This window comes from Arachis hypogaea, chromosome 10 (genome assembly GCF_003086295.3).
Source record: "Arachis hypogaea cultivar Tifrunner chromosome 10, arahy.Tifrunner.gnm2.J5K5, whole genome shotgun sequence".
NCBI lineage: Eukaryota > Viridiplantae > Streptophyta > Magnoliopsida > Fabales > Fabaceae > Arachis > Arachis hypogaea.
The window spans coordinates 8,109,847-8,179,971 of NC_092045.1; the positions used below are offsets into that span (position 1 = coordinate 8,109,847).

Here is a 70,125-nt window from a genome sequence, read left to right on the forward strand (position 1 = left end):
ATATATATATATATATATATATATATTTTAAGTAGATGATAAATCAAAGATTTTTCACTAAATATAAAAAATCCTTAGCATTAATAATTTAATACTTTTTTTACATAAAAATCAATTCTATTTTAAATTATCATCAAATTTATAATAATATTCTATTTTTTCATAACTCTGCGAATAGAATTGAGTACTCACATATTAAAAGAAGATAAAACAAAAGTTAAAATATTCCTAATTTAAAAATAAAATAAAATAAAATTTATATAAAAATCTCAACCACTAATAAAATAAAAATTGGCTTCAAACCTTACTTTACCTTTCCTATTGTCGCCCCTGTTCACCATGGCAGTAGATCAGACACGGAGCTTGGGTAGGCGGATGTAACAACTTTTATTCAATTTTCCTTCTCCGTAATTATTCCATCCCAACCAACATGAGGAAAAGAGCAATACGAGTTCCCTGAAACCAACAACACTGGATTTACATTTTTATCCATGCTAGCCTTGAGCATGATATAATAGAGCATTTAACCAGGACCTAATGGTAATTAACATCTTTCCGCAGACTCCTAAACACGAAAAACACGTCACAGAGACAGAGTCACACTTCGTTTGCATCGACAGCTCTCACTCTCTCCGGAGCTCCCAAAGCTCACACACACTGCCAACACTGCTAACTAACACCCAACTGAATCCCCCCTCTTTAGAAACCAATCTCTCTCTCTCTCTCTCTCTCTCTCTCTCTCTGGCTTCTTCTCTCATTTCCCATTCTCGCGTCCTTCTCGGAAGAACAGTTATGGCTTCTCTCTCCGCTTCCAACTGCGTGGCCTTCCGAACTGCCAACTTCTCCTCCTCCGCCGCCGCCGATAACTGCAAAATCGGTCATCTCCGCCAATGGTCTCCGATTCCGACTAAGCTCTATCGCCCGCAAGGCCTCCGCTGCGGATCCAATGCTCCGTTTCGCTTATCCGGTACCGATCTGTGTCTGTGTGTGTGTGTGTTTCGATTTGTGTTTTTGAGTTTTGGTTTGATTTGAACGGCAGGTGTGAGAGCGCAGGTTGCTACGCTTGAGGAGGCAGGAACAGTTGCGTCTCAGAAAGTGGAAGCACCGGTTGTGGTGGTCACCGGAGCCTCCAGAGGTATCGGCCGTTCAATCGCGCTGGCATTGGGAAAAGCAGGTTGCAAGGTTAGTCCTTGCAAACTCAAGACTATTTTTCGCGACTTTTATGTGTTGTGTCTGTAACTTTCAAATGTTGCTTAAACTTGGTGTGTATTTGGATTAACATATTTTAAGTTAAACGTAGGTTATAATAGAAGCTTCCTAGACGTCTCTAGAAATAAATTAAAACAGCAAATCATGCTCTTACTTGTGCTTCTTCAAGTAGGCAATTACATTTCTCTTTTAACTTTAATCAAGCAAAACTAAAAGGAAGACAAATCTGTTGTGTCGATAACAGTGCAGTGTGTGTTCGATGATGTGGTTCTTTGGTTAAAACTTGTTTACTTTTCAATTAATTTACTTTTGTGCTAACGTGATTTACTTTTGATCCTGATGCTCAGTTATTATTTGGGCTTTGTATTGCAGGTGCTTGTTAACTACGCAAGGTCATCTAAGGAAGCTGAGGAGGTTTCCAAGGAGGTACCAGACCTCTCATTTTATAGCATTTTGTCAATATTATTCTGTGCAGTGTTGCTGTTTTGTTATATAGTTTTTGACCCGTTGATTTCATGTTAACTGTGATTAAGCATACTTTTTTAGCAAGCATAATTCAAAACCTTATGCAATTACTTTCATTTCATACATGTTCTTCATAATTCTTTGGCAATAATGCACAAAACTTGATAATGTATAAGATTAGATAGCTTAATTCTCAATCTACTTGTTAGTGTTAATGTGTTATCAGTAAATTTTTAATGTGAAAATTCGTCTTTCTATTCCATTTTTGTTTGATGTGTGTCATTTTCCTTTCCACTAGAACAAAATGTTTAATTTGTCCCATGCTTGAACATTTGCTTCTTATTTATTTGTGCAGTCGGCTCTTTTTTGTTTGTATTATTTATAGATGTTGTTCACTATATTATATCAATTGATTTGGCTGCATTTATTTGACTATTACCTTTTAGATCGAGGCATCTGGTGGACAAGCTCTTACATTTGGGGGAGATGTTTCCAATGAAGCTCACGTGGAATCCATGATTAAAGCTGTAAGCTTCTATTCTCAAACTATTATGCTGAGATTTTTCTGTCTTGGCTGCTTTCATGACTTCCGTATATGCAGGCGACCGATGCTTGGGGAACTGTTGATGTACTGATAAACAATGCAGGTACCTTAAGCTCTTCTGCTATCATTTTTCTTTTGGTATTCAAATATCATACTCATAAGATATTATGGATTCAGGAATTACTAGAGATGGTTTGTTAATGAGAATGAAGAAATCTCAATGGCAGGAGGTTATTGATCTAAATCTCACAGGGGTTTTTCTTTGCACACAGGTAAGTCAGTTAATAATTTGAATGGAGTTAAAATATATTTAGCTTTCTTTATGGATTGGATCTGACATTTTTTTTGGGCAGGCTGCAGCTAAGATTATGATGAAGAAGAAGAAGGTAACATCCACTTAATAAACCAATTGATTCCATCTCTGGCATTCTTCCAGCATCATTAACCAATTAAGTGATTGTTGTTCCTAGACTGGAAATAATTAGCATTCAGTCTTTTGCTGTCTAATGGTCACTAATCTCTTTATTTTCATATATATCAATCCACCTGTGTTTCTCAGGGAAGGATAATCAATATTGCATCAGTTGTTGGTCTGGTTGGCAATGTTGGACAAGCCAATTATAGTGCTGCAAAAGCCGGAGTAATTGGCTTAACAAAAACTGTTGCAAAGGAGTATTCTAGCAGAAGCATCACTGTATTTCTTAAATCTATGCATTTCTTCCTGATATCAAAGAGCAAATAGCCAGTTGATGGAATGAACTAAAACCGGATTTTACTTGCCAGGTTAATGCAGTTGCCCCGGGGTTTATTGCATCTGATATGACTGCAAAGCTAGGAGAAGACATTGAGAAAAAGATTTTGGAGACAATCCCATTAGGTGAACACTGGAACTATGTTGATGGATGCTTTATTTAGTTGGTGTTATTAACTTATAATTTCTACCATGGATTCAGGGCGATATGGTCAACCAGAAGAAGTTGCTGGGCTGGTGGAATTTTTGGCTCTTAATCCTGCTGCTAGTTACATCACTGGGCAGGTAGTTTATTCTATTTCCCTATTGCTTTCTAATGCAGAATTACTTTATTACACTAGTCACCCTCTCAGTGCAATACATATAATTCAAGACATACTGAAATTTGTTGATGAAATTGACTCTAATAACTTGTCATATCATTTGAAGGTTCTGTAAATTGTGTTATTTAGCCTCATTTCTTTTCTAGCCAATTAGGCACTTACAGTTAAGCTATTAAATGTGTTGCAGGTGTTCACCATTGATGGAGGTATGGTGATGTAAATCAGCAACCAGAGCTACTGAAGTGCAGAGTTCAAATAAAGGGCTTTCAACTTCTGTTGTACGGTGATAGTTAATTCTAATGCTGATTTTTCTCTAGTCCTGCTCTACCTGATGACTTTTATTAAAATCTCATTTTAGCTTTTCGACAAAACCAAAGGTGTAGTACAGGCAAGCTTCGAAACAGATTGTATTTTGGGTGTGGTTGCATTTTGGTCATTTTAACAAAATAGGTTTAATTTAACTTTTATATTTTAAGCAACTCATGCTTCGAGCAGTAGCTCTTCCTTTTGGACCTGCTTTCAAGGTAGCCAGTTTATTTATGCATTTTACACAATTAGTTCACGTAATTAATACGTGAAGTGATAAATAAAATGAGATGTTTCGTGGCTATAGCTAAGCAACTATTTGGCATATGCTGTTCTCTTCATAACTTAATTTACAACTGCACAAGTGCTCCTGTGAAGCTTAAAGGCACATACATTACTATGTCATTTCCTGATTTCCAAGAGTATACTTACAGAGGAAGGCACGTAGTATAATAAAATTGTTTTATATAAAACAACGAATACCAATAACGTCACGAATTCTGAGTTACTTTCAATATAATATAACAATGCACAGCAAAATTATGTACAACTCATGATACATAAAGAAACACTTCCCCGTGATGAAGTGAGTCACCATTTGAATCAATTCAAATTCTGACTGAGCCAAAAATAAGATTGCTTCTACTAGTGCATAATATACTTTTATAACAGAGCTCAATGACTAAGAAACAATTAGAGTAAATACCATGGACAACTCTGTCTTTTTAGAAGTAATATCAATTGGTTGACTTTTATCAATAGCTAGCTTCTTTGCTGGATTCAAATCCTTATCATCAGCAACAGAGGTAGGTGGTATAGAATCTACCAATTTAGATGCAACTAAGCAATGCCCACTAGGATTATTCCCTTCAATACCAACAACCTATCAAAAGTTGAGATCCGTGTTTCATAACCCATAATTCCAACACAATTTTTCACTTTCAAAGCCTGAATTTAACCTGCCATGCCATTACTCACCTGACCAGGAAAAATTGAAAAATGGCTTAAGCGTTGCAAGTCTAGACGAACACATTCTCCTCCAGAATGTTCAACACTGTCAACATATCAGAAAACAGACCATATATGGTAGATAAGTTTGTAGAGCTAAAAGGTAGTGAACATAAACTCTTGGTCAAGCTGAATTGATCAGTTGACTGACTTTTGTTTCTCCATTTTGTTCATTAACAGATCCAACACCTAGTATTTAGATATATCAACGTTACAATATACTTGTATAAATACTATCTATATGGAGATATATAGTGCCAATTTACCTGCCCTGCAGCATGACAGACTTGTCATTTAGACGGCCTTCTGTATCACAGCAAACCATACCGACAGCAAAAATGCTTCTCTGATAAAGTATATTAGTTTAAACGATCAGACCCATGCAAGGAGGATTTAATGTAGATACAGAAGTTAAGTAAACAACATAGCAAATAATCTCATTAGCCAACAGACAATCATACAATTAAGTAACAGCTTCCGAATGATTGTAAAGGCCTACTACAAAGAACATTTTGTCTTGAAATATTTTGCAAATGCATCAGTAAAATAGTTAGATGCATTAAATTTACCTGTGAAGCAATTGTAGGGTCTGTTGGTTCTCCATAAAGCCCAGAAGCAACAAGGGACCTTGTATGTTTGCGAATTCGATTTTCTATTACATTCATCTAAACAACCAAAATCAGAGTTCAATAAACCAATGAACAAGGCCAAATATCTAAGAGATAGACCATATATCATGCCCTATCCTCTGTCCTATCATGCATGAATCTGCAACCAGGTTTGGGCCCTGATCCATGAACCACCAATGAACACCTTTTACAGGGCATAACTTTCCTAATAACATCATCCTCATCGATCTCATGATTCGGCACTTGTATTTCATTCTCTATATCAGGCACTGTGTTGATGCTAAATTTCACAGCAAACCTATCAGTTCGCTTTGAAAAGGGTGTCACCAGCTCAGTTGGTTTTCCAGAAGATAAAATATTCCCATTTGTTAGAGACATTGCTTCGTGTGCAGGTGAACGAAGATGTTCATCATTATTTGTTGGAGTCCCAGGAGTACTAAACTTAGCATCATCATCATTATTTAAGACCCTACAAAGGATTTTATGAAAATATCTGTAGCTTAGCAGAAATTCTGAAATACAATTCACAGTTTTGTCCACTTTATAACCTATTAGGCTATTACACAACCCAACAGGAGATAACAATAAATAAAAACAAACAAGAATCAGTGTAAGCGATAGACAAGACCAAACACAATTCTAATGAATACATAAAGCTAAAGGGAAGGGACTTGACCAATAACAGAAGTTGTAAGAATGCAGCAGCCACAATACTTGCACTTAAATTTTAAATTATGCAGAAGGTTGGGTTTAAATAAAACAATAAGCTCTTACCCCCCTTAAATAAATAAAACTGAAATCCCACCCTCCCCTCACCCCGCATAAATTTTAAGGTTAAAGCAAGTCAATCATTAAGCAAAACACATAAGAAAACCACACACGGATTTATTGTAAATTTAGTAAGATGTACTTACATTTCTACATCTCTGATAGAGTAACTATGCAAATTAGATTCCTCCTTTATAACTTCTTCTTTCTTGTTAGTCTGCAGGTGCATCAAAAAGCCATCCATTTCAGCATTTTGCACTGTTGGCTCATTCAGTTGTCTGTCGGATTGAGAGAGATAGGGAGAAAGAGAAGAATTAGGCCATAAAGTAGAATTACCACAATTTTCATTTCAGATATTTTATAAAACAATGCACTGTTTTTTTCTCGGGAACCATTAGCAGCGCAGCAGAGTGTATCCTTCATAAACTCAGAAATTCAAAAAAGTGCAGAGAATAGTTCAAAAAATGAAACAAGTTTTGAGAATTAAAATTAAAATATATATATATATATATATATATATATATATATATATATATATATATATATATATATATATATATATATATATTGAAAGATGATTCTAAAATTAATCTAATTACCAAACACACAGCTTTAGCTTCAAATATAACAGTAGAGTGTCAGAGTAGAGAGAGAGCGCAAAAACCTGTTGAGGTAATAAACCTCCCAGTTTGAGACGAGATCTGCAGGGCTGAGGCTGTAGTTGATGCAGAAAGTCATACCTGCAAGCATATGTTACACACATTAACACATTAACACATTCAACGCTTTTTCTTTCTTCTTCTTCTTCGTTTTTTTTTTCTACTCTTCAATAATCGAGAGAAAGGAATTGGAACAAACGAGAAAGAAGAACTACTTACACTTGTTCAGTATTTCTTCTTCTTCCTCAAGGTTGAACCCAGCTTTTCTGAATTCTGACTTGATTTCCTCTTCCATGGCTTCTCTCTCTCTCTCTCTCTCTCTCTTTCTCTCTCTAGAGTCTAGGGTTTGGCTTCTTTCTCTGATAATTCTGATTTGACGAAGTGCCGAAACAAATTGGCGGGAAATTTGCCAGTTGAGTTTATATATAATATCCGAACACTGAAAATTTTCCTCTTTTGGACATTAAACACTGAAGATTGAACACTGAAGCCGACAGATGTAATGGGCTTCGGTTATTGTTGGCAACTTGACTTAATTTTAGAAATTAATCAAGTCCAACTTTTAGGCACATACTTGCTTCATCCTTTTTGTTGGTCTAATCTGACGAGTGACGAGAAGCCTTACTTATCTTACAAAAAAAAAATTCAGGACCAAAAGGTATTTTACTTCCTAACAACATTAGTGATAAATTGCTAATTTGCTATGCTTTTTTCGTATATTTTAAAGAACTTTTTTCTATGATACACAATGTTGATGTTAATTTTAGATAATTGTTGAAACTCTGATTCAATAGATAAAGTCAGGTTCAATAAGGATAAGAGGCTCGTGCTAATGAGTTATAGCTCAACTGATATAATCTTTCCATACTCATTTAAAAAGTCGCATATTCGAGTCTCGCGATCTTTGGTAAACAAAAAAAATAAGAGGTTCATTTTAAAAAAAAAAAAGATCTATTTTCGTACCATCTCCATCTCATCTTGAAAATAGATCTCAACAGACTTTTAAGATAAAGGGAACAGTTATCTATCAATAAAGATAAAACTACTCAAATAATTTATGTTCAAATCTACTAAAATATGTCTAAAACCCTTGCTAACTTATATTAATATTTTTATATGTATTATTTTTACTGCTTATTATTTTTTATATGCTAGAGAAGGTTAGGGGTGAAAGAAAAGTGAGTGAAAAAATATACGTTTTTCTTCCATTTCGTATGTATTACACTAGAGTTGGAGGCTTCATGTCGTGGGTGACGTAACTGATGTGGCCATTTCGCATGTGCCAGAAGTAACATGGATCCTCAACCTCAACCTGCAACTCCTCCAAACTTTGACTTGGTCCTGACATGCATCTTCATCAATAATTTTATCTATGCGCATTTTAAGAATTAATAATTTTATAGTTATCTGAATTCTATCAAGATCTCGAAAAGATTTTTAACAAAATCAGTATCTCAAAATCTGGTTTAAAAAACTTTGAACAAAGTCTTTCAGATGTTAACGCTAATATACTTCGCTGCATACAAGTTCATAAACTTGACAAGCATTTAAGTTTTTGTTTCAGATCTTAAAAAGATGTAAAGAATGGTTTAACTCCCTTCTCGTCTGTTTTTACCGATTTTACAATCGATCTAACATAATTTTTTATGTGATAATTTTTTTTTATATAAAACGGTTTACACTAGTTTTTAAAATTAAAATTAGTTTTATTTTTTTAAATTGATTTAAACTTTTTTTATTATAAACTGCGGAAATAACGCCCAAAATAACAAAGTCTTTGTCAGCCAATTAACTTCCAGGCTTTCTCAAATGAAAAAGTCTAGAAAATCAAATACAATATAAGTCAACTAAAGTCATTTTTTTATAAATTAAAATAGTAGAGTTATTTTTTTTTATAACAAATCTCTTATTTTTCAATTAGTTAATTCTAACTAATTATTCTCTTAATTGATTTCTTAGCAAAACCGTTCTAAAAACAGCAGTTTTCAGGTCCTCCAAAAAATAAACTTATAAGTTATAGGCCGATTTTATGATGAATTCTCCGTTGGAATTTGGGAACCAAGCAATAACATCATTCCCCAACCCAGGTTCAAGTGGCGTAACATAGATAGAATTGGAATCCAACCGCTTCCAATCCATTCGTTTACTGACTAACTATTTCCTCCAACATATATATCGGTTAGCATATCATGAGCAAAATCCTTTAAGCTATGTATACCACCAGGAACCCAATGATCCATAAAAAAAAAAAAGAAAAATCCAAAATAACCCTTGACAATTAACTGGAAAGATAACGAGGCCTTTGACAAAAAAAATCCAATCCGACTCCTAACAATTATTTCAAAAAGACAACGAGACCTCTGTGCAAAAAAAAGTCAATGTTTTTTTTGGCACATGGGCTAATTAGTCCTAAAAAAAATATCAAAGGCCGGATTAGTTGTTTTTTTTCTTGGGGACCTCGTTGTCTTTTCGAGGTAATTGTCAGAAGTCGAATGAGGTATTTACTCATTTTAAAATTAGTGTCTTATGATATAAACTTATTTAAAACCTATTTGCTAAGTGAAAAAGTAATTTGGTTCAAATTTTAAGTCATTTAAACAAGTTTAGTTTAGTTTTAATTTAGTTTATGAAAAAAACTGCACCATAAACATTTTTACTGGAGAGATTCAGACATAAGTAGTTGAGTTTTTATTTAAACAAAGTACACACTAAATTCACAAATGTTCAAGATGAATTGATTTATCACATTCTCTTTTTCTTCCAAATTTCGGAAGAAATAAATATCTGCGTACACCAATATTAATAAATTCATTAAAGCACTTGATTGTCTAATAAACTCTCTGTAATATATGTGCACTTGATTATAAGGCAAAATAAAATCTTAAAGCTAGACCTTAAATTTATAAAGACATCTTTTTACAAAGCTAGGCAAAACAATGCAATGTCTTTTATATATATATTTCATAAAAATTTATTGATCATACGAAAAATTCATCTGTGCACAGTACTTCAAAAGTGCTTAATTCTTTTTTTTTTTTTCATTCTCCCATCAACCAATTTTAAACCCAATAATAGAATAATCATTCCTGAAACCTTATGAAAAAAAATTGTAATCCTTGGCCGACATAATGATATTCCTCATTGCACCAATAGGAGATAGTATTATTATCAATAGTCTAATAATAATGCATATTTGAAATTTAAGGATAAAGAAACAAAATTAGCTAGTGTCCTCACGAATAATTTTTTAAATTGAAGATGAACTTATTAATGGTTAAATACAAATAAATTTATCCAATTAATCGTCCAAGACAAGCCATATTTTTTAGGTTTCTTGAGCTTAAGCCATATGACACATGGTAGCTGCAAGTAGCCATAAAATTAAATAAGACCAATAATAAGTTAATAACTAAACATGTATATGCATAGTGGGTTGGATAAAATATAAATATTTATTATTATTTATTCATATTTTTTCATATTCTCCATCAGTGTCTTCGTAGATTAGGGAAGCCAACCATCAAGTTTCTTTTGCTTTGTTGTAGCTGCAGATGCCAAACCGTCACCAATTACTTCCTTCTCAGAACCCATGTATCTCTTTTTCTTTCGGTTCTTTTTAGCAATTAGAAGTCAAGCCTTAGTTTCTTCTGCTTTAGTTTTCCCTCTCCCGCTTCAACAAAAAAAAAAAAAAATGTGACCAAACAAACTATAAACAGACCATATGTAATTTGTAGAATAAATATTTAAATTGGTGAATATTGAATTTTAGTTTTTAGATTGAATAATTTGATTTTTCTAATCATTTTTATTTTATAAAAATCCTAAAAAATTCCTAGAATTAGATAGAATGATTTTTCTGTCATTTTTAATCAAATTTTTAATTGTACATTAAAGATAAATTGCTAAAATTTTTTATTATAAATTAATTAAAACTATCAAGAAATCAGTATCTCTTATTTTTAATGAATATTTAGATAATAATTTGTTTGAGAATGAATTATTCAATTTTAAACTTTTTGAGGATCAATGTAACTATCTAGTATAATTAGGGAACTTAATTAAATTAATCCTTTCTTTTATTACTTCTTATAGAACGTTTTGGATAGGATTGGCTTGAGGTACTTTTAGTGGCGGGAAATTTGCTATAATTACTGTTGCATTTTTTGGACAGAAAATTAGATAAATAAATAGGAAGTTAGGAAGTTGTAGTTGAAAAGTCGCATTTGAGAACCACAAAAGTAAACACTAGTTTGTCAAAGTCTTCTATTTTTGTACCTTTGCTCCATAAATAGTTATTAATAATTGGGGAGGGATGGTAAATCCTATTCTTATTTCCTATGTATTTTAATTTATGGGAGTCAGCGAGAGTGATGTTAACCACACATAATAAGTAAACATATTAAGGAAATTTGCCCATATGAAAATGAAAGAATTTGAAAATAAATATCGTTTGTCACCTTGTCAAGACAAGTTTGTGTTGACTAATAATATTTTAAAATGAAGTAGTAGTGAAAGGTTTTTCTCTCTCTCTCCGCATTTAAGAACATCTAATAAATATGCAACCTTTACTTTTTTTTTTTATTCATGGAGTTAATTCCATTCATCTACGGAGTACCTAATCCGTCCCAAGAATAAAGTGACAACATCTAAGAACATTAGTCAATAAAACTTCATTTGTCACAAGGCACAAAAAATGGGACCGATTCCATACTCTCCTAATGTTTGGAGTTTTAAAACTCTTTTGCATTATTAACATTATAATGTACGTTGGCGCAATATTCTAGATAATTCCATTAATAAAACTTTTAATATATATTGACAAAATTATTAATTAATTAATATATTTTTTTTTGTAAAACTACCAATACATTAATTATAACTTTTAAAATATATTTTTAATAAAATAACAATTATGATTATTACAGAATTTTTTATTTTGATGATTTACTATTGAAAATTTAATATATTCTATTAGTATATAAATTATTAAAATTATTAAATTCGTTTATAAATTCTAATTAATTAATAATTTTTATTTTTATTTATTTTAATTATTTGTTTGATATTATAACTTATCTCATAAAATTTGAAATATTTTAAATAATAATTTAATTATTTTAATTACTAAAATAAATAATTTGTAGCGTACTTACCAATTTATACTATATTTATTTATTTCGTTTACATATGTGTATTTTTTCAATTTTCATATGTCTTATTTACACATAAAAAATTATCTCATTTATAGTATAAAACGATATATATGTATTTATAAATAATTAAATATAATTTTTAAAAATAATAAAAATATTAATAATTTAAATTAGATCAAATTTTGTAAAAATGGAATGTTTCAAATAATAGAAAAGATAAACGATTTTAAATAATAGAAAAGATAAACCGTCCATTTTAAATAATAGAAAATACGGACACGTTAACACGTCTACTGTAAAAGCACATAAGTGCAATTTAGATAATATTTCAAATTTTTAAATGACAAAATTTTTAAATTTTTTATGTACTCTCTTGAATATTAATTTTTAAATTTAAATTATATATATTTCAAATTTTGTTTGTCACATGAGAGTGTATAAAAATTTGAAATATAATTTAAATATAAGTGATTTATTTGATGACACAGTTAATGAAGATCACGACTCTATTGGCAAAGAATATAAAATTTTTTCTAATAAGTTGGTTGTACAAAATTTGTTACAAAGTTTAATCCAATTTAAATTATTAATATTTTTTATTATTTTTAAAAATTATATTTAATTATTTATAAATACATATACCTCGTTTATATTATAAACGAGATAATTTTTTATATGTAAATAAGATATATAAAAATTGACAAAAATATACATATGTAAACGAAATAAATAAACGTAGTGTAAATTGGTAAGTACGCTATAAATTATTTATTTTGATAATTAAAATAATTAAATTATTTATTTAAAAATTTCAAATTTTATGAAATAAATTATAATATCAAATAAACAATTAAAATAAATAAAAAAAATTATTAATTAATTAGAATTTATAAATGAATTTAATAATTTTAATAACTTATATACCAATAGAATATATTAAATTTTCAATAGTAAGTCATCAAAACAAATTCTGTAATAATCATAATTGCTATTTTATTAAAAATATATTTTAAAAGTTATAATTAATATATTGATAATTTTACAAAAAAATATATTAATTAATTAATAATTTTGTCAATATACATTAAAACCTTCATTAATGGAACTCCAAACTTTAGGGGAGTATTGTAACATCCACCAAAAAAATAACACAAGCTTCATTACTGTTTTATATTAAAAACTTGTTTAAAACCAATTTGCTAAGTAAGAAAGTGATTTGGTGCAATTTTTAAACTATTTAAAAAGAATTTGGTTTACTTTCAATTCAATTTACAAAAAAACTGCGCCATAAACATCTGGAGAGATATAGACATGACGGTAGTTAATATTTTATTTAAACAAGTACACATTAAATTCACAAATGTTCAAGATAAATAGATTTATCACATTCTTTTTTTTCTTCCAAATTTTAGAAGACATAAATATTTGGGTAGACCAATATTAATAAATTCATTAAAGTATTTGACTGTCTAATAAACTCTTTGTAATATATGTGCACTTGATTATAAGGCAAAATAAAATCCTACTAAATTAAATTACAAGGCTAGGCAAAACAATGCAATGTCTTTTATATATATAATCATAAAAAGTTATTAATTATATCAAGAATTCATCCTTGCACAGTGCCTCAAAAGTCCTTAAGCTCATGAGAAAAATTTGTAATTTTTGGCTGATATAATGATATTCCTCATTGCACCAATAGGAGATAGTATCATTATTAATAATCCAATAATGATGCATATCTAAAATTCAATGATAAAAGAATAAAATTAGCTAGTGTCTTTATGAATAATTTTTCAAATTAAAAATAAACTTATTAATAATCAAATACAAATAAATTTACCCAATTAATCGTCCAGGACAAGCCATATTTTTTAGGTTTTTTGAGCTTAAGCCATATGATGCATGGAAGCTGCAAGTAGCCATAAAATTAAATAAGACCAATAATAGCTAGACATGTATATGCATAATAGGTTGGATAAAATATAAATATTTATTATTATTTATTCATATTTTTTCACATTCTCCATCAGTGTCTTTGTAGATTAGATTTTTAAGAAATGAAAAAAAAAATTTATTTTTTCTAAATTTTTTTTATATCTCTTTCCAAAATTATATTTCACAAATGCTTTTAAAATACAACCATGTTACATATATACAAAAAAATTAATTATCCATACAAAATATATATTAAAAAAATAAATACAAATTAAAAATAAATTAAATAATACATGTATTTAATAAATAAAAGATAATTTGTTGACTGGTTTTTTTATATGCATTTAATATTTCTATTTAAAATATCAAATAATAATAACATATCCTACTTGCATAGTAAGAGGTGGGAGCAAATGCGAATCCACCAAGAAATCCAAGAAGAGACCCAAAAAATGGGACACAGATTCCTATGAACATTGTAATTCCTGCACAATATAGAATTAGAAAGGTTGGAGTTTTGTTGCTAGAAGGCAATAGAAGCCATTCCAAATCAAGTGATAAATGAATAACATACCAACATATAGAAAGCGAGTTATGAATCGCAGGGTAGTAGAAGGTGAGAAATTCAAGCGTGTAACCAAGAAGGTTTCAATCATATCAAACACTGGCATTGCAAATACCTGTTTAACAAAAATTAGTTATAAAAATGAAGTAATAAAAGGAGTAAGTGTGACCCTAAAAGTTGAAAGTGAAAAGTGACCTGGTAGCCTCCAACAACATGGATGACAACAAACAAGTTAGCAATGCCAATAAGCCAAGGAGGGCGTTGGAGTGTGATGAGGATGTTATCATCCAGAGAATTTCCAAACATGTAGTACCCAATAAAGGCAACAGGGAAGTAGCATAATGCAACTCCAATGTATGCCAAAACACATCCTCTCCACATTGGTATCTTAGAAGGTTTCTCCGCAGTTGAAGGCATTGTGGCTTGGATTTCAAGAACCACATTGTGGCCTGCGTATGCAAAAGCCACATCTCCCAATGCTGACAAGAAATTGAAGACACCATCGCTCGTGCTTTTCATTTTTACAGTATAGTCTATGTCTTTTGAAATCCCTTTCTTGATAGACGCAGCCCAAGCAATCGTTGAGTAACTGATCCAAAAACACATTAATCCAACATTAAGTGAAATTATGATAACATTTATAGTATTGACTAAATACCTTAGATACAGGTAAATTTTTTTTAGTAAAAAAAATCAAATTATTAAATATTTTATATGTTGTGGCGAAATTCATACTTACCTGAGAGACATGACGGCTGCACCAGCAGAGATAGCGGAAATAGAGTTAAAGTTAGGAATTTGGGCAAGCACAAAGTTGACAGAAGCAAAAACCATGATCCAATAAGTAGTTCTGATTTGCTTGCAATCAGGACAAAAAGTTTCATAAACCTTTTTTAAAGAATTGCCTCCAGTCACCATGTATACAATACATGTACCAACTTCAACAAGCAGTTGTTGAGGAACCACAATCCACAGACCAAGCTTTTCTCCGAAAGCTTTTTGTCCCAATTCATGATACCTGTCGTTCCTCTTTCCTCCAGGTACCATTTCATGCATTTCAACCATTTGCCATAAAGTATATAGCGTGATTATCCATGACAGGATCATCACTGTAACACCAACACCCCTGTTTTTTTATATTAAAAAACAAATCTCGATCAATTTCATTTCAAATGAATAATATAACAACAACATTATAGATATATATAATAATTGGCGAAAATTTTTTAGTATTCAAATAAATTAAACAAAGCCATTTTACAATATTCTTATCCTTATCTTCTTCAATTCAATGCATATGAATCCTCATGTTGGAAAACAGGAAGCTAAATATCCAGAGGGCAGAGATACTTTAAAACAATGGATTAAGTAAGATATTTTAATATAAAATAATAAAATTTGACCAAAAATCTAAAAACTTTGATTTACGTTTTCATCTTTTATTCTCGCTTTATTTTTAATATTTTTTGTTTTTATGATTTTAGGAGAAAAAAAAGAGAAAATAACAAAAAAAAATTTGTTATTTTTTTATAAATTCTAAAAACAAAAATATTAAAAAATAAAATATCTAAATAAACAATCATCTACAAGTCATCCATATTATGTGAACCAAAGTAATTAATCCATTTTAGTGATAAAAAACAATATCATATATCATATATATAATAATAAATTGTGAAGATAAGTAGCATAATTAGAACTTGAAGAAGAAACACAACTACTATTACGTACCAACCCATATGTGACATGGCATAAGGAAGGCTAAGAATTCCAGCACCAACCATGGCGGTGAGATTGTGAAAGGCAGAATACCACCATTTGGCATTTCTTGAGGCAGTGATGGGAAGCCAATCATCAAGCTTCTTTTGCTTTGAATCTTTTATTATTGTTGTTGTTATAGCTGCAGATGCCAAACCATCACCCCTTACTTCGTTCTCAGAATCCATGTATCTCTTTTTCTTCTGGTTCTTTTTAGCAATTAGAAGTCAAGCCTTTTCTTCTGCTTTAGTTTTCCCTCTCCCGCTCCAACAAAAACGTATTTAGATGCCGATTGGATTTTGAGAAAAAGGGAGGGATTTATTTATATAAAATTCGGTGAATATGCAATTACCTTAATGCCCCTATTAATTCCCAACTTTCAGTCACACGCCTTTTTTGTTTTCTTGATTTTCCTCCAATAAAACTGGGAGAGAATCTTTCAAACTTCCGTACCAAACAAGCACTTAAACGTATATATTTAATTTAATGTTTATTTGGATAACGATTTGACTATTATTGCTATATATAAAATAAATACGCGTAATGATTTATCATAACATAGTATATAATAATTTAGCTGTTATTTTTGGAAAAATTATTATTATTTGAGAGCGAGAGAATGAACAGTAATAAAGTAGTCAATGAATCGAATGTAGTGAATAAAATTATAAACAAGTGTTTGTGTTAGCATGAATTCCGTGACTATGGGATCAGATCAGATCTCATTCATAAATGTGAGGGAATGGGCTTTTTTTTTCCATAAACTTTTGCATTGATAATAAAGTTTAGGGCGTCAAAATTGATAAAATTCGTCGTTCCAACTCGTTTGTTTTATTTTATTTTATTTTTGGTAAGTTATTTATTTATTTTTTAACGAATACATTTTTATAAAAATATTTAAAATATCTTTTTTTAAAGATTATTTGTTATTAACTAAAATTTAATACATATAATTAATTAAACTATATTATTTTTGTCAAAATTAGATCAGACAAATTGATTTGGTCAAAAAATCGATAATACAAATACAAATACAAATATAAATACAAAACGATAATACAAATACAAATCGATAATACATCGATAATACATACAATACAAATGAAAAGCTTTTGTGCTTAGAATTTTATTTATAAATTATAAATTATTATTTGCTTAGGTTAGGTTGTTACTTTTTAAATTTTAAATTAAGTTATTTTACTTAGGTTGTTATTTTTTAAATTTTAAGTTATTTGTTTAGATTGTTATTTTTTAAATTTTAAGTTATTTGCTTAGATTGTTACTTTTATTTATAAATTATAAATGATTATTTTTTTTAAGTTGTTATTTTTTAAATTAAAATTTTTTTTAGATGGTTATTTTTTAAAATAGAGAGCTTATATGCTGACATGGCGTTCATATGTTGAGTCTTAGAGTTTATTTGCTTAGATATAGTTTCGATTTATATTTATAAATTATAAATTATTATTTGCTTAGGTTGTTATTTTCAAATTTTAAATTATTTATTTGAATTGTTTTACTTAAGTTGTTATTTTTTAAATTTTAAATTATTTTATTTGTTTGAATTATTTTACTTAGATTGTTATTTTTTAAATTTCAAATTATTTTATTTAGGTTGTTATTTTTTAAATTTTAAATTGTTGTACTTAGGTTATTATTTTTTAAATTTTAAATTATTTTACTTAAATTATTATTTTTTAAATTTAATATTATTTTTTAAAAATTTGTTAATTTTTTTTAGCATTATTTTTTAAAATTTTGTTGATTTTTTTTAATTACAGCTACATACATTTTTTTTAAAGAAATTTAGAATTTTAAAAAGATTTACATTAATTGTACTTTGTTTGTTACATATTAATATTACTATAAAGATTTACGTTAATTTAGAATTTTAAAAATTGTTAATTTATTTACTTTATCTATAAAGATAAAGATATAAAAACAGAGATAAAGATAAAGATTTACTATTTTTTTTGGTTGTTTAACCCCTCCGCCAAAGGAAGTCGTTTTGGATTTAAGGGGGAAAAAAAAAAAGGCCCTAAGCCTAATCTTCGAAGAAGCCCCCAACATTCTCTCTCACACTCACAGCACAGAGGCAGAGCTTTCCTCAACCTTCTCTATCAGCGCGTCTCGCCGGCCTCCATCTCGTCGCCGCCGCTCGCCAGCCCATCTGCGTCACCGCTCCATCTCCTCGCTGCTGCCTCCATCTCTACTCGCCCTCTGCCCTATTCTCTTGTCTCCTCTGCCTCCCTCTTCTCTTCCCTGGCTCGGTTCTCTCCCTCTACGTGCGGCTAAGGTGAGCTTTTTTAATTTTTTTTTAGTTATTCAATCATTATTGTTTAATGTTTTGGATGATTGTTGCTGCTGATCCTGTTTTAATGTAGCTCCCATGGTTGATTTTTTGCTGTTTTTTTTCCCTCTAATTGTTGCTCGTTTTTTTTTTTTTATTGTTGCTGTTTTTTGTTATTGTTGCTGTTTAGCATTGGTTGATGCTTGCTGTTTAGGTTGATTGATGCTTACTGTTGCTGATTTTTTTTGTGATTGCTGGTTTTTCTCTGATTGATGCTTGCTGTTTAGATGATTTGAATCTGCTGATGCTATGGTTAGATGATAGGCTCTGTCAATCAATTAGGTGATGTACTAATGTGATACTATGGTTAGATGATTTTTTTTTTCTTTTAAGATGGTTTAATCAAATACACTAATGTGAAGACATGTATTTAAATTTTAAATTTTAATTTTAAGTTTTTGACTATTTTATATTTTTATTTAAATAAGATCGGATCAACCTGATCAAACAGTGAACCTGAGACCCATTAACCAGCAGCCAGACCGATTCGATGGGTGGGTTCTGACAACTATGCTTAACCCAGTAATCCCCAAAACTTCGCTTCAATGACCATGAAAAATTTTACTTTTGGTAAATGGTTTTTGATTAGTGAGCTGGTTCTGAAATTTGATATGAGACATTATATAGTATCTGAAATTAGATTGAGAATGTGACAGGCTTGGATGATGTTGTAGTAACTATGAGTTTGGGTTGGGGATTTTTTTTTGTTCTCTTCTTACATACTTATAATTTTTTCCCCTTAAGTAATCACACTAAACCTTTTGGTTCAGTTATTATTGTCTATTGACTATTGTGAATGGATTTTGAGTGAAAAGCTTTGTTGTATATGATGATTGATGAAGAAGCTTCCCTTTCCATCCACAATTACTTGTTTTATTAGGAATACACAAGCTCGATTACATTCCAGCACTTCCTTTTAAATAAAACAATAAGCTCTTACCCCCCTTTAATAAATAAAACTGAAATCCCACCCTCCCCTCACCCCGCATAAATTTTAAGGTTAAAGCAAGTCAATCATTAAGCAAAACACATAAGAAAACCACACACGGATTTATTGTAAATTTAGTAAGATGTACTTACATTTCTACATCTCTGATAGAGTAACTATGCAAATTAGATTCCTCCTTTATAATTTCTTCTTTCTTGTTAGTCTGCAGGTGCATCAAAAAGCCATCCATTTCAGCATTTTGCACTGTTGGCTCATTCAGTTGTCTGTTGGATTGAGAGAGATAGAGAGAAAGAGAAGAATTAGGCCATAAAGTAGAATTGCCACAATTTTCATTTCAGATATTTTATAAAACAATGCACTGTTTTTTTTTTTCTGGAACCATTAGCAACGCAGCAGAGTGTATCCTTCATAAACTCAGAAATTCAAAAAAGTGCAGAGAATAATTAAAAAATTGAAACAAGTTTTGACAATTAAAATTAAATATATATATATATATATATATATATATATATTGAAAGATCATTCTAAAATTAATATAATTCCCAAACACACAGCTTTAGCTTCAAATATAACAGTAGAGTGTCAGAGTAGAGAGAGAGCGCAAAAACCTGTTGAGGTAATAAACCTCCCAGTTTGAGACGAGATCTGCAGGGCTGAGGCTGTAGTTGATGCAGAAAGTCATACCTGCAAGCATATGTTACACACATTAACACATTCAACGCTTTTTCTTTCTTCTTCTTCTTCATTTTTTTTTTCTACTCTTCAATAATCGAGAGAAAGGAATTGGAACAAACGAGAAAGAAGAACTACTTACACTTGTTCAGTATTTCGTCTTCTTCCTCAAGGTTGAACCCGGCTTTTCTGAATTCTGACTTGATTTCCTCTTCCATGGCTTCTCTCTCTCTTCTTTCTCTGATTTGCCGAAGTGCGAAAAACAAATTGGCGGGAAATTTGCCAGTTGAGTTTATATATAATATCCGAACACTGAAAAATTTCCTCTTTTGGACATGGAACACAAGATTGAAGACTGAAGCCGACAGATGTAATGGGCTTGGGTTATTGTTGGCAACTTGACTTAACTTTTTGAAATTAATCAAGTCCAATTTTTGGGCACAAACTTGCTTCATCCTTTTTGTTGGTCTAATCTGACGAGTGACGAGAAGCCTTACTTATCTTACAAAAAAAAATATCAGGACCAAAAGGTATTTTATTTCCTAACAACATTAGTGATAAAGTGCTAATTTGCTATGCTTTTTTCGTATATTTTAAAGAACTTTTTTTTGCGATACACAATGTTGACGTTAATTTTAGATAATTGTTGATACTCTAACTCAATAACTAAAGTCAGGCTCAATAAGAATAAGAGGCTTATTTTAAACATAAAAAAGGAGCCCAATTTTACTTACCTAAATAAATAATTATCTTCAAAGAACTTTCGTACCATTTTTATCTCATCTAAAAGATAAATCTCAACAGATTTCTAAGATAAGGGAAATGATTATCCATTAATAAAGATGGAATTACTCCAATAAAAATAATTATCAACTCTATTATAATATACTCAGATATAATTTATTTTCAAACCTATCAAACCGGTGTAAAATCCTTATTAACTTATACTAATATTTTTATGTGTTATTTTTACCGCTTATTATTTTTTATATGCTTTATTATTATTATTATTATTATTATTTAATCTTGTTAACATGAAAAAAAAGGTTAGGAGTGAAAAGAAAGTGAGTGAAAAGTACACATTTTTTCCATTCGTATGTATTACACTAGAGTTGGAGGCTTCATGTCATGGGGTGACAGAGCTGACGTGGCCATTTCGCATATGCCATGGATCCTCATCTTCATCAATAATTTCATCTATGCGCATTTTAAGAATTAATAATTTATATACTTATTTAAATAAAAAAGTCCAAAAACTATTTTGAAAGTTTTCTGAATTCTATCAAGATCTCGAAAAGATTTTTAACAAAATCGGTATCTCAAAATCTGATTTAAAGAACTTTGAACAAAGCCTTCCAGATGTTCAACGCTAATATACTTTACTGCATACAATGATCCTACCTTTCTTCTCCATCTCTTCACTTCCTCTTGGACTAGATGGTAATTCTTAGCAAAATAGAAAGCAATCTTCACGCAGCGATGCGGTTGGTTCAAAAATGAATTTGTTGCACCAAAATCAAAGAGTGCTTAACATACTCACTAAATGCTTTATCTGTCACAAGCCACACAAAATAACACTAATTTAAACATCTCTACTCGAGAGATTCAGACATGGGTAGTTAATTTTTTATTTAAACAAAATACACACTAAATTCACAAATGTTCAACAAAAATTGATTTATCACATTCTCTTTTTCTTCCAAATTTTAGAAGAAATAAATATTTGCGTACACTAATATTAATAAATTCATTAAAGCACTTGACTGTCTAATAAACTCTCTGTAATATATGTGCACTTGATTATAAAGCAAAATAAAATCCTACTAAATTAAAGCTAGACCTTAAATTTATGAAGACATCTTTTTACAAGGTTAGGCAAAACAATGCAATGTCTTTTATATATATTTCATAAAAATTTATTGATCATATCAAGAATTTATCTTTGCACAATATCTCAAAAGTGCTTAATTCTTTTTTTTTTTTTGCATTCTTCCATCAACCAACTTTAAATCCACTAACAGAATAATGATTCTTAAAAGTTTATGAGAAAAATTTGTAATCCTTGGCTGACATAATGATATTTCTCATTGCACCAGAGTGAATTTTGTTCTTTTATCATTGAATTTCATATATGCATTATTATTGGACTATTAATAATGACACTGTCTCTTATTGGTGTAATGAGGAATATCATTATATCAGCCAAGATTACAAATTTTTCTTATGAGCTTTAAGGAATCATTATTCTATTAATGGGTTTAAAGTTGGTTGATGGAAGAATCCAAAGAGAAAAAAAATTAAGCACTTTTGCCCCTGCTTCAATTCTCGTGAAATGCGCTCTGAAACTGAAATACAAAAACTCGCTTCAATTTTCGTGTCACTATTAAAGTCTTTGCCCCTGCTTTCACGGTTACACACTTAGGTACATGTATGTATGTTCCTTTTTCATTCAGAAAAAGAAAATCATCTTAACTCTATCTTATTCGTTCTTAAAACGTATTTAGAGGCCGATTGGGTTGTTATGACTTTTGAGAAAGAGGGAGGGGTTTATTTATATAGTGGATTAGGTGAGTATACAATTACCTTAATGCCCCTATCAATTCTCAACTTTCAGTTACACGTCTTCCTTGTTTTCATGATTTTTCTCCTATAAAACTGGTAGAGAATCTCTCAAACTTCCGTACCAAACAAGCACTTAAACGTCTCTATAAAATGTTTCTTTGGAAAGATTGTCTCAAATTTAAAAAGTAACAATCTAAGCAAATAATAAATTATAATTTATAAATAACATTTTAAAATTTTTAGTGATGACATTGGCACCTAAGAAAATTATTAGTTCAACAATATTAAAAACTAAATACCCAACAACCTAAGAAAGCATATTTAAAAATTCAAAAGGTAACAACTTAAGCAAATAATAAGTTATAAGTTATAAATAAAATTTAAAAAATTTTATTGACAACACTTAAGCAAATAAATTTTCAAACTCAATGTATGAGCGTCACGTCAACATAAGAGCTTCCTATTTTTTTGGTGACTGAAATAAATTAAACAAAGAAAAACAAAACAAATAAAACAAGGAACTGCTTAAATAGAGGGGCAGACTACTCTTAAACTCCTCCCAAGGTGTAAGAAACTCCACATGCGAAAGTTGTAACTTCATCGCCATCTTTGCCATAGTATCTGCCACCGTATTTGCATCTCTCATAATCAAACGAAAGTCAACACGCCAATTCCAATGCATGATATCTCTTATTTTGAGCATAATAAACCCAAAACCATCTTGAGTAACAAGATTAAATGCTTCCACACAATCTGTCTCACAAATAACATCTCGTTGACCCACATCCCAAGCTAAGAGATATCCTCTCCAAATAGCAAACAATTCTCCTTGAAGAATACTATTACTCTCAATCATTCCCAAACACCCCCTTTGCCAACTCCCATTACAATCTCTAATAACACAAGCAAAACCAACACTATCACCCGAACCAAAATAACTAGCATCACAATTAATTTTAAAAGTACCAATGGATGGGGAATTCCAAAAACCATTTAAAGTAGAGGGAAGGGACATACGTTGTAATTCAAAAATATTTCTAAGCTCATTTTCTGAAGTTAATGCTAGACAAATCACTTTTTTCGGAGGCCAAGTTTCATGGGGATTAAATATGTCATTATTCCTTACTCGCCATATCCACCAAAGTCCTGAAAAGAACTTGAACGGATGCTCTCTAGAATCGAGTCCTTGTGAATGGGCAGAGCCGGGTGCTCTTATTTTACGACGGTAGGGACGATTGCTTCCATTACTGACAACAAGAACCAGTTCTTCAAATCTAAAGGATGACAAGAAATATCCAATCTATGCCAGACAAGCTGAGTTTTTGGACAATCCCGAATACAATGTAAAACCAATTCCTGACTAAAAAGACATCTTGTATTGCTATTACTATTGCTATTGCTATAAAGATAAAAATAAAAATACACTTATAAAATGTGTAATATAATATAAAAATATATATTTTTTAAAATAAACAATATTTGATTTATTTAAAAAATCTATTAAGCATTTCACCGAGAGAATTGCAGTAATACTCCAAATTAGTTTTTTAAATGTTTTTGTTCGAAAAGTTTAATTATAAATATATTTTAATCAAAAAATATTTTTATTTTATTAGATAAATGAGTTCTAATGTCAAATTTTAGTAAAAAACTTTTAATAAATTAATATCAATCTTTTTTTGTTTGATGTTTGTCATTTTCCTTTCCACTAGAACAAAGGACGGTGAAATTTTTGTAGTGATACGGATGCAGATGTACAATTCTATCAATGCAATACATCTAAATATGATCATGCATCTCTGTCCCAATTTCCAGCCAAAGTTGGTCGTTGATAATATTATGTGGTTTTCTTTTCCAGCTGAGGTTTCATGGCCTTTCTAATTTAATGATGTATTTGTTCTTTATAAACTTGTCATAAGTGAAGTTGATGAAGATATAATTATTAAAGACAGTTTCTAGGAAAATTGTTGTGCATTGTAACTTTGCAATTCATTATCTCTTTTAGTAGCAACGTTTCTGTGAATTGGTAGTTAATGTTTAATTTGTCCCATGCTTGAACATTTGCTTCTTATTTTACTTGTGAAGTCAGCTCTTTTTTGTTTGTATTATTTATAGATGTTGTTCAATATGTTATATCAATTGAATTGGCTGCATTTATTTGACTATTATCTTTTAGATCGAGGCATCTGGTGGACAAGCTCTTACATTTGGGGGAGATATTTCCAATGAAGCTCACGTGGAATCCATGATTAAAGCTGTAAGCTTCTATTCTCAAATTATTATGCTGAGATTTTTCTGTCTTGGCTGCTTTCATGACTTCCGTATATGCAGGCAACCGATGCTTGGGGAACTGTTGATGTATTGATAAACAATGCAGGTACCTTAAGCTCTTCTGCTATCATTTTTCTTTTGGTATTCAAATATCATACTCATAAGATATTATGGATTCAGGAACTACTAGAGATGGTTTGTTAATGAGAATGAAGAAATCTCAATGGCAGGAGGTTATTGATCTAAATCTCACAGGGGTTTTTCTTTGCACACAGGTAAGTCAGTTAATAATTTGAATGGAGTTAAAATATATTTAGCTTTCTTTATGGATTGGATCTGACATTTTTTTTGGGCAGGCTGCAGCTAAGATTATGATGAAGAAGAAGAAGGTAACATCCACTTAATAAACCAATTGATTCCATCTCCGGCATTCTTCCAGCATCATTAACCAATTAAGTGATTGTTGTTCCTAGACTGGAAATAATTAGCATTCAGTCTTTTGCTGTCTAATGGTCACTAATCTCTTTATTTTCATATATATATCAATCCACCTGTGTTTCTCAGGGAAGGATAATCAATATTGCATCAGTTGTTGGTCTGGTTGGCAATGTTGGACAAGCCAATTATAGTGCTGCAAAAGCCGGAGTAATTGGCTTAACAAAAACTGTTGCAAAGGAGTATTCTAGCAGAAGCATCACTGTATTTCTTAAATCTATGCATTTCTTCCTGATATCAAAGAGCAAATAGCCAGTTGATGGAATGAACTAAAACCGGATTTTACTTGCCAGGTTAATGCAGTTGCCCCAGGGTTTATTGCATCTGATATGACTGCAAAGCTAGGAGAAGACATTGAGAAAAAGATTTTGGAGACAATCCCATTAGGTGAACACTGGAACTATGTTGATGGATGCTTTAATTAGTTGGTGTTATTAACTTACAATTTCTACCATGGATTCAGGGCGATATGGTCAACCAGAAGAAGTTGCTGGGCTGGTGGAATTTTTGGCTCTTAATCCTGCTGCTAGTTACATCACTGGGCAGGTAGTTTATTCTATTTCCCTATTGCTTTCTAATGCAGAATTACTTTATTACACTAGTCACCCTCTCAGTGCAATACATATAATTCAAGACATACTGAAATTTGTTGATGAAATTGACTCTAATAACTTGTCATATCATTTGAAGGTTCTGTAAATTGTGTTATTTAGCCTCATTTCTTTTCTAGCCAATTAGGCACTTACAGTTAAGCTATTAAATGTGTTGCAGGTGTTCACCATTGATGGAGGTATGGTGATGTAAATCAGCAACCAGAGCTACTGAAGTGCAGAGTTCAAATAAAGGGCTTTCAACTTCTGTTGTACGGTGATAGTTAATTCTAATGCTGATTTTTCTCTAGTCCTGCTCTACCTGATGACTTTTATTAAAATCTCATTTTAGCTTTTCGACAAAACCAAAGGTGTAGTACAGGCAAGCTTCGAAACAGATTGTATTTTGGGTGTGGTTGCATTTTGGTCATTTTAACAAAATAGGTTTAATTTAACTTTTATATTTTAAGCAACTCATGCTTCGAGCAGTAGCTCTTCCTTTTGGACCTGCTTTCAAGGTAGCCAGTTTATTTATGCATTTTACACAATTAGTTCACGTAATTAATACGTGAAGTGATAAATAAAATGAGATGTTTCGTGGCTATAGCTAAGCAACTATTTGGCATATGCTGTTCTCTTCATAACTTAATTTACAACTGCACAAGTGCTCCTGTGAAGCTTAAAGGCACATACATTACTATGTCATTTCCTGATTTCCAAGAGTATACTTACAGAGGAAGGCACGTAGTATAATAAAATTGTTTTTATAAAACATGAATATGATATCTAGCTAGTATTATGTATGGAATATATGACAAAGGTGGAGTGTTAGAGTATTTTTATTGATCGGTCATGTCATATAGGCCCGTGAATACCAATAACGTCACGAATTCTGAGTTACTTTCAATATAATATAACAATTATGTACAACCCCATGATACATAAAGGAACACTTCCCGTGATGAAGTGAGTCACCATTTGAATCAATTCAAATTCTGACTGAGCCAAAAATAAGATTGCTTCTACTAGTGGATACAGGATACCTGTAGAAAATTAAACTATGTATATTGTTAATCACAACAGCAATGCTACATATTAACAATGTTTCAGAGTGGGTTCTAATTTTAACTCGAGAAACATGAGGGCCTGTGTGAGTTGAGAGAACGGGAAGAAGAGGCTGGCTGAGGATGAGAATTACAGATCCGAAGTAATCTCCCCATCCTTTTTTTAAAATCACCTTTACACTCTTTCATGGGCTAAACATGCATGAAACTCGGATTACATATTCTGCATTCTAACTTTTTCTAAATATTTAAGTCCTAGCCAAAAAATAAAAACAATATCTATAAATTTCACATGTTACTCCAAAACACAGGCTAAGATGCATCACTGAAAGCAATTTTCCAGAGCATGAACGACAGTTCAAGGGCTGTTACGAATGCGCACCTCCTGACTACAGATGCTCCGAAACTATTCATATGCCAATAACTGATGCATTAATTTTGTCGGAACCACCACGATAATCAAGCTCTACAAAAGTACCCCCTCCTTCTCCCTTTGCTAGTCTTCCTGGATTCACAGCAATGCATTTCTTGCAGTTTGTCTCTTCACTTCCCACATTAAGCACCTATGCAGTAATGAATAAACTTTATTTCATCAGAAATTAGTATCCACCACCTATTTCTCAAAAATTCAATCACCATCTTTTAAGGATTGAGAAAAAGTAACAAGCACAAGGTAAAGAACATGTGTACCTTGACAAAGTACTTGATATCCGAAGGTAAGATAAGAAGATCTGGAACCAACGGGAGGTGAAGGGCTTCTGGTGCAAGAGAAAAATCCAAAGGAACACCTTCTGCCGGCGGATAAAGTGGATAAAAGCTAATCCAAAAATCAAAGGGTGTCAACTCTTTGTGATGATTTCTGAAAGCAAAAAATCACAGGAGATCAGACCTCACCTTTGCTGGCTAAGAATATGGTTTGCAAGCCTACTCAAGCGATCAGTAGGTTGTCCATCTGGCGCAGTTCGTGATATCTCTTCCCCACTGATCTGCTTGAGAATATCTACACTGCAGCAACCAACTTTGACCTGAAAAGCATTAACAAATGGTAACTCTTACATGCTCCTCTCCAGACACAGCAATTAACTAAACCTTGTAACATTTTTTCTTCAACTATTTGGCCAAGAGAATCAGTAAGTGGATAATAAAACCTAAAAGAAATTTAGTAAAGCATACTATGTGGTACAGCAGATGTATTTGCAAAATATGCATCTTGTGTCAGTCAATTTTTATTTTTAAATCCCAGAGGTAAAACATGGGAAGTGGAACACAATAAATTACCAAGATGAGATCACCAATGCAATACCTCGTTTGCCTCAAAAATTCCAGGATTAGTGAGACTGATTATCTGCATAATAGAACAGAATAATTACGTAAGCATCAATGTTAATAGTGAATGATATTTTTGTAAGTACATGCAACAGTTCCAAGATTATTTTGTCAAATGCTTCGACATAATTTTACCTGAGATTTGAGATCAGGAAGATTGATATCCAGTTCAGGCTGCATAAAGAAATAGTTAATATCAATATTTGGATTTGGGATTGAAGGAAACAAATATACTAGCATCTTGAACAAAAATCATCATATCTTAGTTGATTCAATTCTATCTGTACCTGAGGGAAAACAAAATCATGGTTCGCATCTCGTATAGATGGTACAAGAAGAACACGCGCAGCAGAACCCATACATTCTACATAATCTTGTAACTGGATACCAAAAGTGATACAAGGGGGTTAGAAAAGAACTAAATAAAAATTCCCAAAAACAATGTCTACTGTTAAGAATTATTACCTTGCTCAGGATGTCGTTATGAAATATTTCATCAAAGGTTCTGTCAACAGTTCCTTTCTTAATGTTGGAGTGTTCAGAATCAACAAATGGTCCCAACTGAGATAGTCCAGTAGGCAGGATCGAATAATCAAGGTTTGCATATTATCTAGGACCTAAACTAAAAAGATACAGATTATGCATAGGTGGTATTACCAATATAAGTAACTGTGGCTGTCTTCGCTTTGCATATGCTAACAATTCTACAAGGGGCTCAAAAAATAAATTGTCTGTTGTCGTAAAAGGGCCTGCTGCAATAATCTGTTAAGCACCAAGAGCATGTGTATAATACAAATTATTAACAGAAATATTCTTCATATTATCACAATTATTTTTCAAAAGAACATGAGATCTTTTAAAATCTATAATATGCGTCAAAATGCAAGTAAATAAACAGCTACAAGGTTTTGCTTCACATGACTGCCTTATAACCATACTTTGGATTGGCTAATTAAGATGTTAGTAATTTGTCATTGTTAAAAAATAAACTATAGTAAAAAAAAAAAACTAAAAATCTGTAAAATTTTACCAAAATACTAAAAATGGAACCTAGTGCATAATATAATTTTATAACAGAGCTCAATGACTAAGAAACGAGTAGAGTAAATACCATGGACAACTCTGTCTTTTTAGAAGTAATATCAATTGGTTGACTTCTATCAATAGCTAGCTTCTTTGCTGGATTCAAATCCTTATCATCAGCACCAGAGGTAGGTGGTATAGAATCTACCAATTTAGATGCAACTAAGCAATGCCCACTAGGATTATGCCCTTCAATACCAACAACCTATCAAAAGATGAGATCCTTGTTTCATAACCCATAATTCCAGCACAATTTTTTACTTTCAAAGCCTGAATTTAACCTGCCATGCCATTACTCACCTGACCAGGGAAAATTGAAAAATGGCTTAAGCGTTGCAAGTCCAGACGAACACATTCTCCTCCAGAATGCTCAACACTGTCAACATATCAGAAAATAGACCATATATGATGGTAGATAAGTTTGTAGAGCTAAAAGGTAGTGAACATAAACTCTTGGTCAAGCTGAATTGATCAGTTGACTGACTTTTGTTTCTCCATTTTGTTCATTAACAGATCCAACACCTAGTATTTAGATATATCAAGGTTACAATATACTTGTATAAATACTATCTATATGGAGATATATAGTGCCAATTTACCTGCCCTGCAGCATGACAGACTTGTCATTTAGACGGCCTTCTGCATCACAGCAAACCATACCAACAGCAAAAATGCTTCTCTGATAAAGTATATTAGTTTAAACTATCAGACCCATGCAAGGAGGATTTAATGTAGATACAGAGGTTAAGTAAACAAGATAGCAAATAATCTCATTAGCCAACAGACAATCATACAATTAAGTAACAGCTTCCGAATGATTGTAAAGGCCTACTACAAAGAACAATTTGTCTTGAAATATTCTGCAAATGCATCAGTAAAATAGGTAGATGCATTAAATTTACCTGTGAAGCAATTGTAGGGTCTGTTGGTTCTCCATAAAGCCCAGAAGCAACAAGGGCCCTTGTATGTTTGCGAATTCGATTTTCTATTACATTCATCTAAACAACCAAAATCAGAGTTCAATAAACCAATGAACAAGGCCAAATATCTAAGAGATAGACCATATATCATACCCTATCCTCTGTCCTATCATGCATGAATCTGCAACCAGGTTTAGGCCCTGAGCTATGAACCACCAATGAACACCTTTTACAAGGCATAACTTTCCTAATAACATCGTCCTCATCGATCTCATGATTCGGCACTTGTATTTCATTCTCTATATCAGGCACTGTGTTGATGCTAAATTTCACAGCAAACCTATCAGTTCGCTTTGAAAAGGGTGTCACCAGCTCAGTTGGTTTTCCAGAAGATAAAATATTCCCATTTGTTAGAGACATTGCTTCGTGTGCAGGTGAACGAAGATGTTCATCATTATTTGTTGGAGTCCCAGGAGTACTAAACTTAGCATCATCATCATTATTTAAGACCCTACAAAGAAGGATTGTTATGAAAATATCTGTAGCTTAGCGGAAATTCTGAAATACAATTCAAACAGTTTTGTCCACTTTATAACCTATTAGGCTATTACACAACCCAACAGGAGATAACGATAAATAAAAACAAACAAGAATCAGTGTAAGCGGTAGACAAGACCAAACACAATTCTAATGAATACATAAAGGGAAGGGACCTGACCAATAACAGAAGTTGTAAGAATGCAGCAGCCACAATACTTGCACTTAAATATTATGCACAAGGTTGGGTTTAAATAAAACAATAAGCTCTTACCCCCCCCCCCCCTTTCTTAAATAAATAAAACTGAAATCCCACCCTCTCCTCACCCCGCATAAATTTTTACGGTTAAAGCAAGTCAATCATTAAGCAAAACACATAAGAAAACCACACACGGATTTATTGTAAATTTAGTAAGATGTACTTACATTTCTACATCTCTGATAGAGTAACTATGCAAATTAGATTCCTCCTTTATAACTTCTTCTTTCTTGTTAGTCTGCAGGTGCATCAAAAAGCCATCCATTTCAGCATTTTGCACTGTTGGCTCATTCAGTTGTCTGTCGGATTGAGAGAGATAGAGAGAAAGAGAAGAATTAGGCCATAAAGTAGAATTGCCACAATTTTCATTTCAGATATTTTATAAAACAATGCACTGTTTTTTTTCTCTGGAACCATTAGCAACGCAGCAGAGTGTATCCTTCATAAACTCAGAAATTCAAAAAAGTGCAGAGAATAATTAAAAAATTGAAACAAGTTTTGACAATTAAAATTATATATATATTGAAAGATCATTCTAAAATTAATATAATTCCCAAACACACAGCTTTAGCTTCAAATATAACAGTAGAGTGTAAGAGTAGAGAGAGAGCGCAAAAACCTGTTGAGGTAATAAACCTCCCAGTTTGAGACGAGATCTGCAGGGCTGAGGCTGTAGTTGATGCAGAAAGTCATACCTGCAAGCATATGCTACACACATTAACACATTCAACGCTTTTTCTTTCTTCTTCTTCTTCTTCGTTTTTGTTTTTTTCTACTCTTCAATAATCGAGAGAAAGGAATTGGAACAAACGATAAAGAAGAACTACTTACACTTGTTCAGTATTTCTTCTTCTTCCTCAAGGTTGAACCCGGCTTTTCTGAATTCTGACTTGATTTCCTCTTCCATGGCTTCTCTCTCTCTCTCTCTCTCTCTCTCTAGAGTCTAGGGTTTGGTTTCTTGCTCTGATTTGACGAAGTGCCGAAACAAATTGGCGGGAAATTTGCCAGTTGAGTTTATATATAATATCCGAACACTGAAAATTTCCCTTTTTTGGACATGGAACACTGAAGATTGAAGATTGAAGCCGAGAGATGTAATGGGCTTGGGTTATTGTTGGCAACTTGACTTAATGTTTTGAAATTAATCAAGTCCAAGTTTTGGGCACAAACTTGCTTCATCCTTTTTGTTGGTCTAATCTGACGAGAAGCCTTACTTATCTAAACAAAAAAAATTCAGGACCAAAAGGTATTTTATTTCCTAACAACATTAGTGATAAATTGCTAATTTGCTATGCTTTTTTCGTGTATTGTAAAGAACTTTTTTCTGTGATACACAATGTTGATGTTAATTTTAGATAACTGCTGATACTTTGACTCAATAAGTAAAGTCAGACTTAATAAAAATAAAAAGTTCATTTTAAAAAAAGAGATTTCTAATTTTTATTCGACTTTTTTAAAGAGATTAAATATGGTGAAGGAGTCCAGTTTTATTTGTCTAAGCAAGTAACTGCCTCTAAAAAATTTTTATACCATTTTTATAATAGATCTCAACAGACTTCTAAAATAAAAGAAATAATTATCCATCAATAAAAATAAAACTATTCCAACAAAAATAATTATCAACTCTATTATAAATAAATAGACTCACACTCTTCAAATATAATTTACTTTTAAACTTATCAAATCGGTCTAAAATCCTTATCAACCTATATATTTCGTATGTATTACACTTCATGTCATGGGGTGACGGAGCTGAGGTGGCCATTTTGCATGTGCCATGGATCCTCTACCTGCAACTCCTCCAATTCACATGCTACGAAGTTAAGTTGGGTACCCGCACCCACTTTGTATGATGCTTTTAACTTAGTCCTGACTTGCATCTTCATCAATAATTTCATCTATTTTAGAAATTAATAATTTTTATATATTGATTTAAATAAAAAAGCCCAAAAACTGTTTTCAAAGATATTTAAATTCTATCAAGGTTTCGAAAAGATTTTTAACAAAATCGTTATCTCAAAATCTGGTTTAAAGAACTTTGAACAAAGCCTTCCAAATGTTAACACTAATATAATTTACTGCATACAATGATCCTACCTTTCTTCTCCATCTCTTTACTTCCTCTTGGGCTAGATGGTAATTCTTAGCAAGAAAGAAAGCAATCTTCACGCAGCGATGCGATTGGTTCAAAAATAAATTTGTTGCATCGAAATCAAAGAGTGCTTAACATACTCACCAAAAGTTTCATCTGTCACAAGCCACACAAAATAACACTAATTTAAATATCTCTACTCGAGAGATTCAGACTGGGTAGTTGATTTTTTATTTAAACAAAGTACACACTAAATTCACAAATGTTCAAGAAGAATTGATTTATCACATTCTCTTTTTCTTCCAAATTTTAGAAGAAATAAATATTTGCGTACACCAATATTAATAAATTCATTAAAGCACTTGACTGTCTAATAAACTCTCTATAATATATGTTCACTTGATTTATAAGGCAAAATAAAATCCTACTAAATTAAAGTTAGACCTTAAATTTATAAAGACATCTTTTTACAAGGCTAGGCAAAACAATGTAATGTCTTGTATATATATATATATATATATATATATATATATATATATATATATATATATATATATATATATATATATATATATATATATATATATATCAAGTGCCTCAAAAGTGCTTAATTCTTTTTCTTTTTTGCATTCTCCCATCAACCAACTTTGAACCCAATAACAGAATAATGATTCCTTAAAGCTCATGAGAAAAATTTGTAATCCTTAGCTGACAAAATGATATTCCTCATTGCACCAATAGGAGATAGTGTCATTATCAATATTCCAATAATAATGCATATCTGAAATTCAATTATAAAAGAACAAAATTAGCTAATGTCTTTACGAATAATTTTTCAAATTGAAGATGAACTTATTAATAGTTAAATACAAATAAATTTACCCAATTAATCGTCCAGGACAAGCCATATTTTCTAGGTTTCTTGAGCTTAAGCCATATGATGCATGGAAGCTGCAAGTAGCCATAAAATTAAATAAGACCAATAATAGCTAAACATGTATATGCATAGTAGGTTGAATAAAATATAAATATTTATTATTATTTATTATTCATATTTTTTCACATTTTCTGTAGATTAGACTGTTAAGAAATGAAGAAAAAAATTTTATTTTTTCTAAAATTCTTTTTTTATTTCTCTCCAAAATTATATTGCACAAATTCTTTTAAAATACAACTATATTACATATATACAAAACAATATTAATTATTCGTACAAAATATATATTAAAAAAATAAATATAAATTAAAAACAAATTAAATAATACATATATTTAATAAATAAAAAATAATTTATTGACTGATTTTTTATATGCATTTAATATTTTTATTTAAAATATCAAATAATAATAACATATCCTACTTACATAGTAAGAGGTGGGAGCAAATGCGAATCCACCAAGAAATCCAAGAAGAGACCCAAAAAATGGGACACAAATTCCTATGAACATTGTAATTCCTGCATAATATAGAATTAGAAAAGTTGGAGTTTTATTGCTAGAAGCCATTCCAAATCAAGTGATAAATGAAGAACAAGAATAATAATAACATACCAACATATAGAAAGCGAGTTGTGAATCGTAGGGTAGTAGAAGGTGAGAAGTTCAACCGTGTAACCAAGAAGGTTTCAATCATATCAAATACGGGCATTGCAAATACCTGTTTTACAAAAATTAGTTATAAAAATGAAGTAATAAAAGGAGTAGGTGTGACCCTAAAAGTTGAAAGTGAAAAGTGACCTGGTAGCCTCCAACAACATGAATGACAACAAACAAATTAGCAATGCCAATAAGCCAAGCAGGGTGTTGGAGTGTGATGAGGATGTTGTCATCCACAGAATTTCCAAACATGTAGTAGCCAATAAAAGCAACAGGAAAGTAGCATAATGCAACTCCAATGTATGCCAAAACACACCCTCTCCACATTGGTATCTTAGAAGGTTTTTCTGCTGTTGAAGGCATTGTGGCTTGGATTTCAAGAACCACATTGTGGCCTGCGTATGCAAAAGCCACATCTCCCAATGCAGAGAAGAAATTAAAGACACCATCGCTGGTGCTTTTCATTTTTACAGTATAGTCTATGTCTTTTGAAATTCCTTTCTTGATAGACGCGGACCAAGCAATCGTTGAGTAACTGCTCCAAAAACATATTAATCCAACATTAAGTGAAAATATGATAAAATTTACAGTATTGACTAAAAATACCTTAGATACAAGTAAATTCGTTTTAGTCCAAAAATAATTAATAGTTATTTAATAATTGTTTATTTTTATCAAATTGTGGCAAAATTCTTACGTACCTGAGAGACATGACGGCTGCACCAGCAGAGATGGCGGAAATAGAATTAAAGTTAGGAATTTGTGCAAGCACAAAATTTACAGAAGCAAACACCATGATCCAATAAGTGGTTCTGATTTGTTTGCAATCGGGACAAAAGGTTTCATGAACCTTTTTCAAAGACTTGCCTCCAGTGACCATGTACACGATACATGTACCAACTTCAACAAGTAGTTGTTGAGGAACCACAATCCACAGACCAAGTTTTTCTCCGAAAGCTTCTTGTCCCAATTGATGATACCTGTCGTTTCTCTTTCCCCCAGGTACCATTTCGTGCATCTCAACCATTTGCCATAACGTGTATAGTGTGATTATCCATGACAGGATCATCACTGTAACACCAGCACCCCTGTTTTTTTTTTTTATATTAAAAATTCATTTCAAATAAATAACATAACAACAACATTATATATATATATATATATATATATATATATATATATATAATAATTGGCGAAACGTTTTTAGTATTCAAATAAATTAAACAAAGCCATTTTACAATATTCTTATCTTTATCTTCTTCAATTCAATGCATATGAATCGTCATGTTGGAAAACAGGAAGCTAAATATCCAAAGGCCAGAGTGACTTTAAAACAATGGATTAAGTAAGATTATTTAATATAAAATAATCAAATTTGACCAAAAATCTAAAAACTTGTTCGTTTACGTTTTTATCTTTTATTTTCGCTTTATTTTTAATGTTTTTTGTTTTCATGATTTTAGGAGAGAAAAACAAAGAAAAAATAACAATTTTTTTTTATTTTTTTATAGTTCTAGAAACAAAAATATTAAAAAATAAAAAATCTAAATAAACAATCATCTACAAGTCATCCATATTATGTCAACCACAGTAACTAATCCATTTTAGTGATAAGAAAACATATCATATATATAATAATAAATTGTGAAGATAAGTAGCATAATTAGAACTTGAAGAAGAAACACAACTACTATTACGTACCAACCCATATGTGACATGGCATAAGGAAGGCTAAGAATTCCAGCTCCAACCATGGCGGTAAGATTGTGAAAAGCAGAATACCACCATTTCGCATTTCTTGAAGCAGTTATGGGAAGCCAATCATCAAGGTTCTTTTGCTTTGAACCTCTTGTTGTTGTTGTTATAGGTGCAGGTGCCAAACCGTCACCACTTACTTCCTTCTCAGAACCCATGTATCTCTTTTTCTTTTGGTTCTTTTTAGCAATTAGAAGTCAAGCCTTAGTTTCTTCTGCTTTAGTTTTCCCTCTCCCGCTTCAACAAAAAAAAAAAATGTGACCAAACAAACTATAAACAGACCATATATAATTTGTAGAATAAATATTTAAATTGGTCAATATCAATTTTTAGTTTTTAGATTGAATAATTTAAATTTTTTTAATAATTTTTATTTTATAAAAATCCTCAAAAATTACTAGTATTAGATAGATTGATCCTTCTGTCACTTTTTAATCAAATTTTTAATTGTACATTAAAGATAAATCGCTAAAAATTTTATTATAAATTAATTAAAACTATCAAGAAATCAGTATCTCTTATTTTTAATGAATATTTAGATAATAATATTTTGCTTGAGAATGAATTATTCAATTTTAAACTTTTTGAGGATCAATGTAAGTATCTACTATAATTAGGGAACTTAATTAAATTAATCCTTTCTTTTATTACTTCTTATAGAAAATTTTTGGATGGGATTGGCTTGAGGTACTTTTAGTGGCGGGAAATTTGCTATAATTACTGTTGCATTTTTTGGACAGAAAATTAAATAAATAAATAGGAAGTTAGGAAGTTGTAGTTGAAAAGTCGTATTTGAGAACCACAAAAGTATACACTAGTTTGTCAAAGTCTTCTATTTTTGTACCTTTGCTCCATAAATAGTTATTAATAATTGGGGAGGGATGGTAAATCCTATCCCTATTTCCGATGTATTTTAATTTATGGGAGTCAGCGAGAGTGATGTTAACCACACATAATAAGTAAACATATTAAGGAAATATGCCCATATGAAAATGAAAGAATTTGAAAATAAATATCGTTTGTCACCTTGTCAAGACAAGTCTGTTGACTAATAATATTTTAAAATGTAGTAGTTAAAAGAAACGAAGAATATGGAAAAGTCAGAAGTATAACTCATGCTTGGATTATTAAAGAGGTAGCTGGTATATAGGATCATGGTTCACGGTTCACCTACTTCGTATTACAAAGTTGATTTTATGAAAATTCAATTAGAACAAACATAATTTATGTTTTGAAACTTTTAATCTAGAAAAGATTTTCCTATTTTGGCTAAGTTAATAAGAAAAAATAAATTAAACCTCACTTTGGATGTATAATTATTAAAATTGACCATTTTAACACTATATTATACTTTTAGTATTGTGTTTTTGAGAAAAAAAAATTTGTCTTCAATTTTTTTTTTCATACAAAATCGTTTCTAAAGTTTAAAACCAAATTTTAAAATCGTCACTTTTACTTAAACTCATAAAATTTTGGACAAAATAATCCATAACAAAAATAATTATAAAATAAAAATAAAAAAAATAAAAAAAAGAAAGTATTTTTACTCCTGCAAAAGAAAAAAAAGAGAAGACAAAAAAAAAGTTGTCTATGATCCATTCTACTTCTATTTATACTTCTGTCATCACTTCTCTATAATTTTGATCCCTAAAGTATTTTGGTTTGAAGGACGATTTTAAAATTAAGTTAAATTTTATGAACAATTCTGTATACAAAAAAAATTAAAACAAAAATATTTTTAACTTATGTCTTAAAAACTAAAAATCGTACTTAATTTTTTTTTATTTGTAAACTATGTGAATAAGCTATATACTAGTATTACTATAAATAAACTACATAAACTTTCAAGTGTGTTATATAAATATTATATTTTAAGAGGTTATAAATAAATATTATTTATCCTATTATAAAATTCGAAAAATAAAAGACATCCAAAATATTAAAAACGAAGTTAAATGTGATATATCATCCTATAATCTCCTCTGTTACACTTCTTGTTTTGGTCTTTTTGGGATTGTATGATTACTGATCACATATAAAAAACGAAATTCAGAGAATCATAGTATGAAGTCTCCAACCGAAAAATCCAACAAAGAAGCAACATTTTCTTGCTTGAGTTTCACATGCATGGCTCGAAAATAGAAAGCCGTTTAAATTGAATAAGAATTTTATTAATATTTAAAAGTATATTATTAAATTATTAGACCAAAAAAATTTTATTAAAAAAATTGAATTAATAATTAAATAATAATAAATTTAAATAGTTATTTAATATTTTTTATTGAATAATAGTAAAGGATTAAAAAAAATCCAATCATAATTTGCTAATTACAGTCAAATTAGTGGCCACCACTGTTTTGTGGATATATATATAGGAAGCAATTTTGGTACAATTAATGTGACATTAAGTTTCTGCTTATTGGGATTGATTGACTTAAAAATACTCAACTTCTAAGATTTGATTTGGTAAACGTTTTTAAAGAAATGTTTATATTCTTAAAAAGAATTTAATTTTGAATTTTGATGTATTGTTAGTGTAAAATTGTTTTACACATACATTTAATTATATAATATTATATTAGCAAAAATAATTACTTTATATATTGATAACGTGAATGGTTATCTAAGAGAATAATTGTAATTATATAAGTGTGTAAAATATTTTATACTGTCAATGTATCAAATTAAACTCTTTTAAAAAATACAAACTTTTCATTTTATATTTGGTAAACTAAAAAAAACTATGTACTTGTATTTGCAAATTTTGAAAAACAAAAATATTTTTAAAAACACTTAGACATAATTTGATAAAGTTTTTTGAAGAGGTGCAAGACACTTATAATTATCAAAATTAAAAAATCTAATTAACCTCGTACATTAACTAATATCTAAATTTAATTCTTATATTAATATCTATTAAAAAAATTTAAATTTTAAAAGTTATTTTACTAAATATAATTGTTGTTGCATATACTTATTGAAAGTTATTTTTAATTTAATTTATCAAATACAGACAATACAATTTTTAAAAATTATATTTTAAAAACTAGTTTTTATAAGTTATTTTTGAAAATTAAAAACTTTGTCAAACCAAGTTTTAAATTTAGTTTGGTAAAACTTTTACTTTTTAAAAGTTAGAATATTTGTTTATAGACATTAATATAAAAATTAAATTTGGATATTAATTAATGTACACAGCTATATTATACTTTTTAATTTTGATATGTACAACCAAACTTCAAAAAGTACCTCTTAGGTACTTTTAAAAGTACCCATAATTTTTAAAAGGCGCAAACACAAGCACATAAAATTTTTTATTTACTAAAAACAAAATGAGGAGCTTGTAGTTTTAAAAAGTATAAGCACCTCTTCAAAAAATTTTACCAAACCAAATCTTACTGTATAACCTTTTAAACATAACTTGTACTTATTGAAATTAAAAATTTTAATATAACATCATATATTAATTTATTTTTAAATTTAATTCTTATATCTATATCTATTATAGTATTTTTAAATTTTAAAAATTAGTTTATCAAAAATATGTTATAATTTTTAAAAAATTACTTTTAAAAAATTAATTTTTATAAATTATTTTTGAAAGATGAAAATTTTGTCAACCTACGCTTTAAGTATTTTCTCACCAATGAACGTTCATTCTATCTTTTTCAGTAGATGACTATAGTAACCCCATACCAATGTTTGAAAGAAATTGTATTCACTCCCTATTTTAAAGTAATATAATGAAAACATAAAAGAGATAAATTTAAAAAAAATACTATATATGCATTAAAAAATAAAATTAAATTACTTAGAGTGTATTTATGCATTAATAAATATATATCATTTAATTCATATTCTTTAAAATAATTAGTATCCTAGACTTAGATTTAGTTTAGTAAAAGTTTTATTTTTTAAAAATAGTTTATAAAAATTAATTTTTAAAAAATAACTTTTTAAAAATTATAGTATTTAGATTTGATAAATCAAATTAAAATTAGTTTTTAATAAGTACAAAAATAACAAATATATTTGATAAAATAATTTTTAAAATTTAAAAATATATTAATAGACATAGATATTAATATAAGAATTAAATTTGGATATTAATTAATATACGAGATTATATTAGACTTTTTAATTTTAATAAGCATAAGTTAAAAATTTTATTTTAGGTGCTTTAAAAAATATTCCTATTTTTTAAAGTTACAAGTACAAATACATATTATTTTTTTTTATTTATCAAATATAAAATGAGAAGTTTGTACTTTTAAAAGTTTGTGCAGAAATATCTCTTCAAAAAATTTTAAGCATATTCTTAAATATATGAAATTTGACAAAATAAAATAAAATAAATAGACAATAATACCCATATACTTCTCAATATATTTTTCATAAAAACGATGCAAAAAATCCGATTGATCTTTGTCCTATATACTTCTTTTTATTCTCAGAGACTCTTTCACGACAAAAATACATTGTGTTTTTGATGTGTTGAAGAAATAAAAATTATTGCTCAAATAGATCTCATTATCACAGTGGCACAAAATTTATCAGCAAAACGGAAGGATTTCATATGTAAATTCAGTTGGCTCTCATCAAATTCAATAATTTGAGACATATAAATCAAGATCACCAAAAACCAGATAACTAGCTTTTGACTTTTTGTTTCATATTTTTCTTCCGTTTATTAATGAAGACAAAACCCACTACAATGACAATACATGTGTTAACGTTGGAAGGGACTATGATGATAAAAGTGCAAATTGTATAAATCTTATGGAACAGTTGAGACATGTTTTAATATATAAAATTCATAATTTCAAAAATATTTACCTGAAAAATAGTTTGGAAGATTCCCAAATAAGGTAGCACGAAACTCCAAGAGCAGCAGCAACAACACATGAGTAGTGAAGATAGATCAGAGTATATAGTTTGTGAAATGCAATCTGAAACACAAAAACTCAGCTTCAATTCTCGTGTCACTATTAAAGTCTTTGCCCCTGCTTTCACGGTTACACACTTTGAGGTACATGTATGTTCCTTTCTCATTCAGAAAAGGAAAATCATCTCAACTCTTATTCGTTCTTAAAACGTATATATTTAATGTTTTCTTGGATAACAACTTGACTATTATTGCTATATATAAAATAAATACGCGTCATGATTTATCATAACATAGCATATAATAATTTAGGTGTTATTTTTGAAAAGTTTTTCTTAAATGTGAATATGCAAGTTGGAGAAATTATTATTATTTGAGCGAGAGAATCAAGAGTAATAAAGGAGTCAATGAATTGAATGTAATGTATAAACAAGTGTTTGAGTTAGCATGAATTCCGTGATTATGGGATCAGATCAGATCAGATCTCATTCATAAATGTGAGGGAATGGGCTTCCCACTTGTTCCGGAATTCGGACTTGGGCTACTCCCATCAGGAGGAGACTTTAAGCTTTTTTTTTTTTCCATAAAACTTTTGCAATGCTGGGTGATTTGGTCATTTGCATTGTTGATAAAGTTTAGGGCGTCAGTTCACCAAAAAAAAAAAAAAGTTTAGGGCGTCATGTACCGAACAAAAAAAGTTAGGGCGTCAAAATTCGTCGTTTCAACTCGTTTATTATTATTAATTTTTTTAAATAAGTGGACTTTTACTTTCAAAATCAAATCCGTTTAAACCTGGTCTAAACAGCTAAGTCCAATTAATCAGATAAAATAACGGATTAATTTATCGGTAATACTAGAGAAATAAAAAAAAATTAAAATTTATCTTATTTAATTTTCATTAATTGTTACTAAAATTAATAAATATTAAAGGAGATACATTCTTGCTATTTTTAGTATTCATAAAAAAAAGCAAGATTCAAGAAATAAGTTATTGCAAGAAGGTTTTTTTTTTAATGTTTGTCCAATCTTAAGTTGATTATCTATATGTAAGGCTAATATATAGTCTTATTTTTCTTGAACATTTTTTTATTATATTTTCTGTTCTCATCATATTTTTATAGACATATCTCAATAATAATTTATCATCAGCATCTACAATTCTCAACAATTTGATCAATAGACTTACAAATTTGTATGCAGTAAAATAATTATTCCATTTTTTTTGTTCAGGATAATTGCACTAACAGTTCTACCGTTAGTACTTCTTTTTAATTTATGACCAATAAAGTGTGCATCCACAACCAATGCTAACAAATCCGATTTGTGCTCAAAGATTAGGGGTAGCAACATGCACCCTACTCCCGGGTACCACCAACCCGGTCGGATAGGGTTGTCAACCTAATCCGCAGCGGATAAGATAGGGTGCGGGTAGGGTTCTCATGCGGGTCGGTTATGGTGCGGGTTGAGCCTCAACCATATTCGACCAACCCGCACCTTATATATGTATATGTTATACACTTATATAAAAATATGTTTCAAGTAGATGTTGAATCAAAGATCTTTCCCTAAATACAAAAGATCCTTAGCCACCAAGAGAAGATCACTAATTGATAATTTAGTACGTTTTATTTTACATAAAACTCAGTTCTATTTTAAATCATCATCAAGTTATATAATAATGTTGTATCTTTTTGGTAACTCGCGGATAGGATCGGGTACCAGCGAATTAAGAATGGGTAGGGTTAGAGGTGGGATATTCTTAACCCGCGGGTAGGGTTAGGATTGGATCCAAACCCTACCCTACCCTACCTATTGCCACTCCTATCAAAGATACTCTTTAATGTAATGAAGATAATGGCAAAACGAGTTGTACTTGGACGAATAATCTCCATTCAAGTAGGTCTTTGTGTAAGGCAGGACAAGAACACCATATGATTACACACACACACGCACGCATGTACACACTTACTTAAAGCATGTGATCCAAGGTTAGAAATATGCGCCATACTGCTAATATCTTTTAAAATAAGATTCAAGCAATGAGCACCACAAAGTGACTAATAGATATTCTCAAATTTCTGATTAATAAGCTTACCAACTACAACATAACTGGCCGTATTGTCAGTCACTATATACACAATATTATCAGACCTAATCTATTCAATCACTGCAGAAAACAAGTAATAGAAGCTTGAAGCATTTTCTACCACATTTGAAACATCTACAAACTTCACAAAGTACAATCTTTTCGATCAATAAACTAAAAAGTTAATCAGTGATCTTTACTTTTATTCTGTCCAACCATCAGCAATGAGAGTACATCCAGTTTTTCTTTAGGCACTCTTATAGCTATCAACAATTATTTGACACTTTTTTTTGAGATCGGCTAACAAGTGAACCCTCAACTTAATTATTATAGGAATGATCTCTATAACCAGGCCCAACGCCACCAACACCATCTAACATATCTTTAAAAAATAGAGACATAACTGCATTGAAAGAAATTCTATAATCCAAAAGCTATATAGCAAATCACTTATCAACTTCATGTATCGCCTCTTTCGACACACTTTTCAGACTTGGTTGAACTCTTAGAGTTGATCTTGGTGCAAACACAAGAGGAGTAATGACCTTTGCTTTCTTTTTTGAATCATTTCTAACCACTTGCTTGTTAAATAGTAGCTGACTCAGAGTTTGTTGTTCGTCTTATGCTATTGCATCATTAGTTGCATCCTTAATCTCATCACCATCGTCTTCACTAATACTTAGTTTTCTTCTATTAGTTTTACTTTTTTGAATTTCTTTCAATAAATCTTTCATTTGATTTTCTACGTCATAAAGAATTTTCTGACACTTTTTAATGTCTTTGTCTATTTTTGTCAAAATTTTTTTATTCTGTTAATTCTGTCTCATCCAAAAGTATGCAAATAAAATAAGCATTAGTAATGTGACTTTTCGTTCACTATTTATAAAGCAACATATCTCTAAATTCTATCTATATTTCTCCGAATATTAGAAATTTGTAATTAACTATCATTGAAATCGGAAAGATGAGAAATATCATTGAAACCAAGAGAATCATAAGCCAAATTATTTTCTACAAATACATTATTATCCCAGTTTCAAGAGTGATTATAGACCTTTAATACACATTAATGGATGCTTTTCAAAAGGATACTTTGGGATACAATTATTTTTTGTCGTGGGATAAGACGCAAACAATCATTTTTATGTCATTGCCTATGTGTCTGTATGCTCAAATACTAAGGAGTCATGAAAATGGTTCTTGAATTTGCTTGAAGAAGACTTAGGAAATGCATCACTTGATAGATGAAATGTTATAAGTGATCAACAAAAAATAACTTATTATGATTGTGTATTTATTGATTAGTTAAACAAATTTTCAGATTTTAGATTTTGGATATCAATGTATATACACTTGTTGCAGGGACTAAGAGAAGTACTAAAGGATCTCATGCTAAATGCACTCCACTGCAATTGTATCATGTATATATAGAAAAATTTCATCAATCGATTCAAGGACTTGCAAGTGAGGTAGAGTATATGGGAGTGTGCAAATTGTACAACTTTATTATAGTTTGTAGAAACGATGAAAAAAGTTAAAAATGAACAATGAAGATGTTTGGACTTATCTTACTAGGTTTAATCTAAGGGCATTAAAAAGTTGAACATTAATATTTTTTTTTGTTTATCTAAAGAGTTTAATTTTGATATACGAATTTTTATACCGTATAATTACATCTATTTTTTTATATGACTATTTACGCGATTAATATGAAAAGTAGTTATTTTTATTAATATAACATTACGTAATTAAATACACGTATAAAATTATTTTATACCAACAGTGAATTAAAATTAATTTCTTATTTAAAATGTAAAGAATATTAATTGGTTTAATATTTTTTAGCTACGTACTCAATTTTTAACTTTTTCCGATAAAAAATATGATTTCTTTCTCTAATCAATGAATTGTGGAATATTCTCAAGACAAAATATCTTAAATTTTTACTTTTTTTTAAATCTAATATATAGTACTCGTTACAATCATCGACACATACATACATATATAAGGATCTAACATATTTCCAATTAGTTAAACTTTGAACCAAAAGAATATTTTAAATAATATATAATTGTATCTGATACGTACTCTATACCTCAGTCACCAAAACTATCCCCAGAACTCGGAACAGAACGAAAAGGTCGAACGAAAAGTCTAAACAGTCAAAATCTTATCAACGAAACAAACTCACCAAGAACGACACTCACCATCCAACTAAGAATCCCGGACTTATCTCCATATTCGGTAAATTAATCATTTATAAAACCAAAAATGCAACCTCGGCAGGAGGCAGGTAAAGGTTCTAATTTAAAGTTTTATGCTAAGTGATAATATTTTTTAAAAAGGCCTTTTACTGACTTGAGCATTAGAGTATCTTTTGCAGGTATTTCCTTTGTGGTGTTCAAGCTGAGCCGACCTATAACTCTTCAGAACAAGTAACATATTGCTCAAAAGAGATCGTCATAGCTCGGCGACTGCTCATAGGATGGAACATTTGGCACCCACCGTGGGGCCTGAGTAATAAAAATCCCACTAAAATTTAATTCTCTTTTTTAGCTTTGTATTCCCTTTTTTTTTTCCATTTTTGCTAAATCTCGAAGATGGCTGATAACGAGACCCATCAACCCACACAAGCAGAGCATTTAGCACAGATTGCCGAACTTCAGACGGAAGTTCGAAGGATAATTGAATTGTCATAAAAAAGCCAAGCTAGGAAACACGGCAAGGGAGACCCCAAAAGCTCAACCCAGAACAACACAAAATCCCAAAAGCTGACCCCGCCAAAAGAAAAGCTGACCATAGACAACCATTTCTCGAACGAGATCACCAAATTTCAAATGCCAAAAAATTTTATGTTGTGTGCTCACTGCCCTTGAACCATATGAGGGGTTCGGTTATCCTCATGCCCATATTAAGAAATTTCAATCAATGATGTTCTTTAATGGTGCATCTGAACCTATACTTTACCAAGCTTTTCCTACTTATCTAGATGGTGCTGCATTACTCTAGTTTTCTAAGTTGTCTACAGGATCCATCTCTTCTTTCAAAGAATTAGCAAGGTCCTTCACTGATTACTTTGCTGCGTCAAGAATATATGTACGCGGGCCAGACTACCTAAGTATCATAAAGCAGGGGCAGCATGAGATTTAAAAGACTACATGATGTAATTCGCATAGGCGACCATGGAAATTCTAGATTTAAGCCCAGAGGTCCACTTACATGCCCTCAAAAGCGGCCTCCAACCTGGTAAGTTCTAAGAGACGATCGCAGTAACAAAACCAAGGATTTTGGATGAATTTCGAGAAAAGGCGGCAGGACAACTGGAAATTGAAGAGCTTCGTGAAGCTCAGAAGATGAAAAAATACCAACCTAGAAAGGAGGAAGAAAGGACCTTTAGATCACTGAATAATAAAGAACCGAAGAAACCTTCCGAACTCGCCCCAAAGTTTGATACCTACACTAGATTCAACACCAAGAGGGAGAACATAATCAAGGAGATCCTGCACGCCAAAATAATCAAACCCCCTGCCCGAGTAGGAAGCTATCAGGACTAGAAATATCTGGACAAAAATAAATACTGTGCTTTCCACCAGAGGTTTGGACACACAACTGATGAGTATGTGATAGCAAAGGACTTGCTGGAGAGATTTGCTCGACAAGGTCACCTGGACAAGTACATTGAAGGACAAAAGAACAAAGAGAGCAATTCAAATCGAAAGGAGCGTCCACAAACGTCAACTAGGCATGGCAAAAATTCCCGGCGGGGTGGATACCCGCGGGAATTTACCTGTCGGGGAGCAGGTATGGGGGGTAATTTTTACCCGTGGGGACGGGGGACGGGGCCCCGTATAATAAACGGGGCGGGGGCGGGGTAGAGGTCCCCGCCCCGTGGAGATCCGTTAAATCCCCATTTGTATGAAAAGACAAAAATGCCCTGATATATATATATATATATATATATATATATATATATATATATATATATATATATATATATATATATATATATATATATATATATATATATATATATATATATATATGTGAGCCACTCTCATTTGAACATAACCTAACCCTAGCCGTCTTGCTTCAGAGAAAGATAGAGAGCGATAACTGAGACATGAGACTCTCGTCTCCACTCCTCCTCAAACCCTTAGCCCTTCCTGCCTCCTTTTCGCTGACCGCCGACCGCCGACCGTCGCACGCCGCCTTCCACCCTCTGGTTTCTTAGCGCCGCCTCCCACCCCAGACTCCCTGAGTGGCTCGGTCGCTCACTGAAGGCGTCGAGGCAGTCAAGCTCACCGTCGCGGGCTCCGGCAATGTCGTCTTCTTCTCCTGGTCGTAGCAGACTCAGTAACATTGTCGTCTTTTCCTGGTCGTGGTCGTCATCTTCTCCTATTCGCGTTGTCGGTCTTCACTGGACGCTGGTCTTCCTTCCCCTTTTCTCCATCAGGTTCAGGTAAGTCAGCCCTGGTCTTTGCTGGTCTTCCATCCCCTTTTTTGAATTTAGATTTCTGAATTAGGGTAACGAATTTGGGTGTTCTGAATTAACGAGATTCCTATTAATCTGAATTTTTGTGTTTTGAATTTCTGGATTTTTGAGTTTTGAGTTGCTGAATTTCTGATTAGGTTACTGAATTTCTAAATTTCTGATTAGGTTAATGAATTTCTGATTTGGTTAATGAATTTCTAAATTTCTGATTAGGTTAATGCTTTTCTGACTATGAATTTCTGGATTCTGGTTGTGTAATTTATATTTCTGGTTCAAAACTATGCCTCATAGTTTATCGGAGCCATGTTTGTTTTTGCATAAACGGTTATTATGTTAAGTCCAAATGGTTTCATTCTTTTTAAAAGTCATTGCAAAACAATTTGATAAACAATATTTGCATATATAAAGCTTAGAAGAAGGATAGAAACAGAATATAAGTATATAACCCAATTGGTTAATGACTTAGACTCTAATTTACTATCCTGCTTCCAGTTCTTTTATTTTTTGATCTGTTTCACTAGAACAAATAGTTTTAACTAATATCATGTTCATATCTAAGTAATGTTATTTGAATAGTTTGGAGAGCTCAATTTTAATTTATAATTTATAATTTATATTTTTAACGTATTGAGTTATTATATGATTTTAACTTTAAATTGTTTTTATGTCAATGTAGGATTCAAGTAAGTCAGAATCTACCATCACTACCATTATGGGATGAAAGGAAGATTGAGATGGTGGAATTCTATTTTTATCATGTTATGAACTTTATTTTGTTGTTTATGAATATGGTTGGTTGTTTATGTAATATTTGGTTGTTTATGGATATGTTTAGATGTTTATGTTTGTTGTTATTGCTATTTAAGTCTTTAAAGACTATGGATATTATGTTTGTAATGATAATTGAAGATTATCTTTGATTTTCTCTAATTTTTTTTATTTTTTTTCAATTTTTACAAAAATCCGCAGATATCCGCGGAGACCCAGGTCCCCGGCGGATACGGGGTTCCCGTTACCCGTCATGGGTACCGGGCGGGGACGGGGACAGATATTGGGGGCGAGGGGCATGTCCCCGCCCCCATGGGGACCCGTTGTCATCCCTAACGTCAACAGAAAAAGACAAAGGGAAGTGGACAACTCCTAACCCACCAAGACGTATAATAAACTACGTATAGGAGAATACGCAGGGGGCGGCAAAACAATCTCGTCAAGAAAACAAAGTTACCGAGAAATGCTAGCAATTGAAGGTACGATGTATCCAAAAAAGGGAAACACAATAAGCCCGGCGATAACATTCACCCAGTCAGACCTCAACTTAACAAGCCCAAACCTCGACGACTCGATAGTAATCTCCATCCAAAATGGAGAACTGTTGGTAAGAAAAATCTTAATGGACCCAAGCAGCAGTGCCGACATTTTATTTTACTCTACTTAAAAAAAATGAAATTATGTAAAAAAGACATACAACCCTCCTCTATAGAGCTAGTTGGGTTCTCTGGAGAAAGGGTCCCCATTTTGGGGCACATATGACAAAAGACGACAATGGGAGAGAGCCCTTTGTCAAGAACAGTTGATATTCAATCCCTAATAGTAGACTGCTCCAGTTCGTATAATATCATTCTTGGAAGACCTGCTCTGAATGCTTTCATGGCAGTAGTGTCTACCTTACATTTGTGTGTTAAGTTTTCTGTGCAGGAGAACAAAGTAGCCACTATACATGCCGACCACCAGGAAGCTCGGTAGTTACAATGCAAGCCTGAAGCAAAGCTCGAAAAAAATGAATTCACCATCATAGGTTCAGGCAGTATACAACACAAACAAACTACCTTCCTTGTCTGAGCTCAACCCCAGAGAAGATTTCAAGGAAAGACCTTAGCCGATGGACGACCTCGAGAAAGTCAGACTGACTGATTATGAGGACCAATTCACTTATATGGGAGGGGCCCTAACAGGCAAAGAAAAATTGAAGCTAATAACCATACTCTAGAGTAATGCAGACCTATTCGCATGGACCCCAACTGACATGCCCAGAATAGACCTTGATGTTATATGCCACAAATTGGCTATTGACAGAACAGCTCGGCCAATAGCTCAGAAGAAAAGAAATCTCAGAACAGAGAAGATGAAGGCGTTGCTTGAAGAAATCAACAAATTACTCACGGCCGATTTTATAAAAGAAATCAGATTCACAACATAGCTATCCAATGTAGTAATGGTAAGAAAAAGTTCAGGTAAATGGCGCATGTGCGTCGACTTTATCAACCTTAACAAAACCTGCCCTAAAGATGCTTATCCACTTCCCTCTATTGATAAATTAGTTGATAGTGCTTCTGGATTCAATAGTTTGAGCTTCATGGATACATACTCTGGTTATAACCAGATTTTAATGCATCCAGAAGATTAAAGCAAAATAGCTTTTATAACGGAACACGGTAATTTTTGTTATAGAGTAATGCCTTTTGGCCTAAAGAATGCAGGTGCCACTTACCAGCGGCTAATGGACAAAATCTTCCACCAAAAAATAGGTAAGAACATTGAGGCTTATGTAGATGACATGGTCGCAAAGACGTCAGCACAAGATTCATATTGCACCGACCTACTAGAGATATTCGGCCAAATTTGAGCATATAACATGCGACTAAATCCAGAAAAATGTGCTTTCGGGGTGCAAGGAGGAAAGTTCCTCGGGTTTATGCTAACTTCAAGAGGAATTGAAGCCAACCCCGAGAAAAGTTAAGCCATACTTAATATGACAAGCCCAAGGACAGTCAATGAGGTGCAACAGTTAGCAGGAAGAGTTTCTGCCCTATCACGTTTCCTGCCTACAGTGGCTGACCAATCGTATCACTTCTTCCAAACAATATCAAAAAACAAAAGGTTTGAATGGAACGAGGATTGTGAGAAATCCTTTTCTGAGTTAAAGGCCATCCTAGCATCACCACCAATATTGCAAAGGCCAGAAATCGGTAAACCTTTATATTTATTGATATGGTCGTTATTATACGAGCTATAACTCGGCCTCATAACCGTTATTGATATGAGCTATAACTCATTATCACCCGTTACAACTCAGATTTTATGAGCCATAACTCGGTAAGATCATAACTGACGTACAAAACGACTCAGTAATCAATGACATTATTGACCGTTCCAAAACCGACGTTATGACAAAGGACGCAACGGACGACGAGAACCCACTATATAAAGAAAGGTAAAATATTTCTCGGATAAGTTCGAACAAGACAATATACTGACTTAAACTTTGGAGTGCCTTTGCAGGTACACTCCCCCCTCCTCTTCATTGCTCGTGCTTTTACACCACAACACGAAGAAAAAGCTCGGACTCAAGTGTTGGACGTTCAGCCTCCGAGGATATAGCTCGGTTGATACCAGATAGTTGGAGCCGATCTATTTTGCAAGCAAGATCAATTGGCGCCCACCGTGGGGCTGAGGAAATCAATTCTTTCTTTTTGGTCCCGTTACCTTCGCTTACACCCATGGTTGACGTACCACCTCCTTTCACTATCCGAACTTATGCGAATGGTAACCGAGCTACAGCAAGCCAATCAACGAATGGCTAACGAAAATCAAATAATGGCTGCTCAAATCGCTGAACTGAACCATGCTCAGATAGAAAATAACGACACTCATCACCAGCGATCAGAAGATAATGAGCATCATTCCCAGCCCTCTCATGTCTCGGAGACTATCCGAGCCGAAGAAGTTCAACCTGAAGATGAAAAGGGAGAGTCCGAGGAACTTGTAGGACCCTTCACAGAAGAAGTGATGAACTTCGAACTGCCAAAGAGATTCACCCTGCCACTAACCCTCACACCTTATGATGGGCTCGGAGACCCGAAGAAATTTCTGAAAAAGTTCCGATCAATAATGATCGTCAATGGTGCATCAGATACTGATTTATGTCATTGTTTTCCAAATTATTTAGATGGTCCTGCACTTGATTGGTTATGTGCTTTGTCTGCAGGTTCTATCTCGCGATTTCAGCAGTTGGCGAAGCTATTTGAAGAACACTTCGCTGGATTCGCGATTTACCTGCACGACTCCGATTATCTGAATACGATCAAACAGGGACCGAATGAAAGCTTGAAGGACTATATGACCCACTTCACCAAAGTCGCCATCAATATACCTAACCTCCACCCCGAGGTTCTCTTACACGCAATCAAAAGCGGACTTCGACCTGGAAAGTTCCAGGAGACCATCGCAGTAGCCAAGCCGAAGACCCTTGTAGAGTTTTTGCGAGAAAGCAAAAAGCCAAATTGAAGACAAACTACCGAGATGAAGATAAGGCCCCAAACACTAAGAAAAATTTTAAACTGACCCCTCGATTTGATTCCTATATGCAGTTCAACACTAAGCGATAAGACATAATTAAAGAGATATTAAATTTAAAGCTAATCAAGCCACCAAGAAAGGTCGGTACCTATCAAGATACAAAGAACGTGGACAAGTCTAACTATTGTGCATTCCACCAGAAACACGGCCACAACACTGACGAATGTGTGGTGGCCAAAGACCACCTAGAACGCCTAGCCAGGCAGGGGCACCTTGACAATACATTGGGGTCACATCCAAAAACGTAACACAACTTCCACAATCAACGATTCGTCCGACCAACAAAACCGAGGAAAAGAGAAGGTACCTTCAAACCAATACGAAAAACCACGAGGTATAATTAATTGTATTTCAGAAGGATAAGCAAGTGGAGGATCCTCAAATTTGACCAGAAAAAGATCATTCCGAGCAATATACTCGGTGAATGGACTACAACAGGAGGCTGAAACGACAAATCAACCACCACAAGTAACTTTTACACACATCAACTTCGATTCCAACAAACAAAAAGATGATCCAGTGGTCATCACTCTTCAACTAGGAGATTTGTTGGTTAGGAATGAAATCCTAGATCTCGGGAGCAGCGTCGACGTTTTGTTCTACTCTACATTCCAAAAAATGAAGCTCAGCGACAACATACTCTAGTCAACAGGAGGAGACCTGGTCGGATTCTCAGAAGAGCGAGTTCCAATATTGGGTTCAGTGTGGTTACAAACCACATTGGGTGAGCATCCTCTTTCAAAAACATATGACATTCAATATTTAGTAGTTGATTATTTTAGCCCGTATAATCTTATACTTGGCCGACCTTTTTTAAATAAGTTCGGCGCAATTGTCTCTACAGTTCATCTGTGTGTTAAGTTTCTTCTGCAGGACGATCAAGTTGTAACAATTCACGGAGACCATAAAGAGGCACGCCAGTGTTACAACATTAGCATGAAACTCCAAAACCATTCAAGGAAACAAGTCAATAATGTTGACCTTACCACCAATAGCCACACACTAGCCGACCTTGATCCAAGAGCTGACTTTCTTGAACGCCCAAAACCATCGGACAACTTACAGAAAGTGTATTTTAATAATAATCCTAACAAATTTACTTATGTAGGTATGTCAATCAGCCCATCAGAACTAAAGGCCATCACTACCTTCCTACAAGAGCAAGCTGACCTATTTGCATGGACACCTTTAGACATGCCCGACATCGATTCCCAAATCATCAGCCACAAACTAGCTATAAACCCGTCCGCCCGACCAGTACAGCAGAAGAAAAGAAAGCTCGGTGAAGAAAAGAAAAGGGCGTCCTTAGAAGAAACCCAAAAGCTCATCAACAAGAATTTATCAAAGAAATCAAATTTACTACCTGGCTGGCCAATGTGGTAATGGTAAGAAAACAAAACGGTAAGTGGCGCATGTGCGTCGACTTTACTGACTTAAACAAAGCATGCCCAAAGGATTCTTATCCTTTACCATCCATAGAATCTTTGGTAGATAACGCCTAAGGTTATGCTACCTTAAGTTTTATGGATGCGTATTCGGGGTATAATCAAATCCTCATGCACCACTCCAATCAAAGTAAAACGGCATTTATTACTGATTTCGGTAACTACTGTTATAAAGTTATGCCATTTGGATTAAAGAATGCAGGTGCAACTTATCAACTTCTTATGGACAAGGTCTTCGCCAAACAGATCGGCAGAAATATTGAGGTATATGTTGATGACATGATCGCCAAGACACAGATCGGCAAGAACCATATCGATGACTTAGCAGAAATATTCGATGAAATATGCCGCTACAACATGCGCCTCAACCCCGAGAAATGCGCATTCGTCGTTCAAGGGGGTAAGTTTCTAGGATTTTTTTACTAACACGTAGGGGAATTGAGGCAAATCCAGACAAATGCCGAGCAGTTCTGGATATGGCAAGCCCAATGACAGTCAAAGAAGTACAACGCCTTACAGGAAGACTTGCCGCCCTTTCAAGATTTGTTCCATGCCTAGCTTCAACATCTATTCCTTTTTTTTCAAATGATAAAAAAGAAAACCAAATTTCAATGGAACGACGACTGTGAGAGAACTTTTACCAAACTCAAAACAACTATCTCATAACCGCCGATTCTGCAAAAACCCCTCCAAGGGGAGGATTTGTTTTTATGTTTATCAGTTACTGATTGGGCGATAAGCTTGGCTCTTGTTACAGAAAGGAACAAAATTCAGCATCCGATATATTTTTTTCAGTAAAACTCTCCAACACGCTGAGCTCAACTATCCGAGGATAGAAAAACTCGCCTTAGCTCTAATATTTTTGGCGCGACGACTCCGACCTTATTTCCAGAGTCATGTAATCTACGTCAGAACAGATCATCCCTTAAGACAAGTATTACACAAACCAAAAATTGCAGGCAGACTTATAAAGTGGGCAATCGAATTGTCCGAGTTCGACATCAGGTATCAATCAAGAGGACCAATTAAGTCTCAATTCTTGGCCGATTTTATTGTCAAGCTTACAATACCATCGGAAGAGGACCATACAAAGCAATGGACTTTATACATGGACGGCTCCTCCAATAATGGGGGCTGTGGAGCTGGAATCCATCTAGAGGTCGAAGATGGCTTTATACTGGAACATTCCTTACACTTAGCTTTCAAAGTAAGCAACAACCAATCCGAATATGAAGCACTACTCGCCGGACTCCGACTTTGTTTGGATCTCCACATATCGGCAATAAAGGTATATTGTGACTCTTTACTAATAGTACAGCAGGTAAACGACCTTTTTCAGGTAAAGGACCCTCTTCTATCTAAATATCTACTATTAGTGAAAAAATTAACTTCAAAATTCTCCAAATTTGAAATACAACACATACCACGAGAACAAAACCAAAGGGCTGACATTTTATCTAAGCTTGGCAGCACACAATCCGACTTATCTACATTACATCAATTCACCATTACATCTCCAAGTGTTACTCTAACAAATGTGTTAAGTGTTACACAGGAAAAGAATTGGAGGAACGACTTCATACAATATTTACAAACAGGTCATATACCAGCAGAGGACGAAAACACCCAAAAATTCTGAAGACAAGCATCTTCCTTCACATTATTCAATGGAGCCCTGTACAGACAAGGATACACTCGCCTATTGCTAAAATGCCTTAACAAGCCCGAAGCCGATATAACATTATTTGAGGCACATGAGGGAATCTGCGGAACACACTGGTGCTCGGAGCTTAACATCAAAAGTCCTCCGCGCCGGTTTCTTCTGGCCGACTTTAAAGCAAGATAGCCAACACAAAATTCAGACTTACAACAATTGCTAGAAACATGCGCCACTGGTACACATTGCTACCGAGCAGCTGCATCACTCTGATATCAGTTGGCCTTTCAACCAATGGAGGTTAGATATACTTGGTCCGTTCCCCACGACACCGGGTCAGGTAAAATTTCTCATAGTAGGAATCGATTATTTCTCAAAATGGGTGGAAGCCCAACCTTTAGCAAGAATTACATCCCACCAAATGATTTCTTTCGTTTGGAAAAATATCATTTTCCGTTTTGGAATACCTCACCATATCATAACTGACAATGGTCGCCTGTTCGCAGATCAGAAATTTTAATCTTTTTTGCAGAACCTTAAAATCAGGCAACATTTCGCCTCAGTTGAACACCCTCAAACGAATGGACTAGCAGAGGCCACAAATAAGGTCAACTTACATGCACTGAAGAAGAAGCTAGATGACGCCAAAGGCCTTTGGGCCAAGCTAATACCTGAAGTCCTTTGGGAATACAATACAACCCCATAGTCATCAACAAAAGTAACACCATTCAAACTAGTATATGGGTCTGAAGCTATGATACCACTGGAGATTTTCCAGATCTCAATCAGAACCCATCTTGACAATCAAGACGAAGCTCGAAGATCCGAACTAGATATCATTGAAGAAATAAGAGACATCGCCACATTACGACAACGTGCGGCACAGCACGCACTAGATTGCCAATACAACAAAATGGTAAAAAGTAGATCATTTGGGAAAGGTGACTTAATACTTCGCAAGACAGACACTGCTCGGAAACCACCATCCCATGGGAAGCTCGCCGCAAATTGGGACGGTCCATACCGAATAGCAGAAGTACTCGGCAATGGAGTGTACAAACTAGAATCAATAGATGGTAAAATCCTACCTAATACCTGGAATGTTTCATCTCGAAAGAAATTTTATAGTTAAAAGTCAGGGACATGCTTGTACTCTTTTTTCTACTACCAAGATTTTGTCCCAAAGGGTTTTGCTTGGAGAGGTTTTAACGAGACTAGCCTACCTGCACCTTTGTATTAAAAGGTTCACCAATTTACCATACATGATAAATAAAAATTATCTTATTCTATTTAACAAACAACTATACGAATTATATTCTATCATCCATATAGCTCGGACGACGACAATACTCGTCTAGTTACAACCTGCCAATACTTGACAGTAGTATCAGACAAAACGAAAATATTCTCAGATTAATTTCCGATTAATCAAGTACAGCTTTCTCTTAAACAAAAAGCAATACCATTAAACGCAAACAAACCGGCACCACAACTAACAAAATCCAAGTTCAAAAGCATCACAAACTACTATCTATTACATATGCAACAGCAAAATATTCAAAACGCATATAAAATTCTCTATAACAAAATAACACAGCATATTAAACATTATCAGCCTCATCTTCCGTGTCACTATCATCCTCGATCATCTGGCCATCACGGACGACTTTTCCAGGGTCCATCTCGAACAGATCAACTTCTGGTGCCAAAAACTTCACCTGTAAGCGTGCTCTCTCAAACCCCTCGACGAAAGAGTCCAGAATTTCCTCAGCTTTCTTTTTCTCAAAATCTTTAAATTAAGCAGTGACCTCAATCAGGTGAGATTCCATGCTCGCCAAATCACTTTCCTTTTTCTTCAAATCCTCCACATCTTTAGCATAACACTATTTTGTCTCCTTCAATAACTTCTCAGTATCAGTTAACCGAGCCTGTAGCTCGGCAGTAACACTTTTGCTCTTACTCAATTCTTCTTTTAACAAAGAAATCTCTCCTTTTTCCTCTGAAACTTTTCTACTCTTCAACTCTTGACTACGCCCAAGACTGGTAAGATGCAGGCCAACAACCTACAAAAATAGTAAGAGAAGTTTATACATTTCCCCAAAACAACAACAGTATAAACAAGGTCGGCTAGTACCTGCATGTACTGTCTGATGGCCATGTCCCCAACCTCATTTGCAAGAGAAACATTAGCCGAGGATTGGCAGTACTGGTCCACCACAGCCATATAAGGATACTCCTTTCCCCACACAAAAAAGCACTCACTGTGTTCGGAAATTTCATGCAGCTTCTTATGATTACCCACAAAAGCCTGTATTTCTTCTAAAGGGACTCCTAGTTCATTTTCACCAGAATCCTCGGACACCTCAACCACGTCCGACTTCCTCTTTTTCAAAATCACTTTTGTCTGACCCCGAGGAGGTTGAGTAACTTCTCCAGTCACAACCCCTTTTCCAACGTTAGAAGATGACACCTCCTATTCCAAATTTTTATTCTTAAAACGGGACCTCAATGATGCAGCTGAAATGCCAGGGTATTTACCACCTGCAAAACACACAGGATGTTAGACATCCATAAAGGAAAAATACACACATAAGAGAAAACCCCAAAACTCACCCAAATACTGTAAAACAGCATCTTTATCTTCTTCCCACTTCAGCAACTCATACATCAAAATTAGATCTTTACGATCAATATTTTCGACCAGGAACTCAATCAAACATACATTCCTCGGAGATATAACCTCGGGTCCGAGTATATTTTGAGGTTCCGAGTACCAAAATAAGGAAAACTTCTCAGCCAGATTTTCATCAATGAAAAAAGAGAAATCTTTTTCCAAGCCTCTAACCTTGAAATACATTTCCTTAAAATCCTTAAAAGAATATTTATAGAACCTAAATATACCAAACCCTGGGGTGCTATTGAAATTTATCCAACCACCCTTCCACACCCCATTTGCTTGAAATAAACAAAAGAACAGCTCAACAGATGGCACTTCTTCAAGAAATTCTATCAGAATTTCAAAAGAACGAAGGAAAGCCCATCCATTCGGATGCAGCTGTGATGGAGCACAATTAACTGTTTTAAAACCTGACATTCAAACTCTGTGAATGGCAACCTCACTCTCAGCTCTTCAAGCACACAGCTGTGCATGTAGAAAAACTCAAACCCCCTTTCCCAGTGATAAACCCTATCATCAACACTACAGAGCAACAACTCAACCTGAACTCCAGAGCCAGCCCTTACTACCTTAGCTACATCCACTTATTTCACAGCGGCTTCGTCACGGAACAAAGAAACTCGAGACTTCACATCCTCCCCAACCCAGTCATAGGACTAGTCTATCTTATCCTTTCTCTCCTTTTCAAACCCCATCAAACAACAAAAAATAGAATGCAAACAGAAAGAGGAGAAGAATGAAGAAGGAAATCAGAAACAGAGAGACAAAAATATACCTCTCTTACTCATTCTTCACAAAGATGCAGAAAATCAAGCGTCAAAAAATAACCAGATATGACTCCAAGTAGCAGAATTAATACAATCAACTCCAAAAACGAAAAATATTCCAGATGATAAAACCACTACCTCAGTCACATGAAACGACGAAAGGCACATTGGAAAACACCAAACCTTTAATGCAATCACTAATATTTCTCTCTCCTCAATAAAAAGGGGACACAACTCCCCACGTCACAAATAATAAACTTCTTTTAATGAAGTACGTTGAACTGGGGGCTCACTTAGTAACCTACCCAACCGAGTTATAACTCATTACAAAGCTCAACCTGCTTCATTAAAAAACTCTCCTCCGACTAAGCTTGGGGGCTATGATATGGTCGTCATTATACAAGCTATAACTCGGCCTCATAACCATTTTTGATATGAGCTATAACTCATTATCACCCGTTACAACTTGGATTTTATGAGCCATAACTCGGTAAGATCATAACCGACGTACAAAACGGCTCAATAATAAATGACATTATTGACCATTCTAAAACTGACGTTACGACAAAGGACGCAATGGACGACGAGAACCCACTATATAAAGAAAGGTAAAATATTTCTCGGATAAGTTCGAACAAGACAATATACTGACTTAAGTTTTGGAGTGCCTTTGCAGGTACACTCCCCCCTCCTCTTCATTGCTCGTGCTTTCACACCACAACACGAAGAAAAAGCTGGGACTCAAGCGTTGGACGTTCAGCCTCCGAGGATATAGCTCGGTTGATACCAGATAGTTGGAGCCGATCCATTTCGCAGGCAAGATCATTTATATTTATCTGTTTCCAATCATGCAATAAGTTCATTTCTTGTTGTAGAGACCGGGAAGGTACAAAGGCCATTATATTTCATTAGCAGAGTACTACAACCAGCTGAAACAAGATATCCCAAGATAGAGCAACTAGCTCTAGCGCTGATAACCACAGCAAAAAGACTAAGACATTACTTCCAGAGCCACACCATAATAGTCAAAAACAGATCAACTTCTACGACAAATACTAACAAAGCCCGAGCTGGCTGGACGCCTGATAAAATGGTCTATTGAACTCTCCGAGTTTGACATTCAATACCAAACAAGGCCAACTCTGAAATCACAAATATTAGCGGATTTTGTCTCTGAGTTCACCACTGACAAAATGACAGGAGGAGAGGAATGGACGTTACATGTTGATGGCGCATCAAACCGGGAAGGTAGCGGAGCTGGGGTGATATTAAAAAGGGTGACAAAATAATAATAGAACAATCACTACAATTTCGTTTTGCAACAAGCAATAACCAGACATAGTACGAAGCTCTGCTAGCAGGATTAAAGCTCGCCCTCAGTCTCCAGATATCCCAAGTAATGGCCTACTGCGATTCCCTATTGGTTGTTCAGCAAATTAAGGGCGACTTCCAGGTAAAAGATCCTCTGCTAGAGCAATATTGGCTCATAGCTAAGGATCTTATTTCAAATTTCAATAAATTCAATATTATACATGTGCATCGAGAGAAAAACACTAGGGCAGATATCTTATATAAATTGTCTGCCACAAGAACAAATACACACACACCAACACTGTCACAACTCACATTAGAAAAACCTAGCACTGAGTTAGCATGCATGCTAAGCATCACATAGGTAAAGGACTAGAGGACCCATTTTCTTGATTTCATCAACAATGGAAGTATGGAACTTTCCCAAAAGAGGAAACAAATCCACAACATTTCCGACGTAGAGCAAGCATCTACACAATCATTACAAATAAGCTATACAGAAGAGGATTTTTGCAGCCATTACTAAAGTGTCTCAACAAAGAAGAAGCCAAAGCAGTCATGGCAGAAACCCACGAGGGAGTTTGCGGAAATCACATTGGTGGCCGAGCTTTAGCCGCCAAAATCCTTCGAACATGATACTATTAGCCGACAATGAAAAAAGACTGCCTCAACAAATTAAGAACATGCGACAATTGCCAGAGGCACGCGACGATAACAACAACACCCACCGAGAAATTACACTCAATCGAGGTAAGCTGGCCATTCCACAGGTGGGGGCTGGATACCCTAGGTCCCTTCCCAAAAGCGCCAAGACAGGTGAAGTTTCTTTTGGTTTCAATAGACTACTTTTCAAAATGGATAGAGGCACAGCCACTGGCACGAATAACAACTGAAAAGGTGAGATCTTTCTTATGAAAAATATCATTTGTAGGTATGGTATACCAAAGGAGATAATATCCGGCAATGGTAGACAATTTACTGATCATAAACTCGTTTCATTTTTACAAAATTTTAATATTAAACACCATTTTAGTTCGGTGGAGCACCCACAAACAAATGGTCAATTGGAAGTAGCTAACCAAGTTATTCCGCAGGCAATAAAGAAGAAACTCAATGATGCAAAGGGGGAATGGGCCAACCTCATCCCGAAAATTCTGTGGAGTTATAACACAACAATTGAATTATCCACAGGTGAAACCCCCTTTAAACTGGTCTACAGAGCCAAGGCAATGATTCCTGTTGAAATCGGCACCCAAACGTTAAGGGCCGAACTATATGATCACAATCACAACATCCACACAAGGACGGCCGATCTAGACCTTGTAGAAGAGAAAAGAGACGTTGCAGTTATAAAGCAGCGTGCAATGAAGCAACTCATAGAAAAAAAGCACAACAGAAAGATCATTCCCCGATCTTTCCAAGAAGACACACGAAGACCTCCAACCCATGGCAAACTCGCAGCAAATTGGGAAGGCCCATTCCGAGTTTTCAAAGGCCTCGGAATGGGGGCTTACAAGTTAGAATCATTGAAAGGTAATCCCATTTCAGGGACTTAGAATATTTCTTCTTTAAGGTTGTATCAGTCATGAAACATTATCCCATAGCGGATGAAGGCACTCTTTTTCCACTTTGAAGGTTTTTCCTAAAAAAGGGGTTTTTACTCAAAGAGGGTTTTAATGAGACCGGATGCCACAAATTTCATACAATTAAACGCAATATATTTCATTCTAATATAATTTATCTATCTACTATTCATATCATGCAAACAAACAGTCAAAATACAAACTAAAAAAACCACTAGTCAATAGAAAACTGAACTTCATACTCGGCAGCAATCAACAGCAAACTTATCAAAAACAGTCTTCTAATATTATTAAGAATAAAATTCAAAACATCGGATCTATTCTGCTTTGTCACCAATACTCGAGCTCTCGCTCTCTTTTTCCCCCATAGCTTCATCATCTACCAGCTCATTGTTTGCAACAACTTTAGTCACATCAAGTTTTGATACGTCGGCCTCTGGGAACAACACTTTGACCGGAGACATAACCGGTCAAAGCCTTGAGCAAAGGCCTCATAGTTCTCAGCCTCCAACTCCTTTACCTTAGCCAACAACTGCTCGTTTTCATTCTTCATTGTTTCTGTCTGCTTGGCAAATGAAAGCTGAAGACACCTTGCCTCGATAACCTCCGCCTCTTTTTGCTTCAAGGAAGAAGAAAGCTCAGCAATTACTTTCTCATTCTTTTTCATAGTAGCAGACAGCTCGACAATGTCCAAGACCTCTTTTTTTTTTCTTTCAAAAAAGACAGCTCTCGTGACCTGCCGATAGCCACAATCCGAACACCAATCACCTAGAAAGGGAAATACTGTCAAAAGACAGACCATAAATGAACAAAAATCCAAGAGCAATTTTATATACCTGAAGAAATCGGCTCACTCCAGCACGACCAACCTCATCAATCATTTTCATATCCTCAGGAAATCGACAGAGCTCATCAGCCAAGGTCGTGAATGGGAAAAGCTTTGCCCATAAGGACCTAGCATGCTCATCTTTGACATATCTATGCAGTCTCTTTTGTGATTCATAAGCAGATTTAACCATCTGCAAGTTGGCCGAGGACTCCCCTTTAACCTCGAGAACATCAGTAAGTTTTTCTTTCACTTGACTCCTTTTTCTCTTTGGTTTGGGATTCGGCCCAGCCTGTACCACGACAGCCCCATCATCTTTTTTAATATTCGTGGTCGAACCTTCCTTCTTATTATTTTTTCGCTGACTGAAAAAAGATTTTAAACCAGCAGTAGTGATGGTCGGAGCTTTCTCAGCTGTACATAAAAAACAAAATAGAATCATACTAACACAGGAAACAAAATGACAAGCTTCAGCATCTCGAATTACCTATATAATCCAAGACAGCCTGCCTGTCAGTATCCCATTTCAACAACTCAGAAATAGACAACAGTCTTTTCGAACCCAATGTTTCAAAAAGAAATTCCATTATAAGATCATTGTCAAGAAGCCTATCATATACATCCAACACTTGATATGGTTCGGGACACCATGACAAGGGAAACCTCTCTACGAGGTGTTCGTTCAAGTAAAAAGGAAATTCTTCCGGCACACTCCTAACCTTAACAAACATGGACTTGAAATATTTGAAAGACGACTTATACAATCCAAAAATCGCACAACGAGGATGACTACTTAGGTTAATCCACAACCCACGCCAACCCCATTGGCTTGAAACAGGGAGAAGAATAACTAAGAGAAAGAGGGTGATCCAACACTTCCATCAAGACTTCAAAGGCTCTGACAAATCCCCAAGAATTCGGATGAAGCTGAATCGGAGCACAATTTAACCAGTACAAGACCTCACACTCAAAATCAGTAAAAAGAAGCCCAACACCTAATTCTGTAAACAAACAACTATACATATAAAAGAAAGACCAATCATGCAGACGATCACAAATGCGATCATCACTTTAGCACGACAGTATTTCTATCCTAACGTTACTACCCTCCCTAACCCATACATCCGAACCCAGCATTTTAACCAACTCCTCATCATCAAATTGAGAAACATAACCCCTAACTCTAGTGTCAACCCAGTTACAAGGATCATTCTCATCAAGCCCAACCCTCTTTTTCTCCATCAAACAACAAACCAAAAGAAAGAAAAGAAAGCAAGAAGTAGAAAGAAGAAGAGGTACTTAGCACTCACCTTTTTTACTCATTCTGTGAAAAGAAAAACAAAGTCCCAGAAAATCCAGCAATGCCCAAAAATTCAAAGGTTACAAACACAGTTAATACTAGCAAAAGATAAACAGTTACATTTGAGGTGCTCTTAAAATCTAAGCCGTTCAAAAAAAAGCAGTAAATCACATTGAAATCAAACAGACAGGGATTCCTGGGGAAGCGCAACACGTCTCACATCAATCAATCACGAGAGTGCGAAACGCGAGGCATCAATTAAATACAAAAACCATTTCATATTCCAAACAGAACCAAGCCGAGCTTGGGGGCTACGAGATATCAACAAGGCATAAAACCTAAGGCCGAGATATACGTGACACCCACTAAAAGCTCGCCTTTGTTCTGTCCAAACCAAGGCAAACTTGGGGGTTATGATACGTACCCTATACTTCGGCCACCAAAACTATCCCCAGAACGCAGAACAGAACGAAAAGGTCTGACGAAAAGTCTAAACAGTCAAAACCTTATCAGCGAAACAAACTCACCACAAACGGCACTCACCATCTAGCCAAGAATCCCAGATTTATCTCCACGTTCGGTAAATTAATCATCTATAAAATCGATTATGCAACTTTGACAGGAGGCAGATTCTACTTTAAAGTTTTATGCTAAGTGATAGTATATTCTCTAAAAAAATCTTTTACTAACTTGAGTGTTAGAGTATCTTTTGCATGTATTTTCGTCGCGGTGTTCAAGTTGAACCGACCTATAGCTCTTCAGAACAAGCAACATATTGCTCGGAAGAGATCTTCATAGCCCAGCGACTTCTCATAGGACGAAACAGTATCCATATTGAAATATATATTTAGGGTTTGAAAATTGTATTATAATATAACCATCACCTAAATATTAATAACATTAATGTTCTTTTTCCCTTTTTTTTATCCACGCTTTTTATCATTATATCTCACTTTTGTTTGGTCCATAGAATCATCCTTTTAGGAGATCTTTATAACTTTTTTTAACATTTCTTTTGTATAACTTTTACAATATCATTCTTTTATTTTTTATAGAAAAGTATAAACAATAAAACACACACATATATAAAACCGAAATAAAAGCATTAGAAAGGACAATCCCAAATTGTTTCGTAGTCAACAAGAAAACTACTCCCTCGCCACCAAAATATATTTAATTTGCCAACACATAAAGTGAAAACAAAGACGAAGATTATATTCCTTATGGCACGTCCACCGAGTATATTTCCATCATTCCATGTATATCCTCCTCCCGAGGCCAACTAACTCAGTATTAGCATATTTCAAAAGTATGCATGCTAACGATTATTTATCTTAGATAATTTTTTACTATATTAATTTATAAAACTGCGTCAAAGATTTAATTTGTATAAATTAAGCCACATTATTATATTCGGTTTGAATAATCTGTAAATGCTAAACTTATTGGTAACATCTTGGCCTCAAGAGATGGAATGCAATTTGTTTGGGAATAGTAAACTAAGCTAGTTTGGGTCTTTGGCATACGTTTCGTCTGTGTTTTCTTATTTTTTGGTATTTTCCATTTTTAATTTTTTTAAAAAAATAAATAATAAAAAATAATATATTTATTTTTACTCTTATTTTTCTAATAAAATTCTAAAATTAAAATACAAATACAAATCAACACGCAACTTTTATATTTAGGAGTTATATCGATAAAGACGTTTTAAATATTTTTTAATAATTAAAATTTAATGCATATAATTGATTAAATTGTGTTATTTTTATCAAAATTAAGTCAGAAAAATTAATTTGACCGAAAAATAGTGAATCAAATTTTAAATTGGTCTAAATTAATATTATTTTTTATAAAAATTACTACAATACCCCTATTATAAAAAATAACTAAAATACTCTTATTATTATATATATTAATCTTGAAAATCCTAAATTCTAACCCTTTCCTTTTTTGTCATAGGATTAAGATTTAGAATTTTTAAAATTAATATATATATAATAAAAATATTTTAGTTATTTATTATAATAAAAATATTATAGTTATTTTTTATAAAAAAATATTAATTTATACTAATTTAAAACTTAATTTATTAATTTTTTGGTTAAAATAATTTATTTAGTCTAATTTTAATAAAAATAATATAATTTAATTAATTATATATATTAAATTTTAATTTTTAAAAAATATCTTAAAAAAAATTATATTTTAGTGAAATTGTAGTGGGATTCATATCTACTTCTTCTAGTATGGCCGCCATTTGAGTTTTCAGTCAATCGTGTGTGGTCCCCGTTAAATTGTTATGGTACAAATAAAAATAAAAAATATTATTGGTATATTGAAATTAACTGCTAAAATTAGTTATTAATATATTTGTGTATAAATATATATATAATTTAATTTATTTTTAATATATATTTATATTTTAACATATATTTTATATTAATAATTAATTTTAATAATTAATTTTAATATATATATATAGCATAGTCAAATAAAATAAAATAATTATCTGTTTCCCACTAATAAAAAAAAAACTAAATTGTTGTTGTCATCATGTCATGTGAAATAAAAAACAATGTTAACTTCCTTACAATATAGTTGCAAAAAAGCCAAAATTAAATATGTTTAATAGGCATTTGATTTGGATAATAATAGAGAATAAATTATCTATACTGGCATTTTTTTCTTTCTGCAATTGAGTTTTTTTTTTCTTTTTCCCACTTCAATAATACTCTAGCTTCGTCCCTGAATATTCTCATAAAGTTAATCAAACAAGCTTTATCTTGTACCTAACATTAACATTATTTCAAAAAATATATAACAAAAAAAAAACTTGGAAAATAATTTATTAACACATGGGTTTTTTTTTTGGTGACTTAACACATGGGTTTTTGATATAACATATCAAAGAGCATGAATTCTAAGAATTTCATTATTGTTTACAAAAACCATATATATAGTTTAATTTAAATTATGTTAGACAACGGAATAGAATTATAAAATCAGATTAACGTATTATAAATTTATATATAGAGAATGCTACTTGGTCAGTTGGTTGTAAAATAAAATCATCAGGGTAAGACAAGAGTGGGGTCGGCATCGCCAATTCGCCACTATGTCACGTGTTCCCTTGGCTTGCACTAAAAAGTTTTCAAAGTTGAAACTTGGAACACTACTAATAATGGCTTCAAAAATCAAAATGACCTTTTTACTTGCATTTTGTTCAATAAAAACTGATTAAGCATGCATGTTAGCATGTATCACAATTTTAATTTGATAAACAGATACAATTCTTCTATACGAGTTGCACAAAAAATATACAGTAATAAATCTTGAGTTTATTACTATAGTAGTGGTGACATATTTAATTTGTCGTCGTTGAATTGAATAAGAATGAAATTTTTTTATATTTAAAAAATTCAATTTACCAAGAAAAATGATAATTTTTAACTTAGAAAAAACGAATTTACCCGGCACGACTTGTGATTTTTTTTTTTAAAGAATTGAACTGTGAATTTGCCAAAACAATTTGTAATTTACTAATTTTTTTTTGAAAAAAGAAATTGTAAGTTACCCCCCCGGGGGGACGAATTAATGATTGGTGCATCATATTCAATAAAGCATAAAACTGAATTTTAATATAATTCAGCTATCATTCCGCCTTATGCAAATTAATTTGCGTCATCCGTAGGGCTAGCTTCCAATTCCCAATAAAGAAATAAATTATTTTAATAACAATGCTAGGAAACCAACTTTATATAAGCCAAGAATTAGCCAACTAGTAAACTAGAGATATCGGTGACTTTAACCAGATGTTGCTATTGATAGACACACGGATATTTCTTTTTATTGTAAATTGGATAGTTTTGGATATGATTTATATATTTCATGTGTTACGCATTAACTAATGAATGATCAAAACATCTGTTCTGTAATTCTCTCCTATCACTAACGTATCTTTTCTCATGTTTTGAATGTGATCAACAATAATTAAATTATAAATTAATAAAATTAATTATAATTAATTATGTTGTTCCATTCTTAGCTAATTATTAATTGGTTCCATATACTTTTTCTTATTTTATATATTATTATATTTTTCGGTGCCGGACCCCTGGCGAACTACAAATTAAAGTACAACCTAAGATTAGGTACCACAGTCCCCAAATCATGGAAGCGCAAATAAGTCATATATTATTATTTTCAGTTATTGTACCAACTAACTCATGGAAGAAAAGGAAAAAAGTCAACAAAAAGCATAGACAACACGCAGCAATGTGAACAGGCTATACATAGTTCAGTACTTCAATCCCAATAAACTTAAAATTCTTTAAAACTAAATATATTTTTAAAAAGATTAAAATATAAATTTAACTAATCATACTATATATAAAGACACAAATTAAAATTATTAACTAAATTATAATTTTTATATTTTTAACTGTTAAATCTATTTATTATAATTTTTATAGGATAAATAAATTTTTTAATCAAAGTATTTATTAAATCAAAACATTTTAATAATAAATATTAATACAATATATTAATATATAAATAATATATTTTTTATCTTAAATAATTTTTTAAAAATCACTTATAAATAATAACTTAAGTTATATTTAATTAAACAACTAAATTTTAATTTAATTAATATAATAAAATTAATTATCACTATTTTTTAAATTTATTTATTTTTTATTATTATACTAACTCAAATTTAATAATATAATTATATATATGTGGATCCGTCCTGTTAATCACGTACCTTTCATTTGTACTCACACACCTTCCCCCCCACTGCACACACTCACACATTCCCCTACTTACTACTCGTGAGTCATTCCCCTAATACTCATGATGAGTCTACAACTAGATCCAGACATAGTGATAGCTGGGACTTGAATGCTAAGCCTCCGCTGCAGGGTGGCCATAGCCTCCTTCTACTCCTTCTGTTCATATGGATTTGCCGATTAACAGAAATAATCAGATCTTTACCATTTGCACCATTTGCATCCTGTGGAGTATTTTCAGTAGTGATACCCGCAAAGCATAAAACGGCATCATCATCAGTTCATCAATAATCAATAAATATAACTAAATAGAAAACAAAATAACTGAAATCGATAAGAGAGAGAAGGGAATAAGGATCTTTGTTAGGACCTCTGTTTCTTGTTGTTGTTGTTAGCGACGAGAGAGGGGATGACTAATGCGATGTTAGGTCGATGCAGTAGCAGTAAAAGGCACAGGTGGTTCCTTTCCGGGCCAAAAGAGAAGATATGAGTGCAAAAACGGCTACACTGTAGCAGGGGGAAGGTCGTTAAAGCCACCGTATCTGGTTCGAAGAAGGGATCTTCAGCCACAGCAACCACGGTGGAGCTAGGTTGGGGTCCGATTCTGTTGAAAACCATGGGTTTGATGAGGAGCGAGATAGAACGTGGAAGGAAAAAGGGCGAGAAAGTTAACGGAGAGTGCAGGTGAGGGGTAGTAACAGAGAGAGAAGGAGAGAGGAGACGTTGCGTAGCGCAAGGTAGGGATATGGCATGGGAAGAGAAAGAGTAGAGGAAAAGTGAACAAATCATGGGTGCTTTGGTGGTGGAGGAAGATAGTGATGTGGTGCTCCGGAATAGGAGAGAGGATGAGTTTTATAAGCTTTGGCGGTGGATTTGGATGGGGAGGAAGTGGCGACGGTGGAAGAAGAAGATGAAGTAGATGATGATGATGTAGGGTAGTATGTATAGTACCCGAGACCCAGATATTGACCCAGGTTAATAGGACTGGTTGGGATATTTGTGGTGGGGGTGGTAGTGGTAGTAGTAGTAGTAGTAGTAGAAGGAGGAGGTGGAGGGTGGGGACGGTGAGAGACGGGGTATGCAAGATCCTGGTTAGAAATACCCTTCTTATCGCCCCGACCCATATGGCTGGAAAGAAGAAAATGGCACGGCAGAAGGTGCTAATATCCCATCTATATATAATGTTACCTTGGCGGTGTATATATAAGATAATTAATATATCATATATTCTTCTAGTATTAGTGCTACATTAATTGAACTTTAACCTGTAGCGTGATATGTGGAAGGAAAAAGCTAAGTACGTAATGTTGGTAGTTGATACTTAATTAAAGTAACACAATCTCGAGTCCTCAAA

General features: G+C 32.8%; 8 protein-coding genes and 1 long non-coding RNA gene across 15 annotated transcripts; 4 read left to right on the forward strand and 5 right to left on the reverse strand.

Annotated features, from left to right (window-relative positions):
* Positions 1-320: 320 nt before the first annotated feature.
* On the forward strand, positions 321-3,902 carry LOC112715052 (3-oxoacyl-[acyl-carrier-protein] reductase 4). 2 transcript variants are annotated; one of them, XM_025766794.3, is made up of 11 exons: positions 321-967; positions 1,040-1,182; positions 1,582-1,635; positions 2,121-2,201; positions 2,276-2,321; positions 2,396-2,490; positions 2,572-2,604; positions 2,778-2,912; positions 3,002-3,095; positions 3,172-3,254; positions 3,480-3,902. In XM_025766794.3, exons 1-11 carry the CDS (start codon positions 538-540, stop codon positions 3,510-3,512), a joined length of 1,227 nt encoding a protein of 408 aa, XP_025622579.1. In that variant the 5' UTR covers positions 321-537; the 3' UTR covers positions 3,513-3,902. The 2 variants fall into 2 exon arrangements, with proteins under 2 accessions (XP_025622579.1, XP_072060668.1); XM_072204567.1 differs by lacking the exon at positions 3,172-3,254 and having other exon boundaries at positions 378-967; positions 3,002-3,136; positions 3,447-3,800.
* A 125-nt stretch (positions 3,903-4,027) lies between these two features.
* On the reverse strand, positions 4,028-7,077 carry LOC112715053 (uncharacterized). Its single transcript, XM_025766795.3, has 8 exons — positions 6,882-7,077; positions 6,668-6,743; positions 6,150-6,281; positions 5,347-5,704; positions 5,176-5,271; positions 4,873-4,952; positions 4,577-4,652; positions 4,028-4,481 (listed from the first exon to the last, which is right to left on the reverse strand). Exons 1-8 carry the CDS (start codon positions 6,955-6,957, stop codon positions 4,281-4,283), a joined length of 1,095 nt encoding a protein of 364 aa, XP_025622580.1. The 5' UTR covers positions 6,958-7,077; the 3' UTR covers positions 4,028-4,280.
* A 2,805-nt stretch (positions 7,078-9,882) lies between these two features.
* On the reverse strand, positions 9,883-16,274 carry LOC112715057 (lysine histidine transporter 2). Of its 5 annotated transcripts, none has more exons than XM_072204568.1 (7): positions 16,050-16,274; positions 15,058-15,444; positions 14,514-14,907; positions 14,328-14,433; positions 14,147-14,238; positions 13,659-13,727; positions 13,363-13,557 (listed from the first exon to the last, which is right to left on the reverse strand). In XM_072204568.1, exons 1-7 carry the CDS (start codon positions 16,262-16,264, stop codon positions 13,459-13,461), a joined length of 1,362 nt encoding a protein of 453 aa, XP_072060669.1. In that variant the 5' UTR covers positions 16,265-16,274; the 3' UTR covers positions 13,363-13,458. The 5 variants fall into 5 exon arrangements, with proteins under 5 accessions (XP_072060671.1, XP_072060670.1, XP_072060669.1 ...); XM_025766800.3 differs by having other exon boundaries at positions 14,143-14,238; XM_072204570.1 differs by lacking the exons at positions 13,363-13,557; positions 13,659-13,727 and adding an exon at positions 9,883-10,332.
* Positions 16,275-16,363: 89 nt separating this feature from the next.
* Positions 16,364-20,393, reverse strand: LOC140175803 (uncharacterized). Its single transcript, XM_072204572.1, has 4 exons — positions 20,190-20,393; positions 19,984-20,059; positions 19,507-19,638; positions 16,364-16,500 (listed from the first exon to the last, which is right to left on the reverse strand). The coding sequence occupies exons 1-4, from the start codon at positions 20,263-20,265 to the stop codon at positions 16,425-16,427; spliced, it is 360 nt and encodes a 119-aa protein (XP_072060673.1). The 5' UTR covers positions 20,266-20,393; the 3' UTR covers positions 16,364-16,424.
* On the forward strand, positions 18,102-19,832 carry LOC140175804 (uncharacterized). Its single transcript, XR_011866421.1, has 2 exons — positions 18,102-18,372; positions 19,577-19,832. It is a non-coding gene; the product is annotated as an uncharacterized lncRNA (long non-coding RNA).
* Positions 20,394-24,334: 3,941 nt separating the features above from the next.
* LOC112715059 (3-oxoacyl-[acyl-carrier-protein] reductase, chloroplastic) lies at positions 24,335-26,569 on the forward strand. The gene is made up of 9 exons (XM_025766802.3): positions 24,335-24,472; positions 24,786-24,866; positions 24,941-24,986; positions 25,061-25,155; positions 25,237-25,269; positions 25,445-25,579; positions 25,669-25,762; positions 25,839-25,921; positions 26,147-26,569. Exons 1-9 carry the CDS (start codon positions 24,356-24,358, stop codon positions 26,177-26,179), a joined length of 717 nt encoding a protein of 238 aa, XP_025622587.1. The 5' UTR covers positions 24,335-24,355; the 3' UTR covers positions 26,180-26,569.
* Positions 26,570-26,827: 258 nt separating this feature from the next.
* On the reverse strand, positions 26,828-32,301 carry LOC112715054 (uncharacterized). Of its 2 annotated transcripts, XM_025766797.3 has the most exons (17): positions 31,986-32,301; positions 31,774-31,849; positions 31,322-31,453; positions 30,512-30,869; positions 30,341-30,436; positions 30,038-30,117; positions 29,739-29,814; positions 29,467-29,643; positions 29,013-29,117; positions 28,821-28,916; positions 28,643-28,735; positions 28,491-28,529; positions 28,333-28,374; positions 27,924-28,054; positions 27,720-27,846; positions 27,412-27,592; positions 26,828-27,008 (listed from the first exon to the last, which is right to left on the reverse strand). In XM_025766797.3, exons 1-16 carry the CDS (start codon positions 32,059-32,061, stop codon positions 27,440-27,442), a joined length of 1,857 nt encoding a protein of 618 aa, XP_025622582.1. In that variant the 5' UTR covers positions 32,062-32,301; the 3' UTR covers positions 26,828-27,008; positions 27,412-27,439. The 2 variants fall into 2 exon arrangements, with proteins under 2 accessions (XP_025622582.1, XP_072060665.1); XM_072204564.1 differs by having other exon boundaries at positions 26,828-27,592.
* A 1,559-nt stretch (positions 32,302-33,860) lies between these two features.
* Positions 33,861-41,943, reverse strand: LOC112715056 (lysine histidine transporter 2). Its single transcript, XM_025766798.2, has 8 exons — positions 41,433-41,943; positions 36,543-36,833; positions 35,543-35,929; positions 34,983-35,376; positions 34,797-34,902; positions 34,611-34,702; positions 34,129-34,197; positions 33,861-34,027 (listed from the first exon to the last, which is right to left on the reverse strand). Exons 2-8 carry the CDS (start codon positions 36,752-36,754, stop codon positions 33,929-33,931), a joined length of 1,359 nt encoding a protein of 452 aa, XP_025622583.1. The 5' UTR covers positions 36,755-36,833; positions 41,433-41,943; the 3' UTR covers positions 33,861-33,928.
* Positions 41,944-53,938: 11,995 nt separating this feature from the next.
* LOC140175568 (uncharacterized) lies at positions 53,939-56,649 on the forward strand. The gene is made up of 5 exons (XM_072204081.1): positions 53,939-54,260; positions 54,820-55,148; positions 55,777-55,857; positions 56,050-56,193; positions 56,296-56,649. The coding sequence occupies exons 1-5, from the start codon at positions 53,939-53,941 to the stop codon at positions 56,647-56,649; spliced, it is 1,230 nt and encodes a 409-aa protein (XP_072060182.1).
* The last annotated feature ends 13,476 nt before the right edge of the window (positions 56,650-70,125 follow it).

What these genes read in the sequence shown, in the direction of transcription:
- LOC112715059 (XM_025766802.3), top strand. Translation starts at nt 24,356, where the DNA reads ATGCAGATGTACAATTCTATCAATGCAATACATCTAAATATGATCATG. An exon ending in TGTATTGATAAACAATGCAG is followed by an intron (nt 24,987 to 25,060) that starts GTACCTTAAGCT and finishes TTATGGATTCAG; the next exon opens with GAACTACTAGAGATGGTTTG. An exon ending in ATTCTAGCAGAAGCATCACT is followed by an intron (nt 25,580 to 25,668) that starts GTATTTCTTAAA and finishes TTTACTTGCCAG; the next exon opens with GTTAATGCAGTTGCCCCAGG.
- LOC112715057 (XM_072204568.1), bottom strand. Translation starts at nt 16,264, where the DNA reads ATGGATTCTGAGAACGAAGTAAGGGGTGATGGTTTGGCATCTGCAGCT. An exon ending in ATGTTGTTGGAGGCTACCAG is followed by an intron (nt 14,434 to 14,513) that starts GTCACTTTTCAC and finishes TTTGTTAAACAG; the next exon opens with GTATTTGCAATGCCAGTGTT. An exon ending in TGTCCTGGACGATTAATTGG is followed by an intron (nt 13,558 to 13,658) that starts GTAAATTTATTT and finishes ATTGAATTTTAG; the next exon opens with ATATGCATCATTATTGGATT.
- LOC140175568 (XM_072204081.1), top strand. Translation starts at nt 53,939, where the DNA reads ATGGATGCGTATTCGGGGTATAATCAAATCCTCATGCACCACTCCAAT. An exon ending in TCCCCACGACACCGGGTCAG is followed by an intron (nt 55,858 to 56,049) that starts GTAAAATTTCTC and finishes TCTTTTTTGCAG; the next exon opens with AACCTTAAAATCAGGCAACA. An exon ending in GGGCCAAGCTAATACCTGAA is followed by an intron (nt 56,194 to 56,295) that starts GTCCTTTGGGAA and finishes GAGATTTTCCAG; the next exon opens with ATCTCAATCAGAACCCATCT.
- LOC112715056 (XM_025766798.2), bottom strand. Translation starts at nt 36,754, where the DNA reads ATGGGTTCTGAGAAGGAAGTAAGTGGTGACGGTTTGGCACCTGCACCT. An exon ending in GCAGCCGTCATGTCTCTCAG is followed by an intron (nt 35,377 to 35,542) that starts GTACGTAAGAAT and finishes TTTTTGGAGCAG; the next exon opens with TTACTCAACGATTGCTTGGT. An exon ending in TGTCCTGGACGATTAATTGG is followed by an intron (nt 34,028 to 34,128) that starts GTAAATTTATTT and finishes ATTGAATTTCAG; the next exon opens with ATATGCATTATTATTGGAAT.
- LOC112715052 (XM_025766794.3), top strand. Translation starts at nt 538, where the DNA reads ATGGTAATTAACATCTTTCCGCAGACTCCTAAACACGAAAAACACGTC. An exon ending in TGTACTGATAAACAATGCAG is followed by an intron (nt 2,322 to 2,395) that starts GTACCTTAAGCT and finishes TTATGGATTCAG; the next exon opens with GAATTACTAGAGATGGTTTG. An exon ending in ATTCTAGCAGAAGCATCACT is followed by an intron (nt 2,913 to 3,001) that starts GTATTTCTTAAA and finishes TTTACTTGCCAG; the next exon opens with GTTAATGCAGTTGCCCCGGG.
- LOC140175803 (XM_072204572.1), bottom strand. Translation starts at nt 20,265, where the DNA reads ATGGAAGAGGAAATCAAGTCAGAATTCAGAAAAGCCGGGTTCAACCTT. An exon ending in AGACGAAATACTGAACAAGT is followed by an intron (nt 20,060 to 20,189) that starts GTAAGTAGTTCT and finishes ATATGCTTGCAG; the next exon opens with GTATGACTTTCTGCATCAAC. An exon ending in TCTATCAGAGATGTAGAAAT is followed by an intron (nt 16,501 to 19,506) that starts GTAAGTACATCT and finishes ATTCTCTCCCAG; the next exon opens with TTTTATTGGAGGAAAATCAA.
- LOC112715054 (XM_025766797.3), bottom strand. Translation starts at nt 32,061, where the DNA reads ATGGAAGAGGAAATCAAGTCAGAATTCAGAAAAGCCGGGTTCAACCTT. An exon ending in ATGATAGGACAGAGGATAGG is followed by an intron (nt 30,437 to 30,511) that starts GTATGATATATG and finishes TTGGTTGTTTAG; the next exon opens with ATGAATGTAATAGAAAATCG. An exon ending in AGCCACAGTTACTTATATTG is followed by an intron (nt 28,917 to 29,012) that starts GTAATACCACCT and finishes GGACTATCTCAG; the next exon opens with TTGGGACCATTTGTTGATTC.
- LOC112715053 (XM_025766795.3), bottom strand. Translation starts at nt 6,957, where the DNA reads ATGGAAGAGGAAATCAAGTCAGAATTCAGAAAAGCTGGGTTCAACCTT. An exon ending in TCTATCAGAGATGTAGAAAT is followed by an intron (nt 5,705 to 6,149) that starts GTAAGTACATCT and finishes AATCCTTTGTAG; the next exon opens with GGTCTTAAATAATGATGATG. An exon ending in ACCCTACAATTGCTTCACAG is followed by an intron (nt 4,953 to 5,175) that starts GTAAATTTAATG and finishes ATACTTTATCAG; the next exon opens with AGAAGCATTTTTGCTGTCGG.